This window comes from Gossypium arboreum, chromosome 10 (assembly GCF_025698485.1).
Source record: "Gossypium arboreum isolate Shixiya-1 chromosome 10, ASM2569848v2, whole genome shotgun sequence".
In the NCBI taxonomy this organism is placed as follows: Eukaryota; Viridiplantae; Streptophyta; class Magnoliopsida; order Malvales; family Malvaceae; genus Gossypium; species Gossypium arboreum.
This window is the reverse complement of record NC_069079.1, coordinates 44,639,071-44,711,159: the sequence shown is the minus strand read 5'-3', so window position 1 is coordinate 44,711,159 and position 72,089 is coordinate 44,639,071. Positions and strand designations below refer to the sequence as shown.

The window sequence follows — 72,089 nt, the reverse complement described above, 5'->3', positions numbered from 1 at the left end:
ATTTTCGTTAGACAATGTTTAGAGATAAATTTTAGATCTGACCTACATGCCAGTATGACCACACACGGCTTGAGACACGCCCGTGTTGTCGACCCATGTGGTTTTAAATCGTGAACAATGAGTCATATGGCCTAAACACATGTCCGCGTGGTCTCTAAAAGTAATGGTGAGTCACACGGCCTGGACACACGCTCGTGTCCCTAACTCGTTTGATCCTTACATTGTACTTAGTGAGTTATACGACCTAGACACATGCCCTTATCCTTGGCCCGTGTGAACACTGCACTAACCTGACCACCCATGGCCTAGACACACATCCGTGTCCCTTGCTCGTGTGGCTCGTATTTGGTAGATAGTGAGTTACACGGCCTACCACACTGCCTGGCACACGACCATATGGCTCACATGGCCATGTGGCATCGACAACCATGTTTCTTGGCATCTAAGATTCATAAAACCTTGGATTTTTGGTACCCACTTGAAGTAGTTTTGATGTAAGAGCAACGTAGAAGACTCTCGAAGAATAACACGACCATTTTAAGCAATTTAATTAACAACAATACCCAATTATGTGCAGAAAACTATGTCGAAAGTTTTGAAGCAAAACCTTCAACAATTCTAGACTTACCGACAAAATCAACAGTGATTACTCGAGTTATTGTACTGAGGATCCTTGCTTTCAATATCCTCGCCTAAAAAGAAACCAAACAGTCGCTTAAAAGAAAGTTTAAACAATCGAGTTGGAAACAACTCCAACAGAAACAAACGAACTATCGTCTAATGGAAGTTCTACAAGTAACGCAGTCACACAATCGATATAATTGGCAGTAAGGGCACGCACACTTACCCGACAACATAGTAGACAAAACGTGCGAACCAAGCAACAATTGGATGAAGAAAGAAGGAAAAAGAATAAAAAGGAATAAACAAAAGAAAAAAATAAGAAAAGAAAAAAATAGAGATAGAAGGAAGAGAGAACGTTTAACTAATTAACCACCGATCAAAATTCTGACATTAAGCAAAAACATTACTTAATTCATATGTCAAGACTCGAATATAGGACCAGAGAGTAGACAGATGCTTAACCAGTGAACCAGCAGGCTCATTCTTAACATAGATTTACACATAATTAAATTTAAGTCAACGGCCCAAGAGTAGATATGGATTAAAATTGAATTAGCAAAACTTCTAAAGACGTGACTCAAACTTCTGACCTCAACCACTTTAACAGAGCACATCACCACAAATACAGAGACTTAATTACTACGAAATCCCAGGAATAAACATTCAAAATTTTGGGGCGTTACAAAGTGGTCGTCAATTTTTTTCAAATTCGCACACGTTTTTGTAAAAAGTAACAATTATAATTCTAATTAGAGTGATTTTTGTGGGGCAATTTACCAAAAAAAAGCCCTTTTATATCATTATTTACCGAAATGGGTTGATTTTTTGATTATTTACCGGAAAGGGCCGTCTCCCCAGAAAGTGCGTCCACATCAGCGTGAAGTTAGGGGACATGTCTGCAAAACGCGTCCCTCGGGGAGCATTTTTTCCCCTTTTTTAGGGTTAGGGGTTTTTTAATTGGTGTAGGGTTAGGGTTTAGTTTAGGGTTTTTAGGGCTTAGGGTTTTAGTATTTTTTAAGGAAAAAATTAATTAAATTAGGGTTGAGGGTTAATTAATATTATTAACTATTAAATTAAAAAAAGAATTTAAATTAGGATTTAGGGTTTTTAGGGTTTATTAATTAAATTAACTATTAATTATGGAAAAAAGCTCCCATGTGGATACTCTTTTGCTACGTAGTCTTTGAAAAAATAATTTTGAGAAGATGTTTCTGAAAAAATAGTGTCAAAAACGCTTCAAGAAGGATGCACTGCCAGCAAAATTACGGAAAAAAGCTCCCATGTGGACGCTATTTTGCTACAGTAGTATCTGAAAAATAATTTTGAGAAGATGTTTCTAAACAAATAGTGTCAAAACGCTTCAAGCAGGATGCACTGTCAGTAAAATTACGAAAAAAAGCTCCCACGTGGACGTTCTTTTGCTACAGTAGTATCTGAAAAAGCCTTAGGCTATAAATGAGCCAAATTTCATTTTGAGGTTGCAAAAGTTACAACAAGAGAAATTGAGGCTAAAGTAAAATAGAAATTGAAGATGAGTAAATGTGTTAGTGCTATTATTTACTATGATGGCGAGGTCCGTGACACCGAGAACGGTGTTGTTTTTTTATCGGATCGACTGGTTTTTAACCAGAACATAGATTTGACAGAACTTCGTAAAAGAATTAGGCGTAAAATCTTTGGAACGACGCCAATAAAAGTTTTGTCTATTAAGTATTGATTTTGTACTTCGTTTGATCCCGTAAGATATGACTCATTTGATATCAAATGTCCTTGTAGCTTGGAGGTAATGGTCCAGACTCATTTTGCTAGTGGATCACCTATATTGAGTTATATGTACAATTTTCATCTCCAAATGATGCATTTGCGACTTCAACATCTAATGCTGTTCGAGAGGAATACACCACCCCTGTCCGACACTCAGTTAGTGGGTGGCAAAACACGAAAGCTCTCGTGTTTGGTAGCAGTATGGAATATACAACCCCTGCACAACACTCCGTTAGTGGATGGGACATGCAACTCGGTAGATCAATGTTTGATACTGAAAATACGTACTGGGGAATGACATCAACTTCTAGTGGTTGTCAATCCACATCTGATTGGAGATGTTATGAAATATCTAGAAGAAGGGATGATGTACTCCTTACGACATCCACCGATAAGGGGACCTCATTCATTGCAGATAATGGTGGGTCAGATGATGAGTCCGATGTGGATCCACTTCGAGAACTCGGTCCCGATGGTGCAGAAGTTGGATTATTTTCTAAACCAGAGCATGTTCCAACCATACCTGAAGATGTTGAAGAGGGTTCAAATGAAGAAGAAGAAGAAGATCCACGATTCAAGGCATACTCGCCTCTAGCCCACATGCATAATGTCGATTTATCTCAAGATGATGCATTAGAGTTTCCAGATCTACCACATAGAAGGCGTGACCGTACAAGTTCGTCATTGGATTCGGGTGAAATGGAAGTTGGTAGGGAATTTTCCAATAAGGATAGTTTTCTTAGTGCATTGAAACAACATAACATCATGAACGGGGTTAACTACAACGTGGTTAAATCTAAATCCGATAAGTTTGAGGCCAAGTGTGCAGTGCAAGACAGTACATGTTCATGGAAAATCATGGCCTCATTGAGGCAAATGACAAGCTTGTGGGGGATAAAAAAGTACAAAGGTCCACATACATGTGTTGGCGGTAAAGTATCACTAGGTATTTAAGGTTTTTGAACAATACTATTATTACGTAATGTTGTATTATTTAACATACTTTGTTGACAAGTGTTTCACAAGATCATCCCAAGATGGATTTAGATATGTTAGCTAGCTTAATACTACTGATGGTGAAGGCAAATCCGAAGACTTCAATGCTAGTCTTAATTGCCAATATTCGCAGCCAATTGAAGTACATGCTCTCTTACCGCAAGGTTTGGATAGCTAAGTAGAAGGTGTTGGAAAATATATATGATAGCTAAGTAGAAGGTGTTGGAAAAGATATATGGTATGTGGGAAGCTTCATATAATGAAGTGTGCCAGTGGTGTCAAGTGCTAGAGAGATATGTCCCAGGTTGCATAACAGACCTTGAAACGGCACCTGTGTACTACAACGATCAATTGCTCTGTGGATGCCAAGTGTTCAATTGTCTGTTCTGGAGTTTAAGCAATGTCGGGACGCATTTATATACTGCAAGCCATTAGTACAACTTGACGATACCTTTATGCATGGTAGATATACCCATTGGCTATTGCTAGCTGTGGCACAGGATGACAGGGGAAGAATAATTCCAATTGCGTTTGCAACAACACCGAGGGAGTCAGCTGATGACTGGGATTTCTTTCTTTCTAGGTTAAGGAGGCATGTCTGCCCCCAACCTGATATATGCGTTATATCGGATCGGGGCACTGGAATACTAACCGTAATTGAGCGACAAGAAAGCCAATGGCATCGCACACACCATCGGTATTGCCTAAGGCACGTTGCGTCCAACTACTACGGGTAATTTTGATCTACAAGTGAAAAACGACAAGTGACCAACATGGGTATTTAATCTCTATTAATATAATTTTGTTTGTAATATTGAATTTATTCTAAATGGAAGAGTGGTATGTAATTTTCACTATGAACTTATATTGGCAGGGTATGAGATAAGTAAGGACCGTTTTCATGAGATGTTGGCAGTTTTGCGTTCAGTTAACGAAGAAGGTGCAGACTACCTTTGTAACATACCTTTCCAACAGTGGACACAAGCATACAATGGTGGCCTACGATATGGTCATATGACCTCAAACCTGGCTGAATGCATAAATTCTATTCTAAAAGGAACGCGTCATTTGCCAATAACAGCCGTTGTGCAAGAGACATATTTTCGTTTAGCGGCAATATTTCCAAAGTGAGCAGCGAGTTATAAAGGCCAAATGCAATGAGGTCATGTATGGTGCACGAAGGTATTGCAAGAGATTAACAAGGCGAAGGTACGAGCCAACACCATGCATATAGTGTGTCACGATCGCGACAACCTATGGTTTTGTTTGACGGAGTTTAACAGACCGAACCAAGGTATTATTAGCGGGCAATATCATGTACACTTGAGAAATAGGACATTCGACTGTAGGGAGTTTGCGCACTACGTTATCCACGCGCTCATATAATTGCAGCTTGTCAGAATCTCCGTCTGGATCCTATAACGTATGTCGACCAAGTGTACAAAATAGAATACATATACAACATGTGGAGACACGATTCCCACCGATCCCAGATTAATGTAAGTGGCCGTCTGTATCGCTTGCTCCGTTTAAGCTGTTACCGGATAGAGAATTGCGTCGCAAACCAAAGGGTCGACCTTACTCGACTAGAATACGTAACAATATGGATATCCGAGAAACAACGAACCAATACAGGTTGTGCGGATGGTGTAGGAACCCAGGCCATATAACTCGATCATGTCCAAATCGGAATAGCTGATAGTTGTTGTAATAAAATTATGTTGCATTATTTATATTTTATTAAAAATATAAAAATATTAAAAAATTGTCATATTCAAAATAACATTTATTTTAATAAAAATTATTGGTTAATTTAAAAGTACATTTATTGTATTAAAATTAAAAAAGTAAAGTACAATTAAAATATTAAAAACAACTTTTATTTTATTAATTAAAACTATATAAAAATAAATATAAAAATAATAAAAATATTGGCTAATTTAAAAGAATATTTATTTTAATAAAATTAAAAAAGTAAAGTACAATTAAAATATTAAAAACAACTTTTATTTTATTAATTGAAACTATATAAAAATTAAATATAAAAATAATAAAAATATTGGCTAATTTAAAAGAACATTTATTTTAATAAAATTAAAAAAAGTAATGTACAATTAAAATATTAAAAACAACTTTTATTTTATTATATGAAACTATATAAAAAAAGTTTCTATAAATATATTAAAAAATTCAATGTTGGTGCCAGTCGAAATCAGTGCCACATGGGGGTCGTCGATGGTTACGCGCTAGATTCCTTCTTGGTTTAGCTTCCGGTGGGGGTTGTGGTTGCTTCGGTGGGGACTGTGGTTCCTCTGACAGGGGATCTGGTTGTGAGTGTTGGGAGGATGACCCACCTTGATAGAATAATAAATGCGGAGGTGTTTGCATCACCCATGGTGAAGGTGTTTGAATCCCATAAGGCGATGGGGAATGGTAAAAAGAAGAGCTCCTTGACGGCGCCTCGTGCGATCCCTCATGCGACGGCGGCTTATTGATTGGTGGTTGACTCGGAGTAATTAGGAACGGAGATGAACCGGGCCATGCATTCCAACCTGCCATAGGATTGGGAAAAGGAAACATAAAAGGATTAGGATACATATAAGGGCTAGGATACGCACCTGGCATAATCTGAAAAGGCTGTGATATGGGTGTCGTCGGTTGAATTGTTGGGCCAGGTGGCTATGTGGGCACTGTTGATGGGCCCGATGATTGTATGGGCATTGCTGATGGGCCCGCGTCGTCATCCCTTCTTCTTGGATTTAAAGGGCCCCGTCGTTCCCTTTGCACACGAATTTGCCGTCGCCTCTCCTCTTTCGACAATAAATATGGCTTGCCATGGATTCTAAACCATGGCATGTATTCCGGCATGCATGCTAACTCAGGAACGATGATCAGTTCCCGAGTAGGTATATAATCATACTGATTTTCCCACATTTCGATATATTCTGACCAGTGTCTCGGCCAATCCGTATTCAATAGCCGTAAGTCAACTTTGTACTCATAATCGAACACCTCAGGTGCCACGGGAATTGGTTGTCGAAATCCAAATTACTGCAACACTCTATTTGACTAGTGCATCTCCACGATAGCATAGTTGACCAATGGGACCTTCACATGCCAAATGTTCAGATTTTGAAAAAAATTCATTCAGAATTACTACCCGAATTGCCGGATCCTCGTATGGCGTCCATTGAAACTATATGAACATGATAAAAATATTAGTTATATATGTAATACTAAATACTAAATACTAAATATTAAATACTAAATACGAAACGACTATTTTATTATGTATATATATTTTATTTAATACTTACTTGTGCTTCCGACCGTTGGTCTAATAGAAGCCGTATATCTTCACGAGATGTGGGTATTCCAACATAACTTGCCGAATGGTTCCACCTAATTAAATATTTTTTAGCATACAATCATATTTTAAATCTACGTAATAATTATAAAATCTAATATAAAATTTACCTCGTTATTAGTGGGAATGTATATGGGTGGTTCACTCGAGGACGTAAAAATAGAAAGCAAAACAGTGCCCATGATTGCAATAGTGATAGGCATCCTCCAATTTTGGCTTTATTCGGTCGCGTCGACCGACACATCTCCCAGTACAATGTTGCTAACACGGCAGACCCCCAACTTAATTCACCTGCTGCTCTAAAGTCAACGAGTTTCAGCAGCCATCTCAGATGTACGCGGTTTCGTGACAAGTCCGGCATCAGATAACCTCCAATCATTTCAAGAATGTATGCCTGAGCATGTCGTATTCTTTCTAATTCAATCGAATCATTATCCGACTCCGAAAATATGTCTCGTAACCAACCCATCTCGATCAACCTCTGTTAATATTATCCGGAATAGCACCCAAAAGCTCGTAGCATACGGCTCTCCAATCAGCAGATTGAGTGGAGCTGGTGACTGCGTACCCATCAATTGACAATCCCAATTGCAATTGCACGTCTTCCAGAGTGATAGTACACTCTCTGCATGGAAGATGGAAAGTGTGCGTCTCGGGTCTCCACCTCTCTATCAACGCACTGATTAGTTTCGGATCCAACTTCCACCCCCGGCCTATCATGGTCACGTGTCAAAAACCCGCTTCTCTATGACCAACGGTGATAGAGGACCAAACATATTACGGATATAGCATTGCAACACCCGATCTACAGGCTGTTATAAAAAAATTATAAAATAAATATTAATTAAAATTGCATAAATTAAAAAAATTAAATACTATTCAAAAATTAATTAAACATATCACTTACCATTGTCATTTGATCAACGGAGATATGTTTCGTATCGAGACAAATTAATTCTTTGGCCATTGCTAACACAATCGAATATTTTTGTAATTTAAAAAATAAAACTAATTCAAAAAAATTTAAATAGAGCTTTTTTGCAAAAACTAAAGAGAGCTTTGACAAAAATTGAGAGAATTTTGAGAGAATTTGGAGAGAATTGTGAGAGGACTATTGTGTGAAAAAATGAAAGGGGGGAGGGGCCTTTTATAGTTTTTTTTTTTTTACCGTTAGAGTTCAAACGGTCAAGTGACCGTTGGGGGCGGGACAAAATGCTCCCTCAGGGACGCGTTTTGCTGACACGTCCCCTGACTTCGCACTGACGTGGACACGCTTTCGGGGGAAATGGCCATTTTCAGTAAATAATCAAAAAATCGACTCATTTCAGTAAATAATAATATAAAATGGCTATGTTTAGTAAATTGCCTGATTTTTGTGACACCTTATAAATTTGTATTTACATGTGAAGACTTTTTTTACAAGTCATATGGTTAAAACTCTTATCAAGCACCTGTTTGGCACGAGTCCAAATCGTGTTACCCCCATCCCCACCCCAATATTGTATAGAAAACAAGTAAATTCATATTAAATGTCAAACATTTATCTTATGTGATAAATTTTAAAATATTAAAATACTATAAAAAAATGTATTACCCTGCAAGTTGTGGTACAACTCAATTTCACCGTATAATAGAATGGTCAGCACAATCAAATCCTTCACCTTCACTTTAAAATATCATAATTTAAAAAATTATGATAAATTCATATTAAATTTTATAAAATATCAAATATTCATCTTATGTAATAAATTTTGAAAAAATAAAATATCATAATTATAAAAAATCATACATTGCAAATGGTGACACAACTCAATTTCACCACATAGTGGAATGATGAGAGAGACCAAATCCTTCACCTTCACTATAAAATACCATAATAATTAAAAAATCATGGTAAATTCATATTAAATGTCAAACATTCATTAAATATAATAAATTTTTAAAAATTAAATACCATGATTAAATAAATTCATACATTGCAAATGATGGTCCAACTCAATTTCAGCACATAGTGTAATCATGAGCGAGATCAAATCCTTTACTTACTTTGAGAGCTACCTTGACTCGATTTTGTGGTATTTATCCAAAAATATAGCCATGAAAATGAATATTTTGTCCTTAATCTTGATACAACTGAGGTGGAGATTACATTTGAGGTTAAGGATATAGATATGTAGTGGAAGAAGGTGATACATTTGAGGTGGATAAGGCATACTATAACCGGGAAATGGCGAATAGTAACTATGTGATTGTAATCGGAGGTTGAAAAAATTGGAGGTAGCTCTAATGGATAATAACCTTGAGTTCTAACAGACGAATCACTATACCCAAAGTTACTCACCATCATCACTTTAACTTAGCGTTGTACTTGAACTAGAATGAAACTTGTCTTGCTTTTGAGATTGAACTTTTCATTCAATGTTCATTTCATCATCAAAACCCATAAGAAATAAACCAACGTTTTCACCATCTAATTGAGGATTTTCTTTCTCTTGCAACTAGATAGTAAATCATCATCTTCAAAGATACGATCAATTCTAATAGAATTAAAACTATCATTTATCCCATCAATACTTGTTCTTATATGATGTATCATCTTCAGTCTCTTATTGTAGTAGGTAAATACTAATTTCTCAAGTCTTTGAAACATTAACTTATTTCTTGCCTTAGTGTGGATGTAGCTAAAATGTGCTCCAAATTTCGTTTGTAGTTTGATGCATAGGTTGTTTGATTAAGCCCTTTAACTACTAATCTTTGTAACTCAAGAACACATGTGCCATATATTATCTACCATTCAACTACATAATATTATGCATGGACAAGACATAAGATTTTTCCAAGTCTAATCAAGTATGATCACTGCCTAATTACTTGTCCATTAATCTAATCCCCACTTGACTAAAGGCATACCCTAGTCCCTACTAGGCATGTCAAGATTTGACCAAGGTAGACACATACCAAGGCTTATAAGAAGGGTGATGGCTAAGGGAGCTTATAAACACCTTGATACATGCACGGATAGGATGAAATTTATTAAATTCTATTCATTGAAGGTGGCAATTTTCAAATTCAAAAAATCTGATAACTTGCAATGAGTTTTTGGATAGGATCCAAACATTTTTTTAGTTGATATGTCACATATCAATCGAAGATCTGTCTCTTATCTTCGCAATGCACTTTGAATCACTCGATTTCAAGTTTGGAAGCTCAAGTTATGATTATTTTATTGAAGACTACGCGAGCAGAATTTTTGGATGGGATTATTACAGGAAATTATGAGAGAGTTTTGGGCTTTAATTCAAGTTTAAATCATATTGGATTCGATTTTTAGGCTTTATTTTTATTATATATATATATAATCTCAATATTGTATTTATTAAATTTTATTATTTTATTATTTATTTATTCTATATTTTGGATATATTTTTTATTAATGATACAGGATTGGGTGAAAGTTATTAAATTTCATTTATCGAATTTGTCAATTTTAAGTTCTAAAATTAATTGACTTGCAATGAATTTTTAGATGTAATTTAGTTATTTTTAGGTTGAGATGTCTTCATATCGATGGAAGATCTGACTCTTAATTATGAGCTTTTTAGTGAAAACAAATATGAATTTTGAGGTTTAATTAGAATTTAAATAATATTAAGTTAAATTTTTAGATTTAATTTTTATTATGTATTTAAATTTATTATTTATTTATTCAACAATGGAGGTTGAATCATATTTTATAGAAGTTCATCTCACCCAAAATGACGGGGGTTGAAATCCTGAGTGAACCGACTTAATGGAGGCAAATAACTCAAGCTTGCAATGAAAAAGAAATAACTAGTCTTTGATGGAAAGCAAGAAGAATCGTAATTAGCGATGAAATATTCACATAAAATCCTCTTCTACTTCCTGGAAAGACTTGTTCGTCGCTGCAATTTGTTTGTTTGATGTCATCTTTTCAGGGACCATCAGATTGTCGTAGCTTCTTATTTCTGCTTCTCTTTCCTTTTCAAGCCTTTGCATCTCCTCTCGGCGTTTTTTTTCCTTCAGCTGTTGCTTTCTCTGGGTTTTTTCCGCTGCATAAACTGCTTCTTTCTTAGCTTTCAAATCAGGTTTCCTTTCCACTTTAGTCTTGTTCAACCTGTTAACTATCTCATGTATCCGCTTCTCCTCTCTCACAGTCCGAACCATCTTGGAATTGTGAAAGCCAACTTGGCCAACATCCATCGAAGGAGTTTTCTTCAAATTGGACAATGGAGTGTAAACAACATCAATACTATTCACCTTCTTGCCTTGGATGGAATTAGCTTTAACAAGCTGAGCACATGTTCAAAGGCTGGTGTTGGTTACTGGTTGGTTTATAAATCCAACTAAAAGTTGTTGCTTAGTTAATTAGTTAGGGACTAAAATGTTGATATATAAATAAGATGCGGGTGTAATTTAAAAATATTTTTTTTATCTCTTAACGAAAGCATCATTCAAATTACTTTTGTTTTCCTCTTTTTCATGCCTTAATTATTGTCGCTATTACTCTGCTCTATTTCTTTGTGATTATCACCGGCGTGCCACCGACCAACGATGGTCACTGACGTTTTCCAGCAGCACAATCTTCGACAACACCTTCGCTTATATCATCAATGGTTTCACCCTTTTTAAGTCTTAAATAAACATGGGCAGAATACATCTTATCCACATGGAACAAGATCTTCCATGAAGCCATATTTGATGAGCTCCTCTTTCTCGTACTTGTCAAGACCCATGAAAATGGTTTAATCGCCAGCTTGTGGCCTGGCTTTGAAGTAAAATACCATTTTTCCCTCGCTTTCGTGAGAGACAAAATTAAAGGAAATATTTTTTTTAATTTCTTAAAGAAGATCGAGAAGAATTAAAAATTTATTAAAGAAAAATATATGTATTTAATGAACTTTTATATAATCTATCTAATTACATCCTAAATAAAACATTTAACTATAATGAAACTCTAATAGTTTTAAAGTAAATTTGATAAATATAAAATTTCTTAATAATTTAAAATAATTCAAAATATATTTTTAAAATTGAAATAAATAAATAATAAATACAATATTCAACTAATATATAAGAAAAATCAACAAATTTTACATGCCAATTATTGTTAACAATTTTTCTTATTGATTTCTCTAAAATTTATATGCTTCTTTTTAACAAATAGCTGCAAATAAAGAAAGAAAATAGAAGAGTTGCATGGATTGATAGGTGTTTTCAATACTAGAAATATCATATAAATTCACAATTGCGATTCATATGACTAAAAAAATGAAACAAAAAACACAACTCTAAAGAGGCAAATAAAATTACAACCGCCTTAAAAAATAAAACCCTAGTCAAGAGTGATTTGCTTAGTATCCTAGAGAGAACAGATTTCTGTGGCTTAGGATGGAGGAGAGTGGTGGCGCAAAGGGTTTTAAAGGAGATGAGATCTCTCTTCTGGCGGAGGAATTAATCCAATTATCAGTCAAAAGTTCGATGGTGGTACCAAGTGAAAAACCTACCTTGTTGTGCACAATATGGACGAAGAAATTCTATAATCCAGATAGTTTTCGGGCACAGATGAAAAGTATTTGGAAGACAAGAAAGAAGTTCGAGATTAAATTGGAAGGACAAAATCTATTTTTGATCATGTTTGAAAGTGAAGAAGATTTGGAATTAATTATGGAGGGGCAGCCATGGCTATTCCGGAAAAATTTAATAATTTTTGATCGGTTGGATAGATCAATAGAAAGAAGTCAAATTTGACTTAATTCATCCCTTTTTTGGATTAAGATTGGACCATGTTCTCCAGAATTTGATAAAAAAGATTTGATACATGCTGTAGGGGTTACTTTTGGAGGCGTTTTCAGATCCGAAATAAACGGGGAATTCTGTCGGCTGAGAGTCAAGCTAGATGTGCAAAAACCCTTGCGAAGGGGTATTTTCGTCTCAACAGAAAATCAAAGTAAGTCCTGGATTCCTTTTAAATATGAAAAATTACCTACATTCTGTTTAGGTTGTGGAAGGATAGGGCATGGGCTCATGGAGTGCCAAGAGTTCACACCTGAAGAAAGAAACAAAATCATAATTGATCCTCCTTTTTCACTAGCTTTGAAAGCAGAATTAAAATTAGTTGGAAGAGAGAGTTTAGTATTTAAGGCCAGTTCAAAAAAGATGCAACCCCAATGTTTATAAGTAGGAAATACTGAGATTTTCCCTAAATTAAATTTACAAGTGAACGAAAATAATGTTATGTCCCAAGCTAATTCACAAGACACAGAGAAAGAGCTAGCATTGAAGTTGCAGGAGGGTAAAATAGATACTGAAGATAAGGTGACTGGTGTAATTAAAAATTCTACAAGAATTCTGAAATAAGCAAGGAAAGTGAGTTGGAAGCGAGTCGAGATAGAAAGAGGGGTAGATGCTTATAATGGCGAAAGTATATTGAGGAAAAGGAAAGCAGAAGAGATTGCTTTTAAAGGAGATGACCTAGGATTCTCTCGTGAAGATGAAACAAAAAGAATACAGTATGAGGGCAAAGAAAGTCAAACTACAGACAATACAATTTTTTCGGATGAATATTTCCCCCAGAGTTATGATTTTCATCAATATAGATCGGCGGCTGCCAAGAGGCATGCCGACCGGGCACAATGAAAACCATATGCTGGAATATCTGTGGATTGGGGAGTCCACGGGCAACACGAAGGCTTTGGTATTTGCTGAAGCAACATAAGCCCCAGATGGTTTTCTTTATGGAGACCAAAATTGATGGAAAGCGCATGGAAAAATTTCAGAGGAGATATGGTTTTGAGAATGGAATTGATGTAGGAGCAGAAGGTTCTAGAGGGGGAATTTGTATGGCGTGGAAAACAGGAATTACTGTAGTTCTTAAAAATTTCTCAAGAAATCATATTGATGTAATGGTAAAGGACGAAAATTTCAATGAAAAATGGAGATTTACTGGATTCTATGGTTCGCCTTATGTTCAGGACAAGAATGCCTCATGGAATTTATTAAGGCAATTGGGTAAAGATCAAAACCATCCTTGTCTAGTTTGTGGCTATTTTAATGAAATAATGTATTTTTTTGAAAAAAGTAGAGGTCAATCGAGGGAAGAAAAAAGAATGGAAGCTTTTCGCGAAGTTCTTAATGAATGTCAATTAATGGACGTGGGTTACATGGGGGTTTGGTTCACATGTGAGGGTGGAAACTTACCGGAAACAAATATTAAAGAAAGACTTAATAGAGGCGTGGCAAATGAGAAATGGATGCAACTTTTTCCAAATGGAACTATTCATCATTTAACACATACGATTTCAGATCACTACCCCTTACTTATAAGTACTAACAGTGGGAAAAGTAGTAATAGAAGCCAAAGTTTCAAATTCGAAGCATGGTGGATAATGGAGGAATCTTTCGAACAAGAGGTTAGAATAGCATGGGAGTCTTCGGATGGATCTATATGCGAAAAACTAGATAGGCTAAAATTTAGCCTAGTGAGATAGGCGAGTGCAATAAAGAAAGAACGAGTTGGTTTAAAGAACAGGCTCACAAAGGACCTTGAAGAATTAATGGCAAGCGACAGAGAAGATATCACTATGGAAAAGCTGATTGATACTAAGATCCGACTCAATATGGAGATTGATAAAGATGAAATGTATTGGGAACAAAGGGCATGAGCTAACTAGCTTCTATTAGAGGATAAGAACACATCCTTTTTTCATAAGGTATGCATCAGTACGTAAACAAATAAACACCATTAATAGGTTAGAAGATGATAGAGGACAAGAAATCACTGATGACTTGGCAATTAATGAGGCTACTTCAAATTATTTCAAAAATCTATTCACATCGAAGGGTGTGGGAAATTTATCCCATATACTAAAAGGAATAAATAGTAGTATTTTAGCTAATATAAATGTAATTTTGCTTGCACCATTTACAGCAGAAGAGGTTTTTTCAGCTCTAAAAGGAATGGGGGCCACTAAAGCGCCAGGCCATGATGGTTTTTCAGCACTATTTTTTCAAAAATTCTGGCACATTGTAGGTAAGGATGTTGAGAAATTCTGTTTGGGAATTCTGAATGATGGAAAGAATTTTGATTTGGTAAATCTTACCGATATTGTACTTATCCCAAAACTGCCAAAACCTACAAGTCTAGCTAATTTCAGTCCTATCAGCCTATGCACAGTTCTATACAAAATTGTGGTAAAAACAATTGCTAATCGTTTTCAAGGGGTCATTGGAAGAATCATAGACAAGGCCCAAAGTGCTTTTGTTCTAGGAAGACTAATTACAGATAACATGCTAATAGCCTATAAACTCCTTCACACATTGCGGAAGAAAAGGACCGGGTTAAACCTGATATGAGCAAAGCTTATGACAAAGTTGAATGGGTTTTTCTTAAGGAAGTTATGCTGAGAATGAGATATGAAAAGGAATGGGTGTCATTAATTATGAAATGTATCTCCACAGCCTCCTACACAGTCAATATCAATAGAAGAAGAGAATTGTTCTTAAACCCACCCGAGGGCTCCGTCAAGGTGATCCACTCAGCCCTTTTATGTTTCTAATATGCAATGAGGGACTTTCGTCTTTAGTAAGAATAGCGACAACTGATGGTTTACTAAGAGGAGTAAGAGCAAGTCAAAGAGGGCCAGCGATTTCCCACATACTGTTTGCAGATAATAGTATTATGTTTGGCCAAGCGGCAGATAGAGGAGCACGTATCTTAAAAGGTATCTTGAAAGAGTACGAACAGTGTTCAGGACAATGTGTGAATTTGAGCAAGTCAATAATTTTCTACAGCTCAAATACAACGGAAAGAGACAAAACGGAGGTATCAACAGTAGTAGGGGTGAGATGCTCCACAAATTTGGAAAAATATCTTGGACTCCCTAATGTGGTAGGTAGACGGAAAAAGGAAGCTTTTCAAAATATAAAGGATAAAATCAAATCAAAAATCGATAGTTGGAGCACAAGATTATTGTCACAAGGGGGCAAGGAGTTTTTTATCAAGTTATTGCTTCAAGCAATTCCAGCATATGCTATGTCATGTTTTCTCTTACCAAAATCTTTTTGTGGAGAGTTGGAAAATATTTTTGCGAGATTCTGGTGCCAAAAAGGGCAGGGTAGAAAAAAGATACATTAGTGTCAATGGAAATATATGTGCCGATCAAAAGAAAGGGGTATGGGAATCAGGAATTTGTCACAATTTAATATCTCATTATTAGCTAAGCAAGGATGGAGGATTATTAATAATCAGGATTCACTGGTTATACAAGTTTTTAAAGCAAAATATTTTCTGGATGAGCACTTTTTAAATTCCCAATTGGGAAAAACTAGCTCCTATATCTGGAAAAGCATATGGGCAGCAAGGGGTATTTTAGAAAAAGGTATGTGTTGGAGGGTTGGTACAGGTTCAAATATTTCCATTAATGATGATGCGTGGATTCCAGATGCTGTTAATTTTAAAGTATCAACGGTCGATGTTGGAAAAATTCTCCGGATACCTTTAGCATGCACACCTCACGACAATCTACTTGTGTGGGGAGGTGATCATTCAGGGGAATTCTCGGTACGCAACGCCTATAAACTATTACAAATTTCTGATGAACTTCCTAGAGCTTATGCTTTACAAACCAACTACGGGGATTTTTACAATAAATTATGGCAACTAAATTTACCGACCAAAATAAAGATTACAATATGGAGAATTACATGGAACTATCTACCTACGAAGGTGAATATGCAATATCGAAAACTGATTAGTAACACAAATTGTCCTCGATGTGAAGAAAGGAATGAAACAACCGATCATATCTTCAGAATGTGTCCTTCACAATGGAAGTTTGGGCACTATTAAAACTTCAAAATATTCTCATGAATCCAGACATGGATTTTATACAATGGATTACCTGGGCCTCTGGTCAGCTTAATACGTGCCAGAACAGACTCTTCTGCTATGGCCTTTGGGCTATCTGGGGTGAAAAAAAAAAAGTACATGAGGAAAAAACCAGTACAGGGCAAGAAATAGTGAACTTCATTAATAACTATCTGTTTGAACTTAATGGTCCTGAAAAGGCAAAGTCAGTAAGAGAAGAGGAACATAAAAGATGGACCCAACCACCTAGCGAGTTCGTCAAAATTAATTTTGATGGTGCCTATGATTCGACTCATCAACAATCTGCCTCAAGAGTTGTAGCTAGAAACACTGAAGGAATCATTTTACTCACCTGCTCAGATATTCATCACGATGTAACGTTAGCCTTCACTGCTGAAGCAATCGCGTGCCGAAAAGCTGTCCAAATAGAAGTAGAATAAGAATGGCCGAAGATCATCATAAAAGGGGATTCCCTCACAACAATAAAGAAATGTTTGTCAGAAAGTCAAGATCGATCCTGAATTGGAGCATATATTCACAATATTAAGCAAAAACTAAATAAATTTAGGAGTATCATGTTCAAGTTTACACCAAGATCGACAAATGTTCTCGCGCATATAGTGGCAACAGAATCGTTAAAAATGAAGGAAGAGTTATACCTGAAAAACTGTCCCAGAATATGCTGAGAAACAACAACAGATCAACTGGAGAAAAGAACCAGACTGATGAGGAAATGAAGAAGAAATACATAAAAGGAAAGCAAAGGAAGCAGAGGCATCAGTTTTGAAGAACACCTTTCCATAAACTGAACTGTCAAAAGCAAAGAAAAGTAATAATATTTTCAGATGAAAAGACAAGGTTCGGCTGTTTATGACTGGGCATTAATTAGAAGCAATAATGAGGAACTCTGTAGACTCTCAGGAAAATATCTAGATTTTTTAGCCTTGGACTCCGTTGCATTAGGCCGGTGTTTAATGGATTAAGTTTGAAAAGTTGTCTATTCTTTATTAGGATTTGTTTGTATTTCATTTCTTATTAATAAAGCCTAGTTTGAAGTTTCAAAAAAAAAAATTTACAACCGCCTTGAATTTGGAACTACAACAACCTTCATCTTCCTTCTTCAACCAACAACCACGAGTGTAAAACATAATTTGAAATTGAGTCGAAATGATCACACTTCAATCGCATCACCTACCTTCTACCAAACATAAAGGGAGCAAAGGCCTGTTGGCCTTGGCATTTCAGACTCATGTCCCTTGATCGTTTCGAGCATGCCTCAGTCAAAATGTTTCTATCATCTTCTTGCTTCTTTGTTTCAACACATTCTTCTCTTCATCACTGTGAAATTCGACCTCCATAGTAAAATATTTTTTTAAAGAAAAATATACCATAATTTTTTAAGGCTATTTATGGAATATAGTAATTTAATTTATAATTAATTTATTAATTTAAAATTTTAATTTCTAAATAAAAAATTACAATAAATTAAAAATAACATAATTACTTTTTTTTAACTCAAAACCCTAAGCTTTTTTCTCCAAATCGTTTGCTTCTCTTTGTTTTTGCTTAGCGACGGTGTTAGCCTTGGGGCTAGCTATCGCCCATCTTTTTCTCCTGCCCATCAACCCTATTTTCCTTTCTTCTTCTCATTCACTCCATACCCTTCTCTCTTTTCAATTTACAGATCTATTTTGTAGGTATCTTTGTTGTCTTCACAAGTTTTGATGGACAGATGACGGTGCTTATCATCTTTGAAACACCACTAGCCACTGACAGTTTCTTTTAGAAAGTGGGTAGCTCTTCATTGACTTCTTAATCTATTTATGTTTTGAGAGTTCTAGAATAATAAATGATTTCATGAGTCGATTTGGACTCGTGTTATCTTAAGTTTTATATGTTTTTTTTGTTTGTTTTTCCATTATTTAATAAGTCTTCACTTTTAGAAGCTTTTGTCTACTCTTGTAGTATACTTTTTAGTCTTACTTATGCATGTAGTCTTACTTTTGCGAGTAATTTTAGGGTTGGTTTTGTCGTCGTCCCCTCTAGTTGGTGGATGCTCGGTTCTTTTGATGATTTATGCATGCCACTTTAGACCATCTGGGGTTGATTTCCTTATTGTCTTAAGTGCTTGCAATCACTCCTGATATCTTGTGGTTGAGTTGTGACAGAGCTAATTGTCAATGTGTCATAATGTTCTACTAATGCTGAAGCTTTTGTTGTGTTGATGGAGCTTGTCCTTAAGCATGCAACGGATTTTTGTTATTTTCCCGTTGAATTGTATGGTCTTATTCATTGAATGAATTAATGAATTTCTCTTCAAAAAAAAAATTACAATAACTTTTTGGATATTTATTAATTTATGAATAAAATGATAGAATATGAATACACAATAGTTCACATACAACTATTGTTGTAAAATAAATAGACAATGAGTAAAGAACAAAGAAAATGGAAGAGCAAAAGAGAGAGCGTATTTTATTGATTAATCAGAATATTTACAAAGTTTCTCCAAAGTCTCTATTTATAGGCATAAGAAGTATAAAAGAAGTAGAGATCTACTTCTAATCACTACTAGAATTTAAAGTACATCAAAACTTATCTTGATCTTGATGGACATTCATTTAATAAGATATTTATAACACTCCCCCTTGAATGACGATCAGTAGATAATATGCTTCGTTAAAACTTTACTAAGATAAAAACCCTATGGGAAAAAAATTCTTAGTGAAGGAAAAGGAGTACACATATCTATAATATGCATAAAATGTTGCCTCATTAAAAACCTTACTAGGAAAACCCAATGGGACAAAACTTCGATTAAGGGAAAAAGAGTACAGCACATATTTACTCCCCTTCATGAAAACATCACTTCTGAAATTCTATGTATTTAATCTTGAATACTAGCTTTTCAAATGACTATTTGAATGTATTTACTAGGCATTTATATCATCATTCTTTTGAAAGTCACGAGTAAGGGAAAATTTTGGGAAAATATATTTTGATCTCTCTAGGAGTTTCAACAATAATCATAACAAGCTACTATGACTAAGTCAAATTTACCAATTCAATTATCTCAATTCATATAAATGAACAATTTCTCGAGAATTTCAATATGCTTCTAGCATTCTAAATCCTTCAAGGATTTTAATATAAATTTTGCTATATAGTGATTCATAAAAGGTTGTAACAACAACCATTAGACGCAAATTAAATATTTTATAAACTATCAGTTTAATAATTTATCTAAAAGTTTTTTGCATCCACCACAAAAGAATATTATATCTTTTCATAATCAATATCAGAACTTAGCTAAAACTTCATATTTTTATTCTGCTTTTTGCAAAATTACTTTATTTGTATCCTCACTGGCTTTATACCTTTAGATATTTAGACTGCTGGTCCAAAAAACTCCACGAACTCGAGTAGCGTCTTTCTATTTTGACCAATCTATTCCATATCTATATTTCTCAATAGATTTATTCAAGATTCTCCTTTTATTTCATTATTTCAACAACAATATTGCATGTAAAACCATTGTCGACCACTTTTATTATCGGTTCGATATTTTCTTGAACTAACATAACTTATCAAGATATCTTATTTTCACTATTTTAATCTTCAATTTTAGATACCTAAATCTCTTCTGGAGTTTTACTTATTAGTTAAGTCTTGGGTCTCTTCTGGAGCATCCGCTTTCACTATATGGCCATATAGATTTATTATTTTCTTTTATGAGAATTTTCATATTTGAAACTTGTAATGAATTATCCTTGTTGAACTTCTGGTTCAAATTACTCTCCCCCCCCCCTAACTCATTACGAGTTATTATTTATCTCCCCCTAATATCAGGAAAATTATCAAATCAAAATAGTAATCACAAATCATGTCATAATTGAATTTTCGATACATTTAAAACATATAATAATACAAGGAGACTCGTAATTAATATATATTCCTAACTTTCTTTGAGTATTCACTGATCTTTGTTGTGTTGGAGCAATTGGAACATATGCGCACATACATAAATTCAAAAATGAGAAATATTTAGCTCGTGACCAAAAATCAATTGTAATGGGGAGTATTTATAACTTATTGACTTGATGCATACAACACTTAAATCAACATAATCTCATGTTGAAATATGAAGTTTAGTGCTCATAAGTAATGGTTTAGATAATAACTAGAGGTGTTCAATCAATAATTTCTCTAAAAAATTTTGCACATAAATAACAAACTTTTACAGAAGTTTTTCAAATTCAATCAATAAAAGACTGAGATATAAACTCATCAATATTAACAAGATGAATTGTCTTAATTGCATGATCTGAAATTAATTATTTAAATAAGTAATCTTGCAAACGACATGTTGCAAGTTGATAACACATACGTGATTATTTTCTAGATGCATCTACCAAGAATCAATAATATCAAAATCATCCACATGGTTTATGAATGGGCCCATATTCATTTTAGAAATGCAAGGCATTAAATCTCAACTTTAGCTAATGAGTTTCTAAGAATCAATTTTCATTTAGAACAAGTAATAAATGAGAATTCTTTAAATTAAAAAAATCTTTTGGTTCTTTAATGAATGTCCATATGAATTCTTAATTAATTTTTGCATCATATATTATCCACAATGGTCTAACCGATCACGCCAAGTAGTAAATGCATTTGTATCAGAAAACTTTTGATTTACTTTAACATGCACTTGAATTTTACTAATAATGTTAATATAAATTGTCACAAACTGATAATTTTATTGTCATTCCTTTTACTTTGTATCCATACATAAGTACTATTGTGACATTTACTACTAGAAATGTCCAAATCAATGTGAAGTTTATAATGTCACTAAGTCAACAAAATAAATATAATTTCCAAACAATTATATGCAATATTCGCTTCAGGGAATATACTAAAATCTTCAAATATCCAAAAAAAATTATTAATAACAAACTTTGAGAGTGGATCTTATTTTCTAGGTGTACAACAGGTATATAACCAATGACTTTTCATACATTAGTTTTTTTCTCAAGCAAGTTCTCATTAGTAATAATTTTCAACGTAATTTTAATTGAGAACTTATTCTGAATACTATAGAGTTATACTCACAGTTTTAAAAAGAACTTGCAACTTTAGGTGCATCCAACTTAAAGAACTTGAGATAGAATTACCATATTCTATTGCTCATAAGTAGATCTTTCACAGTCAAATATTTTGCTTTCAGTCCCTTAATGGGGATGATGATAAAAGAAGATCACAAAGATAGTAACAATCAATACAATTTAATAACAAGAGTAATGAATAACTCAATCCTCTTTTGATTCATATGAAATATAATCTTGTCCTCATTCACAATCTCAATATGAGATCCATTATAAATATCTTTTAAAACCAATGGATTAACCATCACAAGATATTAATATATTAACTCTTCTGGAGCTTTCGACTAATTCTGTACTACCAAATATTGAAATAATATTGGTTTATATTTTCTTTTGTGTTCACTTCACGAAATGCAATAGATTTATTAGGATGAACTTATAAACATTCTAAAAAAATTCTTTATTTCATAATCACCATCGCAAATATGCATGGATTTCAAATCAAAATCTATCTATATATTCATGTTGTCATGATTAATCTCTAATTATAATAAACATGATATAATAAATAAATCATAGTAAAATATACCTAAAGATCATTAACATCATCGTCATCACCCATGTAAGGATTATATAATTTTTTTTGCACAAAAGGGTATAAAAAATTTAGAGATTTATGTGTACCTTAGTGGCTAAAGGCTCTAGTGATTACCTATATGTGCAAGCCTCAATTGAAATAGCAATAACTCTGAGAACCAATCGACAATAGCAAATTTTGGGATATTGTTGTCACTTATGGAGAAAAACACTTAAAAGATAATCATGCTGATAACCTGTAACACCCCCTAACCCTCTTTTGACATTGAAATAGGATTACAAAGCATTACCGGTCACTACGGTTTATAACACAAATCAATAAAATTAAACATTGTATAATTCAATCATATATCTTACTGACCCCTTTTATGAATATTTAAGGCCCATAGAAGATGTTAAGATCATATCAGAATTCAATCAGAAGCTTATAAACTTTTTTTGTAAAAGTTTCAGAATTTCTATTAATGAACAGTACCACATGCTCGTGTAGTTTAAAGACACGCCCGTGTCTCTCTAAGACACGCCCGTGTCTCTCTAAGACACGCCCGTATTGTCATCTCGTGTGACTCACATGGCTAGGAAACGCTCGTGTCTTTTACCCCTGTACTTCTCTGACTTATAACTCTAGAGCAAACTAGATTTACACGGCCAAGACACACGCCCGTGTGCTTAGCCCGTATGGATTTATTTTCAATTCGATCCTAATGCAGTTTTCACACGGCCATACACATGCCTGTGTACTGTGGCTGTGTACTTCACACAGTTGAGACACGCGACCGTGTCTCTACCCGTGTGGCCATACCTGAGCATTCTGTTTACTACATTTTAGATGCAGGGGACACACGACCTGCTCATATGCCTGTGTAAGGGCCGTATGTCTCACACAGTTTGATCATACGCCTGTGTGCCAGGCCGTATGGACTCAAAGTGAACCTTATAGTCCAAGTTTACCAACCGTGCAAACTTCAATAACAAGCAACTTAAAATTCAATCTTTCAACCAATCCAAAACATGATTAAATACATCCATTTCACATTAAAATCATCAATATTACAGTCTAACTCGAGTGTATTAGTAAGTGTTTAACATAAAACCTCCAGACAATATACTTTGGTATCATTCAAAATCAATTCAAATTAAACTATGAAATGACCATATTATATGGTATAGGTCTTCATATATATATAAACCTTTATCATTCTTACACTAATAACATTTATACTCAAAATAACCTCAAAAGACAACCTAGGTACATGCCATTTCTCAAAATAAGATACATCACCAAGTATTTAAGTTCGGGCTTCTCTTGGATGCTGAGTTGTTAGTCGCTTTCGTACCTAACCTGCGCATGGAAACAACCGTACTAAGTAATCACTCAGTGGTATTTCTATAAACCAACACTTAAACAATTCTTAACACAAAATGCATTTAAGCTACTAATTTCAAATCTAATAGCACAAATTATATTCAAAGTTCTTTCTCAATAAAACATTCAGTTCAATTATATATCAATCAATAACAATCAAATTTTAGTACAGTAGCACAGTCATTCAATAGTCTAGCATGGTAATTTACCCCTATTAACATAACTCAGACCTTGATGGATAGACGGATCCAACCAACACACTAGTACGGCACATTGTGCCTCATCGGCATAGCCGAAGAAAACAGTAATAGTACAGTACATAGTACCTCATCGGATTAAACCGAAGTATCAGTAACAGTACGACACACAAAGTGCTTCATTGACACAAAGTCGAAGTAACGGTTTGACACTATTAGCGCCTCATCGACTCAAGGTCGAAGTATCCCTGTACACTTCCAATCCTATGGCATGCCAATTATATCCAACTTAGCCCAACACTGTTAATAGCGTATTTATTTCACTTAAATTTTCATATAACAGTCAATATACATTACAATTCAAATATTCACAACTCAATTCGATTCAATACAATAATAGCATTACTTACCTCTATGTAAGTTATGTAATAAATGCAATAATAATTTTTAAGTTCAGTTTATAGAAATACAAACCGTAATTTTTCAGATTACTACTCGTTAACTTTCTCTTTTCCTTTCTTTGTCGATGTCTCCGGTACTACATTAGCTACGGAAATTAAACAATTTATACTATTAATACAACAATAATTCACAATAAATAATTGAATTTCTATTTAATTCATATCTAAGTTTTCAATTTAATACTAATTAACACATTTACTTTTATCACTCAATTCATACTTCATTTCTATTCATTTTCCTATCATATTCTCCTTAAACGTTGAATATTCATCGTAAAACCCTAATATCAAATTTCTTTCAATTTAGTCTCTCAAACATAAAACTTATAGCTTCTCTTACAATTTACTCCCTTAATCAATTCCAACTTGAAATTTATTCAATTAAATCCCTAATTCAACAATTTGTTCAACATAACCCATGTCTAAAAATCTATTTACTTTTAAAGTTTTCACTTACATCAAGTAATATTTGTCTCTAGGACTCCAAAAACATCAAAATTATAAAGAAATGGACTTGTTTGACTTACCAAATTAAGCTTGAAGCTTCAAATCTCTAATTTTTCCCTTTTTCTTTTCCCTTTTCTTTTTCTCCCAATTTTCGTTCCCACTTTCTGTTTCTTTTTTTCAATTTTGTTTATTTATTTCTTTTATGTTTTATTATATGATTTATTTTATTATTATATTATATTAATATATTATTATATTAATTTCTTAATTACTAAGTATATAATATATGTATATTATACATACACATGGAATAATATTTTCCATACATTTGCCACTATTCCCTTTTATGGGTTATTTACTAGTTTAGTAGCTTCAATTTTCTTTAGTCTATAATTAAATGTTTACATTATATTCAATCTAGTCCTTGCACTAAATTAACCTTAATTCAAGCTAATTCACCTAGCCAAAATCTAATTAATCACTCAACTAACATTCGTAAATATTTCTAACAAATATTTACGAACCCAATTTTCTGAAATAGTAAGCCAGAAACTCGATTTCTGATACCCATAAATTTCGGGTCATTACATTTCTCCCCCTAAATAAATTTCGCCCTCGAAATTTACCTGAGAAGAGATGGGGGTATTGAGATCTCATTGTATCTTCCGGTTCTCATATTGCCTCTTCAATATTATGACTTTTCCATAATACTTTCATTAAGGAAACCCGTTTATTACGTAATTCCTTTACCTCTCGGGCTAGTATTTTAACTGGTTCCTCTTCATACGAAAAATCGGGTTGAATTTCAATATCCTTAGTAGAAATAATATGAGATGGATCTGATTGATATCTTCTAAGCAGAGACATGAAAAACATCATGAATCTTCTGTAATTCTGGAGGTAAAGCCAATCGATAAGCATTCAGTCCAATTCTTTCCACAATTTCATATGGTCCAATATATCGTGGACTTAATTTACCTTTCCAACCAAATCTCAAAATCTTCTTCCAAGGAAAGACTTTGAAAAATACATTGTCCCCAACTGAATACTCAATGTCTCTATGTTTCAAATCTGCATACGATTTCTGCCTGTCAAAAGCTGCTTTCAGTCTTTCTCGAATCTTCTTGACAGTACCCTCTGTTTCTTGAATCAATTCTGGTCCAATCACTTTCTTCTCATTCAATTCTGTCCAACACACTGGTGATCGACATCTTCAACCATATAAAGCCTTATACGGTGCCATTTGAATACTTGATTGGAAACTATTATTATACACAAATTCAGCTAACGGTAAATAACGTTCCCAACCTGATTCAAAATCAATGATACAAGCTCGGAGCATATCTTCTAAAATCCGGATAACTCTTTCTGACTGACCATCGGTTTGCGGATGAAAAGCCGTACTAAAATGAAGTCGAGTACTAAGAGACTCATGTAACTATTTCCAAAACCTCGATGTAAACCGTGGATCTCACTCTGAAACTATCGATATAGGAATACCATGCAGTCTCACAATTTCCCCGATGTAAGTTTCTGCAAGTTTCTGAAGTCACCAATTCATTTTGACTGCTATAAAATAAGTTGACTTCGTAAGCCGATCAACAATCACCTAAATAGCATTTTTCTTACTTGATGACAATGGTGACCCTGTTACAAAATCCATTGTGATGCAATCCCATTTCCATTCAGGAATATTAATAGGCTGAAGTAAACTAGTTGGAACCTGATGCTCGGCTTTAACCCACTGACATGTCAAACATTTAGCTACAAATTCCACTATATCCCTCTTCATACCTGGCTATAAATACAGTTCTCGTAAATCTCGGTACAATTTTGTTCATCTAGAATATAACACGAATGGACTGTCATGTGCTACTCGAAGTATCAACTCTTTCAATTCTGAATCATTCGAGACACAAATCCGATTACAAAATCTCAGAAAATCATGTTCATCATTACTAAAATTCTCTGCTACACCACTCTAAACGATTTCTTTTCTCTTCATTAGCTCATCATATTTTAACTAAGCTGACTTGATTTGTTCGAACATCACTGATTTAATTCTTAGTTCAACTAATAAACTCCAATATCACTAATACTGAGTTGTGTAAACATCGCTCGCAATTAGATTGCAGCTTTTCTACTCAATGTGTTAGCTACCACGTTAGCCTTACCCGGATGATAGTTAATAACACAATCATAATCTTTTAGAAGTTCTATCCACTGACGCTGTCTCAAATTCAACTTTTTCTATGACAGAAGATACTTAAGACTTTTATGATCAGTGTAGATGTAGCACTTCTCACCGTAAAAATAATTTCTCTAAATCTTCAGAGCAAAAACCACAGCTGTTAGTTTCAAATCATGAGTTGGATAGTTACGTTCATGCGGTTTTAATTTTCGTGAAGCATAAACTACTACTTTCCCACTTTGCATTAGTACACATCCAAGACCATTTAAAGAAGCATCACTATACACAACAAAATCTTTTCTCGACTTTGGTAAAGTCAACACTGGTGCTTCTGTTAACATCTGCTTCAATGTTTCAAAACTTTTCTGACACTGCTCATTCCAAACAAATGGAATATTCTTTTGCAATAATTTCATCATCGGTAAAGCTATTTTTGAAAACCCATTCATAAACCTTCGATAATATCTAGCCAATCCGAGAAAACTACGTACCTCTGACACATTTTTGGGAGTTTTCCACTGTACAATTGCTCCAATTTTCTTTGGATCCACTCTAATTCCTTCTGCTAATACCACATGACCAAGAAATACTACCTCTGAAGGCCAAAATTAGCATTTGCTCAATTTCTCATACAATTGTTTCTCCCGTAATGTTTGCAAAACAATTCGAATATGTTGATCATGTTCAGATTCAGACTTTGAATATACCAAAATATCATCAATAAAAACTACTACAAATTGATCCAAGTACAGCTAAAAATTCCGGTTCATAAGATCCATAAAAGTAGCTAGGGTATTTTTTAATCCAAATGGCATCACTAAGAATTCATAATGTCCATACCGTGTTCGAAACCTTGTTTTTGGTACGTCACTTTCTTTCACCTTTAACTGATAATAGCCTGATCTTAAATCAATGTTTGAAAATACAGAAGCTCCGTTTAATTGATCAAATAAATCATCAATGCGAGATAACAGGTATTTATTCTTAATGGTCACCCTGTTCAACTATTGACAATCAATACATAACCACATCGAACCATCTTTTTTTCTTAACAAAAAACACTGGAGCTCCCCACTGTGATGTACTAGGTCGTATAAAACCTTGATCCAATAAATCTTGCAGCTGTACCTTTAACTTCTTCAACTCAGTTGGTGACATAGATATGGAGGTATTGACACTAGATCTGTACCCAGGTATACTTCAATCACATATTCAACTTCCCGGTCAGGAGGTAATCCAGGTAATTCTTTAGGGAATACATCAGGAAATTCACATACAGTTCAGATTTTACTACATTTAGGAAATTCGCATACAGTTCAGATTTTACTACATTTACTTTCCACCGAATCCAAATTTATAACATATGCTAAGAAAGCAACACAACCATGATAAAGAAGCTTACTAGCTTTGATTGCTGAGATATTACGAACTGATTCACTGGTTCGAATACCATTTACTTAAATCTGATCTCCGTTTTCATTCTGAACAGTAAACTTATTTTTATAACAGTCCAAAATTACTCCATGTTCTGATAGCCAGTCCATACCCAGTATAATGTCAAAGTCGTCAAATGGCATAATTAATAAATCAACAAGAAAAATTATATCTTGAATCATTAATGGACTTCTTCGACATAGAGGACTAGACACCTCCACTGTTACTCTAGACAGTTTAGGTTTTAATTTTCCCTTCTCAACTAGTTTTGTATTAACATAAGAATGTGACGATCCCAGATCTATTAAAGCATAAACGGGTTCTGAATGTAATAAAAATATACCTATCACCACATCGTGTACATCTCCTTCTTCTCGAGTTCTTACAACATATACTCAAGCTGGAGCTCTAGCTTTCGATTGTTGAGTGGCAACTTCACTTGTTCTTCTAACACCTCCTCTACTGACTGAACCACCTCTTCCTGACCCTCGACCTCTAGAAACAGATTTAGATCTTTGTGATAACGTTAGTGCTGCTTTATCAATCTCTGGACAGTCTTTTACAAAATGATCAATGGATTCACATCGGAAACAACCTCCAATTAATCTTCAGCACTCACCTCGATATTTATTCCCACAATGTTGACATTTTGGAATTTCAATATTCCTAGATGGCCCTCTGATGCTACTAGTGGAAACTGTCATCTGTCTACCACGATTTATGTCACTTCTATCTGATCTAAAACCAAATCTTCCACTGTTTCGAAATTCCTTTGATCTCTTAGGTTTTGGATTAGAGCTTGTAGTTCCAAGACGCTTCCCAAGTGAACGAGAAATTTCAGGATTTTTGTCTAATCCCAACACCTGTTCAACCATTTTGGCTCTTTCAATTAAATCTACAAATTCAGTAATCCGTAGAGACACCAACTGTAATCGTAATTCATCACGCAGTCCTCGTAAAAACTATTTGCATTTATCAGTTTCATTCGGTACAAATTCAGTTGTATATCTACTCAATCTCAAAAATTCCTATTCATAATCCGCTACGGACATCTCACCTTGTTTTAGCATCAAGAACTCTTGTTTTCTGTCTTACATATATAATTCTCCCAAATATTTCTTTTGAAACTCTCTTAGAAAGAATTCCCAACTTATTTGTTCCTCCTGTACATGTTGAGTTATCGATTCCCACCATACATATGCTTCTCCTTATAATAAAGAAATGGCATACAATAAACTTTCCTGTGGGGTACATTCAAGTTGCTTCAGGATTCTCTTTGTAGTTTCTATCCAATTTTCAGCTGCAGACGAGTCAACTCCCTTTGATCCCAGAAATTCGGTATACACTTTAATCGGAGCTCGTCGAGTTGGAGGGGTAGGAGTTATAGTAGGTATAGTTCCTACTGCTCTTTGAAGAGCATCAGCTATCACTCAGAGTATTTCTGTATTATCTCTTTCTCTAGTATCACTCATTTCAACATTTGGCGGTTGATTACCTATCGGGTTTACACTGGGTGTTGCAGATTCTAATTCATTCATATCATATGGTTCATCCTCTTCACTATACATTTCTTGATCAGTTTCTTCAATATTTTCACCAAACATCTTTAACTATAAAATAGAATTAACAATAATTCAATATATATATATTAGCATCCAATCCCGACTCAAATTTAACTTAATAATGGTATGTACCTCTAGACTCATTTCTATACTCAATTTGATCCTAGAATCGACTAAACCTGAATAGCTCTGATACCACTAAATGTAACAGCCCCTAACCTTTTTTTGACATCGGAATAGGATTACGGAGCATTACCGGTCACTACGGTTTATAACACAAATCAATAAAATTAAACATTGTATAATTCAGTAATATATCTTATTGACCCCTTTTATGAATATTCAAGGCCCATAGAAGATGTTAAAATCAAATCAGAATTCAATCAGAAGCTTATAAACTTTCTTCGTAAAAGTTTCAGAATTTCTATTAATAAACAATACCACACGTCCGTGTGGTTTAGAGACACGCCCGTATTGTCACCCCATATGACTCACACGGCTAGGACACTCCCTTGTCCTTTACCCGTGAACTTCTCTGACTTATAACTCTAGAGCAAACTAGATTTACACGGCCAAGACACACGCTCATGTACTTGCTGTTTTTACACGACCATGCACATGTCTATGTACTGTGGCTGTGTACTTCACACGGTTGAGACACACGCCCGTGTCTTTGCCTGTGTGGCCATACTTGAGCATTTTTCTTACTACATTTTAGATGCAGGGGACACAAGGCCTGCTCATATGCCTGTGTAAGGGTCATGTGTCTCACACGGTCTAATCACACGCCCGTGTGTCAGGCCGTGTGGACTCAAAGTGAACCTTATAGTCCAAGTTTACCAACCGTGCAAACTTCAATAACAAGCAAATTAAAATTCAATCTTTCAACCAATCCAAAACATGATTACATACATCCATTTCACATTAAAATCATCAATATTACAGTCTAACTCGAGTGTATTAGTAAGTGTTTAACATAAAACCTCCAGACAATATACTTTGGTATCATTCAAAATCAATTCAAATTAAACTATGAAAAGACCATATTATATGGCATAGGTCTTCATATATATATAAACCTTTATCATTCTTACACTAATAACATTCAAACTCAAAATAACCTCAAAAGACAACCTAGGTACATGCCATTTCTCAAAATAAGATACATTACCAAGTATTTGAGTTCGGGCTTATCTTGGATGCTGAGTTATTAGTTGCTTTCGTACCTAACCTGCACACAGAAATAACTGTACGCTAAGTAATCACTCAGTGGTATTTCTATTAACCAATACTTCAACAACTATTAACATAAAATGCATTTAAGCTACTAATTTCAAATCTAATAGCACTAATTAAATTCAAAGTTCTTTCTCAATAAAACATTCAGTTCAATTATATATCAATCAATAACAATCAAATTTTAGTACAGTAGCACAGTCATTCAATAGTCTAGCATGGTAATTTACCCCTATTAACATAACTCAGACCTTGATAGATAGACGGATCCAACCAACACACTAGTACGGCACATTGTGCCTCATCGGCATTGCCGAAGAAAACAGTAATAGTACAGTACATAGTACCTCATCGGATTAAACCGAAGTATCAGTAACAGTACGACACACAAAGTGTTTCATTGACACAAAGTCGAAGTAACGGTAGGACACTATTAGTGCCTCATCGACTCAAGGTCGAAGTATCCCTGTACACTTCCAATCCTATGGCATGCTAATTATATCCAACCTAACCCGACACTGTTAATAGGGTACTTATTTCACTTAAATTTTCAGATAACAGTCAATATACATTGCAATTCAAATATTCACAACTCAATTCGATTCAATACAATAATAGCATTACTTACCTCTATATTACTTACCATATATATGTAATAAATGCAATAATAATTTTTAAGTTCGGTTTATAGAAATACAAACCATAATTTTTCGGATTACTCCTCGTTAACTTTCTCTTTTCCTTTCTTTGTCGATGTCTCCAATACTACGTTAGCTACAGAAATTAAACAATTTATACTATTAATACAACAATAATTCACAATAAATAATTGAATTTCTATTTAATTCAAATCTAAATTTTCAATTTAATATTAATTAACACATTTACTTTTATCACTCAATTCATACTTCTTTTCTATTCAATTTCCTATCATATTCTCCTTAAACATTGAATATTCATCGTAAAACCCTAATCTCAAATTTCTTTCAATTTAGTCCCTCAAACATAAAACTTATAGCTTCTTTTACAATTTAATCCCTTAATCAATTCCAACTAGAAATTTATTCAATTAAATCCCTAATTCAACAATTTTTTCAACAAAACTCATATATAAAAATCTATTAACTTTTAAAATTTCCACTTACATCAAGTAATATTTGTCTCTAGTACTCCAAAAACATCAAAAATATAAAGAAAGGGATTTAATTGACTTGCCAAATTAAGCTTGAAGCTTCAAATCCCTAATTTTCCCGTTTTTCTTTTCCCTTTTCTTTTTCACCCAATTTTCGTTCGCACTTTCTGTTTCTCTTTTTCAATTTTGTTTCTTTATTTCTTTTATGTTTTATTATATGCTTTATTTTATTATTATATTATATTAATATATTATTATATTAATTTCTCAATTACTAAATATATAATATATGTATATTATACATACACATGGAATAATATTTTTCATACATTTGTCACCATTCCCTTTTATGGATTATTTATTAATTTAGTCCCTTCAATTTTTTTAGTCTATAATTAAACTTTTAGACTATATTCAATCTAGTCTTTACACTAAATTAACCTTAATTCAAGCTAATTCACCTAGTCAAAATCTAATTAATCACTCAACTAACGTTCGTAAATATTTCTAACAAATATTTACAAACTCAATTTTCTAAAATAATAAACCAGAAACTCGATTTCCGATACCCATAAATTTCAAGTCATTACATAACGTGTTATAAAATAAAAGACAGAGAGTAAAGAATAAAGAAAATGAGAGAGAAAAAGAGAGAGCGTATTTTTATTAATCAATCGGGATATTTATAAAGCTTCTCTAAAGTGTCTATTTATAGGCATAAGAAGTATAAATGAAGTAGAAATCTAATTTTAATCACTATTAGAATTTAAAGTACATCAAAATTTATTTTGATCTTGATGTATATACACTCAATAAGATTTTCATAACATTATGATACTTTTCTTTTCTTTTCTCCGGGTACATATCAAAGAAAATAAACAATAAACTAATATTATAGAGTTACAAATAGAAAGGCTAAACTGCGTACTAAGGGATAGAGTTTGTGTTGTTTACATTCCAATCGAAGTTGCAGCTGTCGTGTATGTGAAATATGAAAAGCTTTTTAGCATAATTTGTAATTATATTTTCATTTTTCGACTTTATTATAATTAAATTATCAAACGATTGTACTTTTATCTTTTGGTAATATCTTTGTAGCAAAGAGTAAGACTCCTGGAGTTGGTGTTGTAAACCAACTTTTTTTTGAGTTTATAAATTTGTTAATTTTGAGCTCTCTTTTTTTAGGTTTTTATTAAGCATTTGAGATTAATTATGTAGGAAAAGAAAAAAAAAGCTAAATCGAAAGAGATTCAATCAAAAAATAACTTTAATTTATGAGTTTTTCACTTGTTTGGTTGATGAGAAAATAAACATGATTGATGAAAAAAGTAATTACAAAATATAAAAATATTTTCAATATTTTTAAAATATATTTTATTAGACCAATAAAAAAATCCATGCAAGACTTTTGTTATTAAGTTAACGACAAGAGTCTCTAAAATATTTAGTTTTAAAAAGTAAAGTGACTAAATCGAAAAACGTAATTGTTGGGTAACCAAAATAGAATGAATTGAATAGTTGGGTATCTATTCCTGTATTTTACCCTTATATATTTCAGCATTAAAATTTTAAAATTACATAAGCTATTAAGAAGTTTTTATACATTAATATATTTTATCATTATTAAAAGATCACATTGACGTCTTGACTTGAATAAAATAATGGTAAAAACTCTTATCAAATACTCATCTGACACAAGTTTAAACTGTATGACCCGTCCATTCCCTCAACATTGTATCAAAAAATTTACACGTATTTTATCATTATTTTATGTTTAAAATTATATCAATTTTACATGTTAGCTCACAAATATTAGATATTTATTCATTACTAGTAAAATGCATTCTCTTCTTATGTCACTTCTTTCCTGCTCTCACACTCCTTACAATGAGTTTTCCATTAGCTTCAATGCTACATAAAACATTATAAAAATTGTAATAATTTGCAAAAGTAAGTAATATCTTATGTAATTAAATATTATAAGATTTATATTAATTTGTATGATTAAATAATGTTAAGTGCAATTAAAAAATATTGTAATAATTTATATAATTGGATAAATTTTTGTGTAATTAGTGATAAAAAACATTATGAAATTTATAATAATTTGTGTAATTGAATTTGTTGCGTGTGTAATTACACAAAATATTACAACAATTAAACACTTACACAAAATATTATAAAAATTATAATAATTTATGAAATTAAGAAATACTTTGTGTAATTAGAGTTCATGGAAAACTTACTCTTTAACTCCTAAGTTTATTTCATTTTTTCTCTTGTTATAGAATAAAATAGAGAGCCGATTTGAAAACTGAAGCCATCAAATTTTGACAATGCTTGCCATGATTTAAAAGGTTATTTTGGGCATAATTTTATTATATTTAGAATAAATTGATTTTAAATATAATGTTTTTAAGTTCATTAAGATATTTAGTTATAATATTATGAGTGGTTTAGACTTTTAATTAATTTTTAAATATATATATTTTGGGTTTGTGTTATTTCATATATTCAAGTTTAATATTCATCAGCTGTTTTATACTTGTATTATTTTTAAGGATGAAATCATTAAACTTGGATAGAATCTACTTTTAAATAGATTCAACTTAACCAAACTATTTAATTTATTAGAATTTTATTGAGATATATAAATATAATATTTAAACACACATTTATATTTATATTGTATTTCTATTATTTTTTGCGTGTAGGTTGTCAAAACCATTTTTTTGAAATTGACTTTTTATTTTTAAAAACGAAAATGAAAATGGGAGTCGCCACCAATCCTTTTTATGAGATGTGATTGGATTACCTCATAATTTGATCATTTTAATAAAATGTTTGATTTATTAAAACAACGATTTTTGGTTTACGAAGTTCAAAAAAATGAGTTCGAAAGTCGGTTACGCACAAGGAAGAGTTAGCACCCTCGTAACGCCCAAAATTAGTACCTAATTGATTGATTCGTGTCTTAGTGTCAAAAGTTGAAAACTTGAAAATAATTTAAAAATACGATCCCTCTTTGCATTAATGTTAATTTTGCTTACAAATTGCTTGAATTAAACGTTAAAGGCCCTCTCGTCTCGAGATAACAAAATATCACATCTCGTAAGTTAGGACACGGCATTTTGAACCTTTGAGAATAAGTTTGCCTCTATTTTTTATTTGAAATCTTATGTACTTTAATTTTTGAAAGGATATTCGGTTATTCGAGTTCAATGAGAAAATCGAAACCTCGTAAGTTAGGGTACGATTTTCTCAAATCTTTCAAATATGAAACATTGCCTATTTTTTGAAAATTTTCTTTTTTTATGAATTTGGGTGAAAATTAATGTAATATTTAAAATGATATACAATATACGATAAAATATTATAATGACAATGATATAATTACGAAGATGAATACAATATTAGTAAATAACTCTCGATAGATAAGTAAAGCAATAAAACGAAATGCATGATATAAAAATAAACAAACATAACATAAAAATGTTTAAAAATGAATGGAACAATGAAACCATATATATAAAAAGAGGAAACAAATGATGAACGAAAGGATAAATAAGTAAATATTAGTAGTAAGAAAATACACGAATCAACAAGTATTTATAAAGAAAATATTAACTTTACAAACTTTAATATGTATACAAAGCGTATAGAATAATAAATAAATAAGTAAGTAAAATAGATATACATAATGTTAAGTTTAGATTTTTTAAAATGTGAAAAATAATAAAATAGAAAAGACAAGATAAAAACATAACAATAATAATAATAAAATGTGTAAATAAAGGAATAAATAATCATATAAATTCTAAATACAAGAAGAGTAAAGAACTAAATAAATAAATGAATGTAAAAATAAATATATAAAATAAAACAGAACAATATGCATATAAAAAATAAAAACTTGAAATTAAGTGAATAAAGGATTAAATTGAAATTGAAATAAAATTTAGAGTTTAAATTATAATAAAATAGATGAATAAACATAAAAAGGGACTAGATTGAGAACTTAAATGGAATTTAAAGGCATAAATCAGAATAAAATAAAATAGAGGACCATATTGAAAAGCGCGAATAACATGGAGGGACCAAATGGGGACATATTCCCCGCCCTCCGAAACGTACCGTTCCAAGAGGACCAAATCAAAACTAAAATAAAATTCTAGGGTATAAATTAAAAATAAGAAAAAATTGGATTAAAAAATTAAAAAATGCGGAAGGACCCACAAAACAAATAGACCATCTGGTCAAAAACGCGCAGACCTTAACTGGAACGGGTCGGGTCGATCCTTTTCACACCAAAACGACGCCGTTTAGTGTCAATAGGCACTAAGCCAAAACAACACCGTTTTGTATCACTATTTAAATTAAATTTTTCAGATTTTTTTTCATTTTAACATTCTTCTAAAAAAAAAAAAAACAAAAGAAATCTCTCAACTCTCTCTTGTTCTCCAGAATCTGGCCAAAGGGGGGTGGATTCCACGATGGCCACTGTCGTCGACGATAGGCTCCGCCCGTCTCTGGTGGCCGGAAAGCACCATAAGACCCCCATTTTGAACGTTTTGGCTACTGGAGCCTGGATCTGGAGATGGTTTTCATCACAACTCTGCCAAAAATGGTAAAATCTGAAAGAAACCCTTCGACTTCTCTCTTGTCACACCGAAAAAAAGCCGTCCATCATCGGGGACGGCGTCCTCACCCTCACTCGCGGCGATGGAATTCGAAACAAGTCGGTAAGTTTTAATTTTTATTATATCTTTTGCCCTTCTTTTTTTTAAATGATAAAAATAAAAATAGATAACAGGTAAAATAAAGCAAATCACCTTTTGCAATTTCTTTTTTTGATTTCTTTAATGCTTTTTAGCCGAATACAAAAAGTTTGCTACTGTTTTTACTGTATATTTGCTTCGTTTCTGCTTTCCCCTATTTTGCTTGTTTGCAGGCATTGACGAAGGCGCAGAAGGAATTTTTTTCCATTTCAGTGCAAGCTTGCAGAAGGACCTCGGGATGAGGCGCCTCGAGACAAGGAGTGGGCAACGTGGCCGAGGAGAAACAACGCGGGGGAAGCCTCTAGGGTTTTGTTTTACTGAAAATGTTTAATCACTTTGGGCCATTGAGCTTGTATTTGGGTTAGGGTTAATTTTGGGCTTCATTTATTTTTTTGGGCTTGTAACAAAAACTTGGATTTTAAAAAATTTTATTTTCTAGCAAGTCAGGCAAATTGGGCCTATTACATAGGTTATCATTTAATACATTAATAATTCATTGATTTTGACATCTTCAGATATTTATATTATGGTTAATTTTAAAATAATGACGACGTACTTTAACTATTATTACTTATGACAAGCCCATAATGTTGGTAAAATTTTTATGTAACAAAATTATTAAAAAATTGATATAAAAATAAAATATAATTTTAGTTAAAATGGTAAGATTAAAGTAGTGAAAATTATAATATTTTGGGCTCAAATTTCATAACTTCCATAATGTATATACGTTGTTTTTTATTTATATAAAAATAAATAAACACCCATAAAATAATATTTATTACTTTATTAAAAAATACTAATTTTACATCTAAATTAAGATCTAATTAATAAGTGTCACCTACTCAATATGGATTATACTCACCAAGTCTAATAATTAGTCATGGATTAAAAATTTTGGCCTATGCGACAAATATCATCGTCCCATCTCAACATGAAAAAGGAAAACATAAATCTTTAATATATCTATAATTATTTGTAAATTTAAATATTATGTGTTATGTCATACTTTGTGTAACATTTTTTGGGCCCTTTTACCAAGTTCATCCTCCAAAGTACAAAAAAAAAAAAAAATGGTGAAACAACTTAATAAATCGAGACCTATGAGACTCGAGGCCATATCTAACGGAGATGAAAATTTTATTATTCCGATCAAACCTCACCCTAAAAACTTCATTGTTTTTAATTATGAGATCATATGCGTCTAAAGAAAAAAGGGCATGATTGGGGTTAGGTGAAGTGCGGTCCTGAGCTTATTCGTCCGTAATGGAGCTTCCACTAGTGCCACTTTCCGAGAAAAGAAAATGTTGTTTTAAAGTTCTATAAAGTTCTCAACTACTTCAATTTTCAATGTCAAACCAAAGCATACAAATCCAACATTATGAAATCTCTCCATTTCTTCTTCCTTCTGTTCTTCTTCACCTTAAGTTGTTTTAGCCAAATTGAGTCCTCAACCGTTAATGATGTGCTCATGCACTGCAATGGATCTATCAGAGTGTGCAATGAAGCAAACGAGATGCTAATGGAGTCAGAAATAAGCCGCAGGTTTCTAGAACAGAAAAGGTATATATCTCCCGGCGCACTTAAAAGAGATCAACCAGTCTGCCGCGGTGGTGCTGGGGGTGAAGCTTATAGTAAAAGTGGCGGCTGCCTCCCAGAACCATCCAACCCTTACAACCGAGGATGTTCCAAGTACTATCGTTGTAGGTCTGATTCATGATCCGAAGCCGGTCACACCCATTACAACGAAAAATATGAAATTTTCTTGTTCAACTAATATTCATTTACATTCCAAGTATACCATGTTTTTACAGTATTCTTTAATCGTTATAATTGTTAATTAACTCGTTAATCAATTATCATCCTTCTTAAATTATTCAATGTTATCTATATCTTTGTCTTTGCTAATATAAGCTTAACAAAGCAAGCTAACTGCTAGAGCATTATCTCGATGAGGGTGGCTCACACGACAGGACCGAGAATTTAAGGGTTCACGACCATATCGAGAGTTATAATGGGGTGGTTTACACAATAATATTGAGAGCCACAATGGTTTACACAGCAAAATCGTGCCCAAAGCCATAATGAGAACCTAAAGGTATCACCTTGCATCCATTCTCTCAACGAAGCATAAGTTTGAATCTCCAACTTTTTAATTTACATGATTTTATCTATTTAGATTTTATTGAGGGAAACTAATTTTTTCGAAAAAAAATCTTCAAAGCGTCGTCTGTTAAGTAGTTAGAATTGCCCTATTGTCCTCTTTTAGGATTTTGTTTTCCAATTTCATGAAAAACCATATGAATTCACAGAGTGAGCTCCTTAATAGAATAGATATATATCCGTAATCTCATGAAAAATATAAAATATTAATAATGGAGAATACACACAAAAATTCAAACCACCAACCAAAACATAACATAACTAATCTTTTCCTTGAGTTAATTATTGAAGTGATACCATATAGTAATATGCGGGTGTGAGATAAGCACGAGTTAAAAGTTATAAAATGCTTATCTTTTAAATATATATACATACCAACACTCCCATACTAACTTGTTGGTCAATATTTAAAGAAGTGAAAAACAGCCAGCACGCACTGAAATTGTAAGACTTTTAAAATGATTCAGTTCCTCTCAATCTTTCACTTTCGGTTTTTTTGTCACTGTTATACACCTTGTCTTACGGGTGGCCTACATATTGCCGTCTCAAAGAATTTTAATGGTCAATATCTGTTACTATTATGTTACCATGATCTTCCATTTACTATTACATTTTTTGTGATCTTTCAATTATATATATATATTCGATATTTATGTTAAACACACATCCAAACATATATGACAATATATAAACTTTTAAATATATGAAAACTCTTTTAACTAAAAAGAGAAAATAGATGTTCCAACATACCACCGAGCTCTTAGCTAAGTCTAATGCAAAAGAATACAAAGTTTTAGATAGGGAGTTGTTCATTTTTAGTTCCAATGATAAATTTCTGGACTATGATAGAGAATAAAAAGACTATTAAACATGACTACTGGGAATATTCATGAAATATAATAATCATATATATCGTTCACATATGTAGAATAACATTTCCTGAAAATCAATCATACTCAGAATTGTAGCATAGTAAATATCCCAATGAACCAAAATTGTGGATCTACTTATACGAAAGCTTCCATACCTCGCGTACATTAGAGGAACCATCGGCAACTTCAGTAACAAGAGTTGCAGCCATAACACCTGTAGGATCAAAAAGAATCACTTAATCAGCATCTAGCAGTCCATATCTTATACATGGACAGCCTCGGGAAAATTAATGAAATGCAACACTTCATGCGTATCCTCCATGAAAATATGTTACACTGAAACTGAACAGACTTTTTGGAAAATAGACATGCATATGAGTAAATAGCCTTCAAAAAATTTTTGGGGATATAGGGTCTATGACTGCGTTAAAGGGCTTAAAGGTTACAAGGAATAAAACTTGGAACTGATGAAGTTTTGACAGGGAAAAGTTTGCTTAAATCGACTAGCTAACAAAAGAATATGATTGTTCAAGAAGTTATCCCAGCCGATTAGTCTCCTGGTTTACCGAGTGTTAAGAATCTCTCCAAGACTCCACCAAGAACACGAAGAACAATACAGCATATAATATGATTAAGGCTACAAGATAATTAACTTAAAAGTTTTTCAATTTATTTTGGTGATGTTCCTTCACTGTAAAGGGAAACTCCAGATATTCCAACAATGAAGAACTAAGAACAAAAGGAGAAACTAATGAATCACTCAACCATGAGTTCTCAAAGAACTACAGGAAAATAAGTCCATTACAGTAAAGTACAAAATTACCAAACTATTCCTTGAAACAATGACACTCAAAAGATTCATTCTGATGAATCACAATGCAGACTTGAGAACAATTTCCCTTGAGCTAAAATGGCTTCTTTGATACCCTAGAATCTATATCTCTTTAATCATACATTTCATAGGAGGAAAGCTCTTTGCAAAACATTCTAACCACCTATAAAGCAATTATCTAAAAACTAGGCCAGAGGTCAAACCAGTGAGGCCTCCAATTTCTGGCTCAACCAGTTGATGATATTAAAAAATAATTAAATAATAAATAAGTAATTTTAATACTAAATAAGTATTAAAAATAAAAAAATATTTAATAATGACATTTATTTTTACTAAATGGTACAGATTTTAACATAATACACTCAAGGGGTTAAATGTCCAGATCTCACCACATAGAATAATTTTTTTCCATTTAAAAAAAAAACTTTAAAATAAGTTTAAAACAGATTTCCCCTTTTTTGTTTTGTTTTTTCCAGCTTTCAGTAGTGCTTTTATGGTTCAAGCAGTTCTTAGCCAGTTCAAAAGATTCCAGACTGGATGGACCACCTGTTCCCATTTAACTGGCTAGTCCAGTCAGGCTTTTACAACAGTGTTGTGAACTGCATAAGGAGAAAGGAAAACCTCATGAATATCTACTGAGTCCTAACTCACATTTGCATTTTTTAAATTTACTCTATCGGAAGAGAATATATTCTAGTTCCACTGACATAATCACGTCTATAAAGGATCAGGTTACCTTCTTTCTCAAGCATGGAAAGAAATTGTCGTGTTCCCCCTCCTACACCAAAATAATGCTTCTTTCCAGCCAAGTATACAACTCCATTTGGCTGGTTCATGCACTGTAAATTGACAATGCTTAGAAGTGAGGAATCTATGAATTTACAACTAACAGAAGAGGCTGAATTACTCAATAAAGAAACACCTTCTTTATAAGTCCATAGAGATTCCTTTGCGCTGAGATTGAGTAAATCGTCTCAGCCATTAAAATAACATCGTAAGCAGAAGCTTGGCCATGTTCTGAGCTAGAAGTCAAGTTTATTTCACTTTCACGTGCATGAGGAAGTAACTGATGAATCGCACCCCAGTCACCAGCAAAGAAGCGCACTTCTGATACAGTTTCAGGTTTAGCCTTCTCCAAGAGATTTGCATTTACATTTGGGATAGTGAGACACCGTAGGACCTCAGCATTGAAGTCCTGAAAATGCACCTCAGCTGCACTCTGAAAGGGAAAAAAATGATAATGACATTTTAACAAATCCTCTCAGTCACAACATGGTGTAATCAAGCATGAATGAGTTTACCTCGAGACATGCAAATATCCCAGGAAGTCCGTGACCACATCCAAGCTGAAAACAATTAAAAGAAACTCAGCAAGCAGTTGCAAGAAAAGACAAGCCAAGATATTAGTGACATCTATCTAAATATATGTTTACAGATTCAATAGTTTAAGGCATTATTTTTACAAGTCAAATCTGTTGGAGGGATAATAGCAATTTCTTCACTGGTAAAATTACTCTGGCTGATAAGAACCAAACGAGAAACCTAAGCAAAATACCAGTTATATTAGAAATAACAGTCTGCCAATAATGTACTACAAAAATTAATAGGACATTCTAGTAATACATAAGCACAACCATTGAGAGCCCAGAATGATGGTCCTTAATCTTATCTTATGATTGATTTATGCAAAAAGTTTCCATATAAAAAGAAATTTTTCACTGAACATCGATGTGGGTGTCAACTAGCAGCCTTAGTAATACATGTTGACCAATCGAGCAAATTAGTGTGTCAACAAGGGTTGAATCTCAGAGCCCACCTCTAACACTCGTTTTCCCTCAAATGATAGACATCCATTTTGAATCTCAGAGCGCAGAGCTTTAACAAGGTCTAATGAACCTTCCCATAGCTTAAGTCCCCCTACACTCAAAAAACAAGAAAAACACACACACACACATTACCAAGTTTTCATCATTTGGAAGAAACCTAAAAATGCATTCATCATGAGCAGGAAACTCAAATGCGAAAACTAAAAATGAAATCTAATACAAGGTGAAAGGAAGAAAGATCATTACACACCTTCATATATTCCAGGGACTAAATCCGAGTTAGGCAACCCAAGAACCTCTTTAGTACTCACTCTTCCCTAAAGGATGGCAAAATTATAGTTTAGCATAAATAATATCAATCATACAAGAGAGCTTTGATCAATTTTATGGAATCTTGATTATTCCTAAAAGCTACCACAAAACAAGTTCATTCAATAAACAGAAGTTAAAAGGTTCACCTTGAGTAAAGTAAGGCCATCCAAGTTGACAGGCTCCACAGTGTATTTCACAGAAGAAGAAACCTACTTCAAATTCAAAACCAACCAATAATATAAAATAAAAGCGTTTACTCAAAAATCGAAGACAAAAAAAGCTTAGAATTTGGTACCTCTGAGGAGAGGACTTCGACAGGGGGAGGAGGAGGTGGCAGCTGCGGCTCCGAGGACTCCAAGAACCCTAAACCCAAATTGGGTTTATCGTTAGATGATGAAAACAGTTGAAAACTTGTGTTGGTTGCCATTTGTTACCCGCTAGTGACTACAGAAGTTGCAGACCAACGAGGGCCGAACTCCGTAGACGAAACCTTCTTTACTCTATTTAGTGCGCTGGTTACCATGGTACAGTTCCTCAATATTGGACTATAGCCCATCACACTGCAATCTATGCTATTTCAATACTTTGATTATGGTGGTAAGTTGTACGAATTATAGAACAGATTTTGTATTTTCAAATATATATTTATAATTGATGATTTACATCTCTAACAAATATATTTACAATTTATGTACCAAATAAATAAGATAAATAAGGTAAAAGTGTTATATTATATTTTTTTCTTTTACTTTAAAAATGTATAAATTAGTCTATGTATATTATATCAAAATACAAATTAATTTTTTCTATTAAAATTTCATCTATTTTTACTGTAAAAATTGGCATTACTAATGAAATCACCAAACAGTTATATGTGGCGTGTTATGTATACCTCATTCCGATGTATAAAGACTGCATTTTACTAATAAAAATTGATGACATATTTAACAAAAAGATCAGTATACTCTTTAATCTAATGTACATGGACTAATTTGTCCATTTTTTTAATAAATGGAGTAAAATGCAATTTGACTCTTAGTACAAGGGTCTTTATTGTACATTTACCAAAATAAATTTTTTATATAATACCTAGGACTACTCTAGTTCAATCGATTTGACTAATTTTTCCATTTCAATTGATTAAATTATTAAAATATTATATATATTAAAATATATATTAAACGAATTGATTGAATTAATTTTTTTAACTTAGTTCAAGTTCAATTGATTTGTCACATTTATAATCAATTAATCTAACCCTTTATTTTAAATTGATACTCCTAACTTGTTCTCCATTCGACTAATCAATTTGATACTGCTCTAAAGATTATGGTTATCTGTTTGAGAAAAAGGCCACTTAATCTCATCATTTTAAACTTTTACATTCTGATTGTAACTATCACATGGGATGGAGGTACCTGTAATTTAACCAATTTCTCCATCCTTTCCCCTTCATTGTTGGCAGCTTCTAGTCCTAGTTACATTTATATAGACAAAAAATAATGAAATATAAATCACAACTAATTAAAAATATAATAATTCAAATAGTACTATCAATAAAATTAATGGACATTTAATTTAATAGAAATAAAATTAATTACTAGTTTGATAATTAATTTAAATTTTTATTATAAATATAATTATGATTAAATAGTTATTTTTAAAATTACCAATGACATGGATTTAGTTCGCTATTTATAAATTTGAAGCTGATGCTTTTATATATTATTATAGATTATATATAATTTATATAAATTGTAATATATTAATAATTTGCTTTCATATCCCTATTATTTATGTCCTTTTATGTTTAATATTTTTTAAGGGTTTATTTGTTTGATGTAAAAAATTTACGAAAAATGATTTTTGAAAAATATATTTATTTTTAAAAAATTGGTATTTTCACTATTTGGTAGTTTTTTAAATCATTTTCAAAAGATGTTTTCAATGAAATAAGTATAATTTTAATGGAATTTTTGTTTCATAATTAATCTCATATCTAAAACTTTGATATTATAAAACTTGATAATATAAAAAAATGGGGAAAGAAAAGCAAATGATATGAAAGATCAAATTATATAAAATGATAATATTTGATACATTAGTAGCGTATATTTTTATTCCACAAGTAATCTTAAAATTTATCACATGTCTTTTTCTTTTTTAATATTTTATTATACCCTATAAGACACTTGCGAATTCTTTTACCTTATTTATGAAGTTTAAAACTTCAATGGTACTATTAATCCCTCGATTTGTAGCGTACAAGTCTGCTGCCTTAGCACGATTGTGTCTGCCGCCACTGGCACGAGTCCTTAAGTTTTTTGTCCCAGTTTTTGTTTTTTTGGTTCTAACTAAGAGCTTTTTTATCGCTTTTATTTCTGCAAGTAGAGTCTGTCGTCTGTGTTTCTGGCCATCAAACATGCGTCCATGGAGACTAAATTAGCATAGTTATCATTAAATGAGGAAGATGAGGAAATACTGCAGATCTAGGTAGATCCAAGCATGGTAAGAGGAGTGGGAAAATTTCAGCTTGTGGGATGTTTTTTAACTGCCAGTATAATCTACTTCCCAGCCATGAAAAGTACTATGGCCAATCTGTGGCATCCTGTTCGTGGGGTTCAAATTTGAGATCTGGGAAAAAAAAGGTATAGCTTTCAATTTTTTCACGGTATGGATATGGAGAGGGTTTTGAAAGGTTCTTCTTGGACTTTCAATAATCACTTATTGATACTTTATAAATTGAAAAGGGAGGAAGACCCATTAAGAGTACCTTTAATTTTTTCCCCTTTTTGGGTCCAAATTCATGACGTCCCAATAGGACTCTTTTCTGAAAGTTTAGCAATACAATTAAGGAATTTTGTTGGAACTTTCTTGGAGTATAATGCTTCAAATCTTGGGAAGGAAAATCGCAATTACATGAGAGTGAGGGTACAGATTGACATTAGGAGGCCTCTAAAAAGAAGGAAGAAGGTTATGTGGCGCGGGGATGCTCGTATGTTAAATTTCAGTATGAACGTTTATCGCTTTTTTGTTTCTATTATGACCGACTGGGGCATAGTGACTCATTTTGTGAGGAAAAAATGATGTTAAGGGTAGATACTGCTGAATTGGGTTGGAATTTATCATTGCGAGCACAATCCCGAAGAGCCTTATCTATGAATAGTATATGGCTTCAAGATGAAGGGGAAAGGAAACGAGAAGGAATTTGGGGGGACAATCGATCTTTGGAGCTCAGATTCTGGGATGGGATACTAAAGGCAGATGTGGGAAACTTATTGAACCAATTTTGGGATTCAATATTAAAGGAGGAATGCCATATTTAGATCACAGGCAGGAGAATTCTTGGGCTGATTAGATGCAAATAGCCATGGAACATAATTTAGAAGATGGAATCTTAGTAGGAGAGGAGGGGAAAAAACAAACAAGGGGGGAAACGGGAGATCCAAAGGGAAAAAAGAGAGTGGCAATGCAATGATAAGGAGTAAACGAATGGTGAAATTTAATCTTTTATCATCGGCGGCTGCTAAGAGGCAAGCCGACCGAACGCAATGAAAATCTTAAGCTGGAATGTTCGTAGTTTGGGAGACCACGAACGATTAGAAGACTTCGGCATTCGCTGAAGATATATAATCCTCAAATAGTCTTCTTTATGGAGACAAAGCTTAGTAAATGACAAATGGAGCGGGTTCGTAGAAGCTGTGATTTTGTTAATGGTATTGAAGTTGACTCAGATGGTATACGAAGAGGATTGTGTTTAGTCTGATGGCTAGATGTAAATATAACTCTCCGTACTTTTTTCAAAAGGCATATTTATGTGATAGTTATGGACAAGGAAGACAGGAATAATTAGAGATTTACGGGATTCTATGGATCCCGTTATGTGCTAGATAGGGCAGACCCATGGGCTGTTCTGAAAAGGCTAGCTATTGAAGTAGATATTCATTGGTTCGTTTGTGGAGATTGCAACGAGATTATGTATGGTTTTGAGAAAAAAATGAGGATTTCCTAGAGATGAAAAACGGATGGAACTATTTCGAAGAACACTGGAGGAATGTCAACTGCATGACGTGGGTTTTTGTGGGAATTAGTTCACTTGGGAGAAAGGTAATTTACCGGAGACGAATATTCAAGAATGATTAGATAGAGGGGTTGCCAACACAGAATGGATTGATATGTTCTCGAAGGTGAAAGTCCAACATTTAGTGCACTCTTTTTCTGATCACTGTCCCCTTCTTATTAATACAAGAATGAATGAAGAACGCTTGAGGAACAATGGCTTCAAATTCAAGGCCTGGTGGTCTTTTGAGGAATCTTTTATTAATGAAGTCAAACATTTGTGGGAAGAGTCTTCAGGAAAAGTGTTATAGAAGCTGGGAAATTTAATAAAAGGTTTGAAACAGTGGGTGGGGAAAATTCATATGAATAGGAGAAAGAAAAAATAGATCCTTACAGAGAAATTAGCATAATTATCTGAAGCTGAGAGAAATGATGTGAATTTAGCAGAGCTGATTGATACGAAGATTAATTTAAACTTGGAGATTGACAAAGATGAATGTTATTGGGAACAGAGGGCTCATTTTAATTGGCTGAAATTCAGCGATAAAAATACAGCATTTTTTCATAGTCATGCATCACAGCGGCGAAAGATGAATTTTATTCATAGATTACAAAATGAAGATGGACGAGAAATGATGGTACTACAAAAAATAGAGGGCATTGCTAGATCTTATTTTCAAAGTTTATTTTTGGTAGAAAGTAGGGGAAATTACGACCATTTGTTATCCAAGATTGAACATTGTATAGTCAATGAAGATAATCAAAAGCTTACAACAACATATACCAAAAAGGAGATCGCAGCAACAATATTCAACTAGGGCCCACGAAGGCACTGGGGGAGGATGGTTTTCCAGCTCTTTTTTATCAGGAATGCTGGCATATTGTTGGAGAATATGTCACCTCTTTTTGCTTATAAATTCTTAATGGGGATATGGAGGTTAGTGCTGTGAATTCTACTAATATTGTACTTATTCCTAAAGTCACCAGCCCCTCAGACATGACACAATTTCGACCAAGCAGTTTATGTAATGTGCTCTATAAAATTTTGGCCAAGGTCATAGCTAATCGTTTACGGGGAGTTATTGAAAAATGTATTGGTGACACGCGAAGTGCTTTTGTGCCAGGACGATTAATATCAGATAACGTGCTGTTGGCATATGAAGTATTGCATAAGTTAAATACGAAGAGATCGGGAAAGAAAGGGTATATGGCCGTTAAGCTGGACATGAGCAAGGCATACGATAGAGTTGAATGGATTTTTATAAAGGAAATTATGCTACGGATAGGGTTTGATACAAATTAGGTCGATGCTATTATGAAATGTGTATCAAGGGTCTCTTATCCAGTAGTTATAAATGGGCATATTGGGGATAAATTTTTCCCAACCAGAAGCCTTAGACAAGGTGATCCGCTAGCCCGTTTTTATTTCTCTTATGTGGGGAGGGCCTATCGAGTCTACTAAGACTAGCAATGAATAGCGGGCTCTTCAAGTGTGTTAGGGTTAGTAGAAGCGGGCCACAGGTATCACATCTTTTGTTTGCTGATAATTGTATTTTATTTGGGGAGGCAACAAGTAAGGATGCAACTTTATTCAATGACATTCTACGGGAGTATAAATTTTGTTCGGGTCAATGTGTTAATTTCAAAAAATCAACAGTTTTTCAGTAAGAATACCTCGAAAAAAGACAGGGGATTGGTTAGTAATTTACTGGGTGTCCACAGTTCAAACGAACCAGAGCGTTACCTTGGGTTGACGAGTATGGTGGGTAGGAGGAAAAAGGAATCTTTTCAAAATTTGAAGGACCGATTTCGAAAACGTATTGATAATTGGAGCAATTTATTTTATCTCAAGGGGGAAAGGAAGTATTTGTGAAGGCCATTCTACAGGCGATACCTATTTACACGATGACTTATTTTTTATTGCCTAAGACCCTATGTGATGAGTTTGAAAGTATTGTTGCACGATTCTGGTGGCAGAAGGGCCATGGAAAAAAGGGTATTCATTGGTGTACTTGGAAAAGCCTTTGTGATTTAAAAGAAAACGGTGGTTTAGGTTTTAAAAATTTTGGTCAATTTAATATTGCGTTGCTAGCAAAACAGGGCTGGCGCATTGTTCAGTATCAAAATTCTTTATTAGCACGAGTTTTAAAAGCTAAATATTTTCCAAACTCAAATTTTCAAAATGTAGAGTTGGGCAATTTACCTTCCCTTACCTGGAAGAGTATTTGGACAGCAAGGGGACTTCTCTAAAAAGGGCTGAGCTAAAGAGTGGGCAGAGGAGATAAAATCTCTATATGGGAAAATAGCTGGATTCCGGGGATTGACACAATTGATGAACATAGCAGTCATAACAATGAGGATTCACAGTTAGTTTCAGAGCTTATCGATAGCGCAAATAGGAAATGGAGAACAAATTTGATTAATCGTACCTTCTGAGAGGTAGTTGCTAAAAAAATTTTGCAGATCCCTCTCACAGAGACCGATCACGAGGACATGCAAGTTTGGAAAGGAGAGTTATCTGGTGAGTTCTCGGTACGTAGTGCCTATAAACTATTACATAATGCTAGCTCGAATCCTAGGAATTATTTATTACAGACCGAAATGAAAGAATTTTACAAGGAGCTATGGGGCCTACAGCTACCCCCTAAAATTGCAATCACTATTTGGAAAATCTCTTGGGATTTTATTCCGAATTTTGCTAATCTCCGGTACAGAAGAGTAATTTCTAATGATAGATGCCCCCGAGGTTGTTCTTGGGTAGAAGACAGCCTCTATATCTTCCGTGACTTTCCTGTAACAATAGAGGTCTTGGGAATAGTACACTTATATTGGGTGGTTAATAATATGAACCAAAGTATATGGGAGTGGCTAACCTAGGTTTTCAAGAGAGGTAACGACATCCAATGTAGACTTTTTTGTTATGCTTTATGGCTCATATGGTTCTCCAGAAATCAGTTCGTACATGAAAGGAAAAACACAACAAGTAGCGAGTTAGTGCAAAACATACAGAGGTCTCTGGCTGAATATAAAGTGGTAAGAGAAATGAAGAGACCTGTAAATATGAATAGACACTTAAGAGCCCAAGAAGACATACCGAGAACGACGGTCTATTTCGATGCAGCGTTCGATAGTAGCAATTCTACATCTGCAACGGGTCTGGTGGTTTAGGATCTGACGGGGAGCCTCATGGCCTTAAAGTCCACCATCCACAACAGTATCTCCTCCCCATTTGCAGCAGAAGCATATGCATGTTTAGGGTATAAAATTAGGGATCTCACTAGGTTTACAATCGGTAAAAATCATGGGAGACTCTAAAACAGTTATTAAGAAATGCCAAACGACTTCACCTGATAAATCAGCGATTGGAGCCATTATCAACGACATCCAAAACAAAAAACGGTGTTTTCAAGAGATTATTTTTCAGCATATTTACAGATCAGGGAACATACAAGCACATAGAATAGCAAAAACTGCTCTTGCTAGAAGGGAGTCTACTTACCTGATAGGAGAAGAACTGAATCGACATGACTTTGCTTCAGATAGGTACTGGTCAAGGAACCCAGACTGAAGAGTTTTTTTGAGGGAAACCGATTATCAATAGAGAGTAGCAAGTATAGCTTATCTTTTTGGAATCTGCTAGTGACAAGAACGGATTGGACTTTGGAAATGATAGCTAAGGAGCATTAATGGTATCCAGCCGTTTCGCATTAACTGGGGTAGTTTTTTTTAGGTTTCCTTTTTTCATTTTAATTTTATTTTATTACCTTTCTGATTATCCATTAGGTTGCGTTTTATTGCTGGTTGCATTATCAGATCAGCTAGTGAGGTCGATTTTTTGTTTTCTTTAGTTTTATTGCTGTAATGGGCTTGGGTCTAAAGATCTCTTGGATCTCAAGTTCTTTTTCTTCTTTCCTTTCAATAAAATATCCGGTCATTTTAATATAAAAAAAAACTTTATTGATACTGTACCAAATATTATTCCTATATAAAATTTTATTATACCCCATTTCATGAAAATGGCATGAAAAGAATTCATGTCATGAAAATCAACTTATGGCAAGAAAAATGAGAAAAAAAAAAAAGGTTATCTAATTTTGTAAAATCTAACTTACACAAGAAAGCTTTTGTAAAATATTTTATGAAGAAACAAGGAAAATTTAGACTGACTTATAAAAAAGATTACATTAATCAAATAGGATAAATATTTTTGATAGAAGTCAAAGCGACCCCTAATGTGTCATTTATGGCATCCACATGCAACAACATAAGTCCCTTTCAAGTGTCGGCAGGAATTACCACGTCATCGGCCAAACTTCACCTTAAAAGCACCTTGTCAATGCCATTTTCCCTTTTCGGTCAAAAGTTGAGTGTGGACTAATGCTTATTTCACCATTTATTTGATTATAATGTGGAATCAAACGCCTCCCACCTATCAGCTCCCACATATTCAAACCATATGAAAAATCTTAAAATGATTTAGCATACTGGTATCTGACAAGAACATTGTTCAATAGTCAGTTCATGTATGCTGTTTGCCCAATTGGAAAAATTCATCTGATGATGAAGGATTCAGAGTTTTCTTTCCTTCAATTTTGTTAATAAAGAAAAACTGAAACCCCAAAAGCAAAAAAAAAAAAAAAATTAAAAGACCAAATTTCAAGATCATGGAGACATTCAATGCTTCCCCCATCACTACAAAATTATACTCTTAAAATACACAAGTACAATCATTGAGATAGAATGAGATGAAAGGGTATATCTATATCTATATCTATATTCACTTCAGCTAATGGAAAAAAAGAAAATTTACTTAATTATTTATGCAACCATTTTTTTTAAAAAAAAAATTAGGCTTTCTTCTGTCCTAAAAAAAACCATTACGAATGAATTTCTAGTGTAGTAAATTCAACTGCCATTACCATTACCATAAGTAGAAAATGTATACTTATAATCATCCCCATCGGCAAATCCAATACTAGGATCCTTCCCTTCTCTTATCATAACCCTAAGACTCTCTATTCTATCAAGAATTCCCTTAACTGCTAAATCAAATGCATCCTCAAGAGTCTCCGATCGAGATCTAGAACTTGTGTAAACCACTCTCGGAATGAGCTTTATAACCTCCTCCCTCAACCTCAATATTCTGTCTTCTGGCATCCGAAGCAATGTTTCATTGAGGTTGATTTTCCACTCACTTAAATCCTTTACTGGTAGATACACCGAGTATGCAGTATAATTCTTTGGTAAATGCCATATGTATTGAGCATATGCTGTACCTGGATGGAAAAACACCGGAATGCACCCTGCTAAAATAGAGTCGAAAATCGATCTCCTTGTGTAAGAATCCCCTGGGGGCTGCAAGCAAAAGATTGAGCTCTGAAACACCTTCATCACATTAACCGGGTTATCACAGTTTGTAGCACCATAATTACAATCCAGCAACTTGCACTGGCTCTTTGAAGCTAAGCATTGATCGATAATCTTGCCCCGGATCGAATTCTGATATTCAGGCCTAGGGGCACCAGCAAAGGAGAAAAGATACTGCCGGTTTTGCCTTCTCATTCGATCCTGCCACTGGAAAATCTCACTGTCCTTTGAAGGATGGAAACATGTTGGATATGGAATTGCATAATCATTGTTCCAGGAGCTCGATTCAATCGACAACATCGACATGTTCTTGGATTCAGGCAAGAACCGAAGCTTGCTGCCCCAATCGGTTTCGTTATCGCTTTGTCTTCGGAAATCCCAAGCAATCCTCCCAGCAACTAAGAAATGATCCCTACCCCACATTCTTTTCCATTCAGGCTTCTCTGATAGCCACTTTACAAGGCCAAGAGATGCAGAATCTCTCACAGTAGTGTTGAAACCCCATAGATACAAGCTCATATCAAGACCAGCATAAAAGGGTACGTAAATAGCCGATGCAATCGACGAGTCATTGGTTAAACATTCATACCTTTTCATCTTATTGTGAAAGATGACTTCCAACAAGAACTGATTCGTTAAAAACCAGCTATTGTTCATCAAGACATCTTCAGGGTTCTCAATTTCAGGACCAAAACCCAAGTTGTCCAAGTATGGACACATGTTTTTATCAGTTCCCCTAGTGAGCAACCGACAATTGTTAACCAAATCCTCATTAAATCTACTGGGAAGATCATGAACAAATATATATCTACCCACACAAGAATCGATCTCAGTTCCCACTTTCAAATCTCCCTTTTCATCAGTTTTGGGCAATGGAGAGACGCTAGCATTGGTAATTTCAGTGAAACCATGAGGTAAAGAACTTTGGGTATTGATTACATTTCCATGATTATCATCCAAAACAGTGACGAGGGCAGATTTTTTAGCAGTTAAACCAGAGTAATCAAAGGAAAATAGCTCAATACAGAAAACGAAAAAGACAAGTAAGACAAACCAGGGCTGATGGTTGCAGCATTTTGAAGTGATGGGGTTTTCCATCTTCAGTAAAGAGGCTTTACTTTCTTTCCTCTGAAACTGCTTGGAAACTAGAGCTGGAAACAGGGAGGAAATTGGGGAATGCTTTGAGAAGTCCAGTAAAAAGAAAAGAAAAGAAAGCAAGTGAGAAGCAGTGGATTGTTTAGTGAAGAGCTTGTTTCCTTGATCTGGGGCTTGAGGGAGGGGGGAGAGGCTTGATTTATGGTGAAACTGAAAGGGAACCCATTGACATTAAATGCTTGCATTGGTCGTTGGACAAAGGGAGCTTCGACGTCTGGATTCGTGCCCAAAAGTATGGACTGGTGGTGCGACCGCCCGGTCCGTTACTTTGTCGGGTGGGTCACCACTCTTTTGTTTTCTCTCACCGTATCTTCAAAGGGAATTGCAATGATAATGAATTAGACGGGTTAAACCCTTGAATGATTTTTCCAATCCATTTATATTTAGTTAAAATATGACTATAGTCCCTGCACTTTTTAAAAATTAGTAATTTAGTCCTTATACTTGTATTTCCAGGAATTTAGTCTTTGTACTTTTTATATTTCAAAATTTATGTTGAATTGTTAATACTGTTAATTTTTTTGTTAAATTCAGGTTAATTATAATATTTTTTAATTACATGACTAGCAAGTGAGTAGTTTTTTTTTTATTTCAAAATATTACAACAACCAATTTAACCAAAAAAATACTAACAGTGTTAATAGTTAGATCTGAATTTTGAAATATGAAAAGTAAATGCACTAAATTCCTTGAAATACAAGTACAAGGACTAAATTTCTAATTTTCAAAAACTATAAGGACTATATCACATTTAACCTTTATATTTTGATTAGAGATTTTCTTTTCAACCTGGTTCTAAAGGTGAGGTGGCTCACATTGTAAAAGATGTTAAGAGGTTGTATTAGAGTACAAGTTATATGTATGTCTTCTCTTTTGATTTTCGAAGAGGTGGCATTTATAGGTCAATAAAGACTTGAGGTGAGTCCCATTTGCAACGACCTGATTTTCGTCGTTGTTGGACAAGTTAGTTTTGAGACTGAATTTGTTAAATTAATTTGTTTGAAAAGTTAAACTGAAAAGTCCACAAGTCGAATATGAGATTGAAAAGTGGGAGAGATAAAATAAGAAAAGGGCTTAGTTTATTTTATTTTTCTTATTTTCCAAAGAAATTGAATAATTTTTATTTCTTCTTCATTTTCAGCTCAAAATTCAGAAGGTAAACATGTTCTTTTTGTTGAATTTTTATGGATTCATATTAATCCAAGCTTAATTCAGTTAACCCAAGTGTTAGTTTTTCCTATTATTAAGTTATATTCAAGCTACCATTGTTGAGTGTTAGTGAATTTGGAACTTGAAATCATGATATACTCAGTGGTATAAGCTTAGATTATGTTAAGACCATGTTAGAACATAATGGGAAGTGGTGAATTAAGTTCGAATTCTAAGTTATGCTATAAAGTTAATTATAGGACATTAGGGACCAGATTGAATAAAATGAAAGTTGTTGAAAATTATGTTGTAGATTGAAAGGTTGAGGTCCTTAGTGAAAAATATGAAGTCCGATTTAGATTTGATCGAGTAGATCGTGAGATATGAGCATTTCGAATATTAGGGTTTTGAGGGAATAAATTGAACAAGTGCATTCCATGTTTAATTTGTATGTTTGAATGTGTAATGGGTGAAACTAAAGAATTTCTTTAATTGAATTTATTGAACGTAGCTAAAGGTGATGCCAAGAAGTCGAGGGATAAAGGAAAAGTGAAAGTCATTAATGAATAGTTATTCTTGTTTGTGTGTTCATAAATTGACTTCAATTTATGCTTAAATAGGTAGTTTAATGTATTCGAATAATATTGACGTCAAACCCGCTCAAAACAAAACTACAACTAGACTACCAGAAGAGGAACTTAACGGGCAATAAGACCTACTAATAGGAAGAAAAGGTGCTATCAAAATAGGTTCCGAATCGAGCAATAAGTGAAGGAGCTTGACCAATCCCAATGAGGGAAGTAGCTGAAAGAGAAGCGGAAAGGGACATCTTGAACTCAGGGGGAAGGGACCTTAACGACAACCAAAGAAGTGCGTGCATTTCCCGATCAAAGAAGCCCTTGAACTCACCTTCATTCAACAAAGAAACTTCACGCATGAACTCTCCTCGGGATTGGACTCTTTCTGACAGCCCTTTTGCCAGCGTAGCGCATTGAAGTGGGGAATGAAAAAGACAGAGTGGCCGCAGGAAAGGAACTGGCTTCATACTATATAAGTACTTATAAACTTGATCAATTGAGTCGATTAGGTTACGTTTGAAATATGTATATGTATATGTATATGTATATGTATATGTATATGTATATGTATATGTATATGTATATGTATATGTATATGTATATGTATATGTATATGTATATGTATATATAGATGTATGTTTGTGACTATAAGATTGCATTATAACAATGTCATGTTATCTTGAATTATAATGTGCTTTAATGGTTGTTAATAATGAATAATGCCCTATTAACAGTGTCAGATAGACCTTCGAGTATAGTTTACATGCCATAGGGTTTGTTTTGTAGGTGGGAGATCTAGCGTTGAGTGCGTATCATTATTTAATAGTTCTCTAATATCCTGGGGATCGAGAACGATCACTAGTTCAAATAATCTAACAGTACTAGTGTAACGACCTGATTTTCAATAGTACCAGAAATTGCAGTATCGAAACTCTATATCCGTAAACCGAGTCTATAAATATAAAATAGAAATATTTAAGGAGTTAATATAAAAATACATTGAAGTTTGATTAAGTAATTTAACTAAGAAATTAGTTAATTAAAGCTTAGAGACTAAATTGCAAAAGTATAATCGCTATTGAATTTTAATTAAGAAAAGGCTTGAGGACTTAGATAGCAATTATTCAAAATATCAAAATGGTAATTAAACAAATTGTCCCATTTAGATTAAATTATAATTAAAATAAGTTTAAATATGTCTTAATTAATTAAAATAATATCAAAATGGTAATTAAACCAATTGTCCCGTACTTAAATTAAATTATAATTAAAATAAGTTTAATAATGCCTTAATTAACTAACTAACTAAGCCAATATCAAAATGGTAATTAAACCAATTGTCTTAGATTAATTTATAATTAAAATAAGTATACTTATGCCTTAATTTTTAACTATACTTATGCCTTAATTTTTAACTAACTAACTAAGATTATTTAAATTAAACTAAAACTAATCTAAGTATAAATAGGTAAATTAGTGAGAGATTTCATCGTCTTCCTTATCCTCTCACCCTCCACCACAAATAAAAATTAGATGAAAGCTTCAAAATCTTCCTTGCATTCAGCCGCCAACTAAATAAGATAAACAAGCCTTTTTTTCTTGCAATTTTTATAGATTTACGATTATGAGAGTTTGATTTAACTAACTTATGTATCAATTTTTTTAATTATTAAATTTTTAACAAGTTATCATTGTTGATAAATATCCAAAGCCCGAGATTTTGTGTTATTTATATAAATAAATATTTACCAAATTAGTACAAGTATTTTGGGTTAAGTGGACTTGATTGTTTCCCAAGTTTCTACCAATATAACCTTCTCCATTATTCTCGAATCCTCAATTTGCTTAGAGAGTGTGCTCTAATTGCACACACCATGTAACACCTCTAACTCTTATCCGTCGCTAGAATAAGGATTACGGAACATAACTGTAAACTGTAACATAAAAACATACATTTCCAATTATTTTATTAAACATAGCAAATTCCATTCATACACAAGCATAACATCCCTTAATCGAGCATTCGAGGCCCTAAAAACACTTTAGAAACAATTCGAGACTAAAATGGAAACATTTGAAACATTAAGGAAAAAGTTAGAAAAATTTAAACTGCAAGGGTCACACGGCCGTATGACTCACACGGTTGAGACACACGCTCGTGTCTCAGGCCATGTAAAAATTGAAATAGGGACACACGGCTATGTCCTATCCCGTGTTCGTGCCCTTGTAACTCTCTGAGTTGGGTCATACGGCTAAGTCACACTCCTATGTGCCAGGTCGTGTAACCTTCGGAATGGCCTCGCACACCCGTGTGCCAGGCCGTGTGCTAGGCCATGCAACTTTCAAAAAGCAACCTTTAAAACCTACAGGGGACACACGACCATGTTGCATGGTCGTGTGTCACACACGGCTGAGCACACTTGTGTCTTATGCCGTATGGACAAGAAATTGGCTAAAATTCAAGCTATTTCTTTCACCCATTCAAGCATGAACCTACAAACAGCTTGCACATATAATCAAGACATTAAAACATACCTAAATCATGTATAATAAGACCAATTCAATAAGCCATTTAACCATCAAACCAATATGCCATAAAGGCACCTCAAACACAAACAATCAAATATACTTAAATTTATGTCCAATTGGTCTTATTCTATCCAAACACATTTAACTCACTTCCACATTAAAGCATACCATAATTGATCACATTCCAAACATACTAACACTTACCATTTTGGTCATAAGATCATGCTTCAACTTGACCATATTAAAACTACACCATCACATACCAAATTATTCATTCAAAATATGCATCAACTTAGCCATAATAACATCAACCATCAAGGCACCAAAGTACCAAAAGTAGCACAACTCAAATCAACACTTACATACCATAAACATCAACTAGCCCTTAAATATAAGTCCACCTATACATGCCATTATAACCTTGACTATAACATCAAAATCTACCGATATAATCTCTGGATAGTGTGATAGTTCTCCGACAAGCTTCCAAATCGATCGAGCTTCCAGTAATCTGTAAAGTAAAGGAAAATAACTCCATAAGCAATGAATGCTTAGTAAGCTCGTATAAACTTTAAACATAACAATTCATTTCAATAATGAACTTTATGGGGTATTTATAAACCTATACCAATACCATAAAGTTTATCAAACTTTATAACCATCAACTCATAAATGAGTAAGTTCATCATTATCACATATACTTTCCATTCCTAACATAATCAGCTATATAAAACATACTACTCAATCATTAACCTTTTCATAATACTATGAACCACTCAATTTACTTTCTTACCATTCCATTTACTTACTTTCCATTTCATTTACTTAGCATAAACTTAAATAACAACATCAATTCATTAATTACCATATTTGTTCATGAATTAGGTAAATTCATCGATAGCATATGTAAGTTTCTCACATATAAGTACATCATTCAACTCATCAATACCTTTTTCATCATATTACATCTCAATTTTGAACTTATCATTTCATTACCTTTTCTTACCTATTTCACTTGCATAATACAAGACGTAAGCATAAACATCAACCACATGATAAACTAATTCATTAGAAAATACATACCTTGATTCTTACCACCCTTTCATGAACATAAGCATATTTCCATTTGGAAACTTACCATTTCAATGCATAACTTTTAAAATTAAACATAATACAATACAACCAATAGCTTGGCACAAGCCTAAGCATCATCAACAACACATATTAGCATATTCAAACACAATCCACATGAATTTAACATAGATAAGCCATTTCAAATTAATTTAATTCATTTGAACTCATCATTTTCCTTAACGTATCATACTTTCAATGAAACTTACCATTTCAACCTTTTCATAAATACATGACATAGTTTCTTTTAAACACTTACCATTCCTTTGCTTTCCATGCTCGTTGAACCACATAGAATAATATCAGATACGTGGGAAAGCTCACACAAAGTGTGCTAAACATATGGTCGAAACCATTCCTTTTCATTATTGCTCACTCAAGCTATAAATGGGTCTGCTCACACAAGCTGACGGTCAGAATGTAGCTACATGATGCCGCTCACACAAGCTGACGAGTTGTGACAGCCCTATTTTTGACCCTAGTCGGAAAGTGGTTTTGGGACCACAAAACCGTGTCACAAAAATAATTAACCGTTATATCTTATGCTTATTGTATGTGAACCTGCATGTGTGAAAGTTTCTTGCTTTAATTTTGTCAATTGTATGTAAAATTTATTAAATAGGACTTATGTGAGACAATTGTGAAATGTGATAGGTAATTTTAAATATGGTCTACTAATGCATGTTAAAAAAAAATGGACTTGCATGTCAAATTATCTATTTTTCTTTAGTGGCCGGCCATGTAGTTGATTCATATATATATTATATGTATATTATATTAACATTAATTTAAACTAAATGAATTAAAGAATAAAAATAAAAGAATAATGGCTTAGTGGGGAGGAGAAACCAAAGTTGGTTCATCCTTTGATTTCTTTGGCCGAAAATTTCAAGAAGAGAAGGGGGGAAAACAAACATTCGACTACTCCTTCCTAGCCTTGATTAAGGTATGTTTGAAGTGTTTTGATAGAAATTTCTTGTGTGTTTTAGGATAGTTTCTTAATTCCTCCATAACCCATGTGCAAATTTTCATTTTGGTAGCTATAGGAGCAATCGGTCATGAGAGGATTTTTCATTTAGAAATGTTATGTTGATGTTTTGTTGTCAATCAATAAAAGTACTCTATTTGGTTGAGATTATAAAAGTATGTTAAGTTTTTGAATTTGTAATTGTAAAGATTAAGTGTTTGTGTTATAGCCGAATATACATTGAAAATTTTAATGGAGAAACTCTTATGATATAAGCTTGTAAAATTGAAGTTATAAATTGTGTTTTGTAGTTTAAATGGTTAAATACTATTCAGTTATAGCCTTAATTTTTCATGAAGAAATCAAGTTAAATGTATTTGTGTCTATGCTATGGACGAATGTACTATGGCTGATTGTGGACTATGATAAAATTTAGTAAGGTATGTGCTTTAAATGTGTTATGAACTATTATAGGTTAAGTTAGGTTGAAGCTTGGTGAAATTGAACTTGAAAAATGATTTGAGCACAATGTGGTATTGATATTATGTATAAGTAAAGTTATAGATATATATATGATGAAATTGATTGGTGAGATACATGCTTAAATAATATGTATGCAAAGAATGTGTGAAAGAGTGGATTGGTAATAATCTACTTGGGACAAGAAGAGAAGGTGATTTTCGAAAATCACCATAAATTGTAGGAGTTGAATTAGAATATGAATAAATTATGTAATTAAATCTTGATGAGTCTAGTTTTCTATAATAGAAACCATAAAAGTAAAAGAATTACTGATCATGAAATATTTGAAGTAATGTGGGACAGAGTCAAAATGACTTCTAGATCCCCTGTTCTGTTTTTATAAAATCATTATAAAATGTATAAAAATGGTCATAGAATTTTATATGCTTAGACTCCTTAGTGAGTCTAGTTTCAAATGAAATAAACTACAACATATTTTGATTTCTGTACAATGAGAAGTTTATTTTGTAGTGAAGAATGGTCAGATTTGTCAAACAGTGAAACAAAGGAAACTTTAGGAAAAATCTGGTATTGATTGGCTAGACTAAAAATTATGAAAATTTTATGGATAAAAGATAAATGAGTCTATTTTCAAGGAAAATTTACGGAAATTGATTTGGAGTTTCGTAGCTCCAATTATAAGTAATTTAATGACTATTGCTCAGGAATTCAGCTTATAGTGAAATTGTGATTATATAGTAAACATTGATAAAAAAAAATTTTGCTAATGAATTGCTTATTGATTTCTTATAAGCTTAATATAATTTGTATGTGTGAAAGTCGAATATATATGTATTATATTCTGAAAGTAATACTTGAATAACTGACTAATGATTAATTTAAAATTTATTGAATTAAAGCTCAAGAACATAGAGGGGCAACCTCGGATAAGGGAAAAGCTAAAGTCGCGGAATAGCCAACCTGAAATTTGTTCAGAAAGATACAAGGTAAGTTTTGAGTAATCGCCTTTAGTGTAAAATTTATAATGCCTTGACATATATATACTACATGAATTTTGATCTTTTTTGTTCTATTTGAATTAAGTTGAATGGTAAATAATCTAAGTGTATGACCTATAGTTGAATAGTAAATTAGGGTTAAGTTTGATTGATGAAAGGTACGTGTGATATTCATGCATGATTTTAAGCTGAAATGAAATAATGGTGTTCATAAGAAGCTCATGTCCGAATGTAGCCAATGGCTACTAATAATGTGAAATGTTCTATAAAATGTGTTAGAATACGATTAAAAAGACATGTTATTTGATGTGGAATTGTATCCGGGCTTAAAGACCCGCAGGCTTCGTGCTGGAATGCTGTCCGGGTTAAAAACCTGCAGGCTGTACTAGATATGTGTTTCGAGTCCTAAGACTTGACAAGACCGGTGCCAGTAAGTTAAGTATGATTACGACATTGAATATCCGTACGAGTAAGTATTATATATGTTATACCTGCTAAGGTATGTATTATGTACTCATAAGTGAATTGACTTCAAAGCGAATTATTAGTATCAAAGAATGGTATATATATATATATATATGTGAGTGTGTGTATATGTATGTGAATGAATACCGTATTTAAGAATAAGAGAATGACTTCTTTGGTCAATGTATGTCATTGTAAAAGCATGTGTCTTAAAGAAATTTTATGAACCATATAGTATAGTGAAATATGTACTGAGAATTTTCTTGTGTATTCATGTATATATATATATATTCGGCCAATAGGTTATAATTAATGTACTTGTGAGTTTTTGGCCAAGTAATTTACAAATTAAATTTGGGTTCTTGTGATACTTAATGTTAGATTTTAAATGATACGTTTTAATTGTTTGAAACACTTAAAACTTACTAAGCCTCGAAAGCTTACTCTGTTTTTTTTTTATTTCTTTGTTTTATAGATTGTCAATTTTGTCCACCGACTCGGGGATCATCAGCACTTCATCATACTATCGATCTTTTTGGGTACAGTTATATTTTGGCCTTGGTATGGCATGTATAGGTTAGGCCGGTTACGGTTATGTTTTGTATTGTAAATATTTTAGCCATATGAAAATGACATTTATATAACTTAAAGATCAGTATGTATTCAGCTTAATTTCTGTCTTTGTTGATTGATTATATGGATAAAAAAAAAATTTAATTGTTTGGCTTGGTAATACCTCATAGCCTAAACCAGCGATCAGACTCGGGCTAGGGGTGTTACATGAGTATCCGCAAAAAATGCTGAAACTCAGCCATCGGTAGGACATTCTGGACCAACACCTGAAATATGGTAACCCTAATGACATGTCCTTTGTATCCTATATATTCTTAAGGTTCACACGGGGGTCGATAGTCGTCGAAACGTCGTTGGATTTCCATCGTTTCTTTACATGATAAATTGCATAATAACACATAACATATATATATTGATTCATTTACATTAGAAAAACACACTAAATATTCAATTTAATTAAAATTTAAGTGTTTATAGTTCATACAAACTTACCTGGCTAAATTGCAATAATGACAAAATATAAGGGATATTTGGTAATTTTCTCTTCTCCTCGATTTTCCACTCATTCTTTATCTAAATTAATAATTTCATTCAATTCATTAATTTAGATAGTAAAATCAATTCATTTTATGTAATTTAGTCATTTTATATTTTACAAAATTATCCTTAATATTTTACTTTAATTAAATTTAGTCCCTAAGCCTAAAACATGCAAATTAACCATTTTTATTGCAAACACATGCCAACCAAATGTTCATATCTTCCAATACAGCTCATATTTATAAAAATTTCACATCAAGTCCTTGCATTTTTACTATTTCAATAATTTAATCCCTAATCGTTATATTCATCAATAATCACTTAACAAAATACTTATAAATAACAACTAATACTTCAAATTCCTTATTTAACATCTAAAATCACAAAATATTCATCAATATTAACATTCAAAATTTTTAACAGTTTCAAAAACGAAAATAGGAGCTAATTAGACTTAATTGCAACGATCTAAAAAATATAAAAATTATAAGAAACTATTGAAAAACGGACTCACATGCATCCATTGAAGCTTGGCCGGAGCTTCAAAATCACCAACAATGGCTTTCGGTCAATGTAAAAGCGAATAAATTAAGAAGACAACCTTTTGTTTGATATATTTTAACCTTTTCTTTATTATAATAATAAATTAACTTATAAAACATATAAAATTAAAAGATTTTAAAGCTTAAAACCGTCCCACCATCTTAGGTATGGGTAAATTATCCAATTATGATTCTTTAATCAATTAATACCTTTAAACTAATAGTGATTGACTTTTTTATCTTTTACAATTTAGTCATTTTTTCTCAATTAACTATCGAAACATTAAAATTTTTTAACGAAAATTTAATAATACTTCGTAAATATTTTTATAAATATTTACGGCTCGGTTTATAAAAACGAGGTCCCCGATACTTCATTTTCTAAAATCACTTAACTTTAGGGTATTACAACTTGAACTTAATTAATCATTCATATAACATAAATTAACATATCAAAAACCTTTTTAAAATCATATTTGATTCATAAATATCAAATAATAATATTTACGAACTTGCTTGTTAGATTTGTGGCATCAAAATCACTATTTTCGACACCACTAAAAAACGGGCTATTACACACTGATTGCACACAATGGAAACAGTTAAGCAGAGAAAAATTAATTCTCTCTATGAGCTAGAAACCTATGTTGAGCTCTCTCGATGAATATAATTTATTTGTAGAATAAATTTCACTATAAAAGCACAACATAACAATGCCCATAGTGGTATATTTTGACCTAGCTCGTAGTCTTTATTTATAATGAAAAATTATAAAAGTTTTAGTTGAACACAAGATGACAAAATAACAAGAGAAAATTCATTGTACTATGGGCGGCCACCCCCTTCTTGGACTAGGGTTGTGGCCCATCTATTAGATGGGCTATTGGGCTTGTCTCATATATTGTGTATAGTTATATGTGTTATTTGAACTTTAAATAAACTCATAATTTATCTAACTCAATAACGAATTTTTATTCCTAAAATATTATTTATTTAATTAATTGAAATAAATTTAATTAATCCACTCAATTAAATTATCTTTTCAACCCAATTTTAATTTCATTAAATTCATGACAACTTTATCATACCAAAATCTATGAGTAAACAAATTTAATTATCTTGTTTAATAAAATTGTGATGAATAATTAATTTAATTTTTATTTTAAATTTTAATTATTTAATAATAATTTGAAGAAATTAATTTAATCTCTAAGTTGCAAATAGCAAGAAAGCGTATTCATTGCGAATAGTAATAGATGTGATCTAAAAAATTACTAATAAAAAATAGAGATCATTAGAATTAATAAGTTAGATTAATATAAAAAATGGACTATTAAAGTAATAGTTATTTGAAAAAGCAATATCAAATCATATTTCAACAACAACGATACGGGATAGTGATATAAAATTGTCTTAATTAATGATGAGGTAATATAAAATTATGATATTTCTTTTAATTTTTAAGTAATTTATACTATATAAAGTAAGCACTTTTAAAAATTGTTTCTTTCTTTTATTTATATCATAAATAAGTTATTGACTGGTCATATTAAAATTAAAAAATGAATATCATAAATATTAATGTTAATATTAACACCATATATATATTACTATTAAATACTAGTTAAAAAATAAAAAAATATGTATTTTTCAAGGAAAAATATTAAAATATATTGTTACATAAATTGTATATAATTTAAATATCATCAAATAAAAATATTATATTAAATTATTTTTATATATTTTATTACGATATTAATATATGTTATTAAGATATTAGTTATAATTTCAATATATTATTAAAAATATTATCCACATAAAGTAAGGATAAATTTATAATTTTATACATATTCCTCAATTACCATTTAACCAACCAAATAAGATAATACTATTATTAATACCTATTAATTCTCTATTCTAATCCCATTGAATTACCATGCAATCCCTTCCTTATTCAGTACAAGATAAATTATCACTATAACAATAATTAAAAATATGTTGTTTAAAAATTAATAAAAATTAAATTAAGTAAAATAATATGCAAAGCTTGTGATCAGTAAGCGTAATCAAGATGTTAACATGGGGTCAAACTAAAATTAGGCGTGTTATGTAAAATTTTTTCAGTATAACATATATTATATATGTTAATTACACTACAAAAATTAGATAAAAATTTGTTCCACATTATATTTCTAAATATATATATATATTAAAAAGATAGCATGAATACGTATTTAAAAAGAGTGAGGATAGTTCTTTTCATATTTCAATTTAGATTATTTAAGAAGATTTTTCCTTTATTTTTATTTAGAACAATTTTTAATATTAATTTATTATTATAAAAATATTGAAGGGCCTATTTCTATATTAAAGAAGGCCATAATATATTTATAAGGAGGAAATTAAAAATCTGAAACTTTTAGGGGAATGTCCCTTGGTCACCAATGCTTGTCACATTAAAATTAATATGAATAAATCATAAAATATGAAAATTATATTATCAAAATATTAATAGGAAAATATTTAAAAGTACTATAGATACACAAATGTGTAAGTACTGCCAAACTTGCAATGTTAGGCAGATAATTGAATCAGAGTGCAAAGGTGTAACATCCCAAACCAGGTCTAGATGTTATGGTCGAATCTGATGATGTCACATGGAATGGGGTTTCAAATCGAGATTGACAAGTTAAAACCGTTTCAATTAATTAGCTTTTATTTTATTTGGAAAAACGTGAACTAGCTGATTTGCCTTAAAACATGCCTTTTAAGTAGAAGCTTTTGAAACCAATTATTTTACGAAACCAAAAATCTTAGTTTTAGTAAAATCGTGTTTTGTTTAGTTGTAAAAAAAACCATAAAAACAGTATAAAATCCTAAATTTAAACCAAACGGTCCAAAGTCCAACATTATAATAATAAATACCCAAAAATAATATAAAAATAAAAGCTGTAATAAAGCAGTTCAATAGTGTTGGTCACCGTCGAGCCCTCCGCTACACCGATCCGCCTAAGTCTGGGGATTTCCTGTACAGATTAAACAGAAAAAGGGGTGAGTTTTCGCAAACTCAGTGTGTAATCCCCACAGAAAACATACATACAGATACACATCAGGAAATAATCAATTGCAATCTGGGGCCTGAGCCCATTACAGATTCAGTTCGGGCATTGGCCCATTCGGATACAGTCTCAGATATAATTTAGGGCCTTGGCCCATCTCAGATACAATATGCAATAGCAGGAAATCAGAATCCTATCCACTAGCCTCTACACACCATCTTCGTCTATCCCTACACACTATGTGGGGATTAAATCAACCCATCCATCCTTACACACTATGCTGTATCGAAATATGACACATAACCAGAAATTTGTAGCAGAACTGCCAAATAACAGGCTTAATAGCCTTTCAGACATTTTCTCCAAATAACAATAACCCACCTCGATGCAATGCAACATACAAAGGATGTCATGCTATTACGCAGTTACAGTACATACATTCAAATATCATAATTCTGTTTGGTATTGAAATTAGACAAACAGATCACTCATATGGGGGTCTAAGTAGGGTTTATAGACCCTTCAGTAGGTCCATAGTCGACTTGGGTGACCCGTGCAACCTTAGACAACTTTTCAGAGAAATGGGCTCACACGCCCATGTGGCCTGCCCGTGTGGGTCCACATGCTCGTGTGATCCACTCGGCCCAAATTGGCCTTGGTGGCATGACCAATTTTTAATGTAACCTATGCTAGCTAAATATTCATATATGTTTTCACTATTTACTTATATGTTCCTTTAAAGCTATCTACTTGAGTCATTGTTACTAAATTATTTATATCTTGAGCTACAGAATTCCAAATTAAGATCCGCTTGATGTTTTTGAAACTAAACTCAAATACCTTTCTACCATAAAATTTTCAGAATTTATATTTTATCAAATAAGTATAGTAAAATCTTCAAATTTATCACAATTCTGCTGTTTGACAGCTTCAACCTTTCCTTACTAAAAATTATTTATCTCTTATTACAGAAATTGGATGATGTTTCTCTTTGTTTCTATTGAAAATAAACTCATTAAGGATTTAAACATATAAATTTAAACCCCTAATTATTTTTTTTTACAATTTTTGATGATTTTCCAAAGTCAGAACAGGGGAACCCGAAACCATTCTGACATTGTCTCACAAAATTCATTATAACTCATAACTTACAATTCCATTGCTTACATTGTTTCTTCCATGAAAAACTAGACTCAATAAAATTTAATTTAATATTTTATTCAACCTCTAACTCAATTTCGACTATTTTTGATGATTTTTCAAAGTCAGACTACTACTGCCGTCCAAAACTATTTTAGTGCAGAATGTTGATTTCGAAGTTTATAACACCCTTATTTCCTTTCTCTATAATTTTTCACATTATTGTCTCTTATTTCTCTTATTTCTCGACAGCAAGCAATTTTGGATTTTCACCAAATCCCATTTTCTGCATTTCGGGTACATACCTGTATCATTTTCACTGCTTCTGCAATCCTGAGATCGACAAAAACCTACAATTGACAATCTCAACTTTAGAATCGGTCTTAAACTAAGATTAAACTGTATTCACGTACCAAAAGGTCTAAGCTTGTTCACTCATCACTTACCTTTTAACTTCGCACAATTCCACCACTACTCAACACGAGGGAGATAACAACCGAAATGATTCGCTACTGCAAAAATAACCATTCCTCATTAACGAAGAGTTTAACAAAGTTAAGAAAAAATTTAAAGCCAAAACCACTCACCCAAACAACACAAGAAAACGCATACCTAAACAGTCAACACAAGAAAACGCTTATCAAATGATCACCACTTCGAGTCAAATCGACGAACGTTAATTCCAGCCTCACGATTGACTTCTAAATAGTCAACAAAACACCCCTTAATCCCTTATCCTGAGTAACATTCAAATTTAATAAAACAGAAACTTACCGTACAACACAATTGCACACTTGCACAAAGGAGAAAAGATGAAAAAAGACAACGAAAATAGAAGGGGAATTCGGCAGCAAGGATTTATTATTTAGAAAAAAGAGGAAAACCAAAAATTGAGACTGATGGAGAAGAGAGAAAACATAAGAAAGGTGGAAAAGAGTCCAAAATTTGAAAAAAAAACTAAACAAAAAGATAATACCTAAAAATCTGGTAACTCATCTCCTTAATTCTCTCCTTAACCTCCCACAACAACTCCACTACTCGAAATTTCAATTTGAATAGGACTCCACCATGCTACACGTCCAAGCAACAAAAATAATTCCCTTGCTTGCGCAAGAACTTGAACTCCAAACCTCCCACCGCCAACACACACCTTAGCCACCAGACCAACAGGCCCATTCTGATATATTTTTACCAACTTTTAACTATAAGCCTACTGACCAGAGATAGGGCTTTATTCATAAAAATACCAAAATTTTCCCTAGTCAAGGCTTGAACTTGAGACCTCATACACAAACCTAGAACACTTAACCACTGAAGTAGACAGATATTTGTGTCATATTTTTACAAAACAAAAAATATACATTTTTGGGGCGTTACCACTCTACCCCCTAAAAGAAAATTCGTCCTCGAAATTTTACCTAATCAAAACAGATGAGGATATTGCTGACGCATCACATCCTCAGCTTCCACGTGGCTTCCTCAGTGCTATGATTATGCCACAAAACTTCACTAAGGGAATAGAATTTTTCCGAAGGACCTTTACATCATGCTTTAGAATCTGAATTGGCTCTTCCTCGAAGGTCAAGTCTAGCCTAACCTCAATCTCCTTAACAGAAACAACATGCGTGGGGTCAGAGAGATAGCGCCTTAACATCAAGACGTGAAATACATTATGAATTTGGTCTAACTTCAAAGGTAACTCCAACTAATAAGCAACAGGTCCCACACGTTTCAGAATGCGGTAAGGTCCAATAAACCGAGGGCTCAGCTTGCCCTTACGACCGAACCTCAGAACCTTTTTCCATGGTTGAGAAAAACTAAATCCCCCAAATCGATATCCTTCCTCTTCAGATTTGCATAGGACTCCTTCCTGTCAGAAGTCGCTTTTAGACAACCCCGAATCAGTCTAACCTTATATTCAGTCTCAGACACCAATTCCGGACCCAGCACACGTCGCTCACCCAACTCAGTCTAACATAAAAGAGTGTAACACTTATGACCATACAGGGCCTCGTAAGGTGCCATCTAGATGATAAACTGATAGCTGTTATTGTAGGCAAACTCTGCTAACGATAAGTACTTCTCCCAACTGCCTCGAAAATCAATAACACAGCTTCTCAACATGTCCTCTAATATCTTAATCACCCTCTCCGACTGACCATCTGTTTGATGATAGAAAGTAGTACTGAAGTCTAATCTTGAATCTAGAGCCTCATGAAGCTTCTTCCAGAATCGAGATGTGAAACAAGGATCCCTAGTAGAAATGACCGAGACAGGTACCCCATGCAGTCTCACTATTTCCGATATGTAGAGCTTAGCTAATTTTTGAAGAGAAAAGTCTGTCCTTACCGGGCTGAAGTAAGCAGACTTGGTCAATCGATCCACGATGACTTAGACAGAATCCTTTTTAGTGGGTGTTTAAAGGCATCCCACTAACAAAGTCCATCGGTACTCACTTCCATTTCCATAACGGTATCTTAACTGGCTGCAGCAAACCTGAAGATAACTGATGCTCAGCCTTAACATGTTGATAAGTCAAACAGCGAACAACGAAGTCAGTAACCTCACGCTTCAACCTTGGCCACCAGTATAATTCTCGAAGATCTCAGTTCATCTTGTTTCCCCCGGAATGCATAGTATAGGAAATACTATGCGCCTCTCTCAGAATCGACTGCCTTAAATCTTCATCATTCGGTACACAAATCTAGCTACGGAAACAAAGTACCCCATTACTGTTTATTCCAATATCAGTAATGCCACCATTCTCAACCTGATGAAAACGCAACCTGAAAGACTTATCCCCCAACTATTTACCTCGAATTTGTTCAATCCATGTCAGTTTGACCTGAAGTTCTGCCAACAGACTTCCATCGTCGAATAGGCTAAGTCGAGCAAGCATCGCTCTCAGATCGGTCATAGTCCTACGACTCAATGCATTGACCACAATATTAGCCTTGCCAGGATGGTACAATCATAATCCTTAAGAAGATCAACCCATCTACGCTGCCTAAGATTTAACTCTTTCTAAGTGAGGAGATACTTGAGGCTTTTGTGATCAGTGTAGATAATACACTTCTCACCGTACATATAGTGCCTCCAGATTTTCAAAACGAATACAACAGTAGCCAATTCCAAATCATATGTCGGATAGTTCGCTTCATGAGTTTTGAGCTGACGAGATGCATATGCTACCACCTTATCATCCTGCATCAATACACACTCCAAATCGACATGTGAAACATCACTGTAAACCACAAAGTCCTTATCTGGCTCAGGTTGTATTAGAATAGGAGCCTGAGTCAGAATATTCTCGAGCTTCTCTAAGCTCTCTTGTTGCGCATCAGTCCAGACAAATGGAACTCCCTTACGTAGAAGCTTAGTCAACGGTGCTGCGATCAAGGAGAACTCTTCCACAAAACGTCGATAATAACCCGCTAACCCCAGAAAGCTACAGATTTCAGATGCATTCCTCGACTATTCTAACTTTAACACAGCCTTAATTTTACAAGGATCGACTCGGATCCCTTTAGCAGAAACTATGTGTCCCAAAAAGATCATTTTACGTAGCCAGAACTCACACTTACTGAACTTCGCATACAGCTGTTTCTCACGAAGAGTCTGTAGTACCATTCTAAGATGCTCACTGTTCTCGTCTTCAGTCTTAGAATACACTAGGATATCATCAATAAACACCACCACAAACTGATCCAGATAGGGCTAGAACACTCGGTTCATCAAGTCTACAAATGCGCTGGTGCATTAGTCAATCCAAAAGGCATAACTAGGAACTCGTAATGTCCGTACTGAGTCTTAAATGCCGTCTTATGCACATCAGCCTCCTTAACCCTCAACTGATGATAACCCAAACGTAAATTGATCTTGGAAAACTCAGAAGCCCCTCTGAACTGGTCGAACAGATCATCAATTCTCGGAAGTGGGTACTTATTCTTGATCATTAGCTTGTTCAACTGCCGATAATCGATACACATCTGCATGGATCCATCCTTTTTCTTTACAAATAGTACTGGTGCTCCCTCTAGAGACACACTCGAATGGATGAACCCACGATCTAACAGCTCTTGAATCTGAGCCTTAATCTCTATAAGGTCTTTCGATGCCATTCGGTAGGGGGCGATAGACACCGGAGTTGTACCCTGCAAAAGCTAAATCCCAAATTCTACTTTTTGGTTCAGAGGCAAACTC

At 33.3% G+C, this 72,089-nt stretch overlaps 4 protein-coding genes, 1 long non-coding RNA gene and 1 pseudogene across 8 annotated transcripts; 2 read left to right on the top strand and 4 right to left on the bottom strand.

Moving 5' to 3' along the window:
• Positions 1 to 10,542: 10,542 nt before the first annotated feature.
• On the bottom strand, positions 10,543 to 11,556 carry LOC108488931 (uncharacterized; annotated as a pseudogene).
• Positions 11,557 to 13,006: 1,450 nt separating this feature from the next.
• LOC108488269 (uncharacterized) lies at positions 13,007 to 14,259 on the top strand. The gene is made up of 2 exons (XM_017792558.1): positions 13,007 to 13,087; positions 13,369 to 14,259. The coding sequence occupies exons 1-2, from the start codon at positions 13,007 to 13,009 to the stop codon at positions 14,257 to 14,259; spliced, it is 972 nt and encodes a 323-aa protein (XP_017648047.1).
• Positions 14,260 to 38,265: 24,006 nt separating this feature from the next.
• Positions 38,266 to 39,019, top strand: LOC128282435 (protein RALF-like 32). The gene has a single exon (XM_053020633.1). It carries the CDS (start codon positions 38,528 to 38,530, stop codon positions 38,864 to 38,866), a length of 339 nt encoding a protein of 112 aa, XP_052876593.1. The 5' UTR covers positions 38,266 to 38,527; the 3' UTR covers positions 38,867 to 39,019.
• A 966-nt stretch (positions 39,020 to 39,985) lies between these two features.
• LOC108487111 (uncharacterized) lies at positions 39,986 to 43,765 on the bottom strand. Of its 2 annotated transcripts, XM_017791351.2 has the most exons (9): positions 43,447 to 43,765; positions 43,298 to 43,360; positions 43,090 to 43,156; positions 42,830 to 42,930; positions 42,315 to 42,359; positions 41,936 to 42,232; positions 41,750 to 41,852; positions 41,560 to 41,612; positions 39,986 to 40,395 (listed from the first exon to the last, which is right to left on the bottom strand). In XM_017791351.2, exons 1-8 carry the CDS (start codon positions 43,576 to 43,578, stop codon positions 41,587 to 41,589), a joined length of 834 nt encoding a protein of 277 aa, XP_017646840.1. In that variant the 5' UTR covers positions 43,579 to 43,765; the 3' UTR covers positions 39,986 to 40,395; positions 41,560 to 41,586. The 2 variants fall into 2 exon arrangements, with proteins under 2 accessions (XP_017646840.1, XP_017646839.1); XM_017791350.2 differs by lacking the exon at positions 41,560 to 41,612 and having other exon boundaries at positions 43,447 to 43,752.
• Positions 43,766 to 49,783: 6,018 nt separating this feature from the next.
• Positions 49,784 to 50,440, bottom strand: LOC108488938 (uncharacterized). Of its 2 annotated transcripts, XR_008271892.1 has the most exons (3): positions 50,305 to 50,440; positions 50,084 to 50,152; positions 49,784 to 50,001 (listed from the first exon to the last, which is right to left on the bottom strand). It is a non-coding gene; the product is annotated as an uncharacterized LOC108488938 (long non-coding RNA). The 2 variants fall into 2 exon arrangements; XR_001871839.2 differs by lacking the exon at positions 50,305 to 50,440 and having other exon boundaries at positions 50,084 to 50,212.
• Positions 50,441 to 51,318: 878 nt separating this feature from the next.
• On the bottom strand, positions 51,319 to 54,075 carry LOC108487564 (probable xyloglucan galactosyltransferase GT14). Of its 2 annotated transcripts, XM_053019774.1 has the most exons (2): positions 52,487 to 54,075; positions 51,319 to 51,639 (listed from the first exon to the last, which is right to left on the bottom strand). In XM_053019774.1, the coding sequence occupies exons 1-2, from the start codon at positions 53,673 to 53,675 to the stop codon at positions 51,530 to 51,532; spliced, it is 1,299 nt and encodes a 432-aa protein (XP_052875734.1). In that variant the 5' UTR covers positions 53,676 to 54,075; the 3' UTR covers positions 51,319 to 51,529. The 2 variants fall into 2 exon arrangements, with proteins under 2 accessions (XP_052875734.1, XP_017647427.1); XM_017791938.2 differs by lacking the exon at positions 51,319 to 51,639 and having other exon boundaries at positions 51,865 to 54,068.
• Between the last annotated feature and the right edge of the window lie 18,014 nt (positions 54,076 to 72,089).

Bases quoted from the DNA above. Each gene is read 5' to 3' on its own strand.
- LOC108488269 (XM_017792558.1), top strand. From the start codon at position 13,007: ATGTCCCAAGCTAATTCACAAGACACAGAGAAAGAGCTAGCATTGAAG. The intron at 13,088-13,368 runs GTGACTGGTGTA...TCATCAATATAG, and splicing joins AAATAGATACTGAAGATAAG to ATCGGCGGCTGCCAAGAGGC.
- LOC128282435 (XM_053020633.1), top strand. From the start codon at position 38,528: ATGAAATCTCTCCATTTCTTCTTCCTTCTGTTCTTCTTCACCTTAAGT.
- LOC108487111 (XM_017791350.2), bottom strand. From the start codon at position 43,578: ATGGCAACCAACACAAGTTTTCAACTGTTTTCATCATCTAACGATAAA. The intron at 43,361-43,446 runs GTACCAAATTCT...AATTTGAAGTAG, and splicing joins TCGAAGTCCTCTCCTCAGAG to GTTTCTTCTTCTGTGAAATA. The intron at 42,931-43,089 runs GTGTGTAATGAT...TTTTGAGTGTAG, and splicing joins AGTCCCTGGAATATATGAAG to GGGGACTTAAGCTATGGGAA.
- LOC108487564 (XM_017791938.2), bottom strand. From the start codon at position 53,675: ATGGAAAACCCCATCACTTCAAAATGCTGCAACCATCAGCCCTGGTTT.